Here is a 72,089-nt window from a genome sequence, read left to right as displayed (position 1 = left end):
CAATGAACAACTAAGGTGTCACCATGAAAAACTAATGATTGATGCTTCTCATCTCTCTCCATTCCTGTCTGTCTGTCCCTATCTCTAACTCTCTCTCTATGTAAAAAAAAAAAAAAAGAACTTTTATTCTACACAAAGCATTTTAAAATGCTGCAACTCACTTGCCTTTTTCTATACCACCATAATTTGCTGGTTTTATAAACATTTTAAAACAAGGATTGTGGAGATCAGCTATGTATTATATTTTAATTATTTATGTTTTTAATTTTTTTCTTATTTTTAATTTATGTCTTTCTGTTCTATATTTTATGAGTGTATTTATATTGCTTTGACAACTCAAAATAGCAATTTAAAAATATGAGTTTTGATATAGAAGACAATTCTAGGCTTACACCTCTTAGGTGTCATCTCTGTAACCTACCAGGACAGTTCTGTTTCAGGGCTTGCGGCAGGTGACCAACCACAGAGGAATGTCTGATGAAGTCATGGGTGGTTGAAACTACTGATGATCGAAAATGCACCAACATCCGTAATTACTGGACAAGCACCCCTGTGCCCAGCAAAAGTGGCAGCCAATCAGCAAATGCCCCACTACCCTTCTTACTTCCCTATCCTTACCCTTAAAACATGGCCTAAGTCTGTAGCCAGGGCTGCTCTCCCTTACAAGACAGCCCGGCAGGTTTCCTTTCATTAAAGCCAGTTACACTGGTCTTTTGGACTCCGATTGATTCTATCATTTGGTCCCGAAACCCGGGACAGGGTACTGACTGCCTGGACAATCCCTCTTTACCGTCCAAACTTACAACCAGGGAAGCAGTGGGCAGTGGCAGCTCATCCTGGGCTTACTTCCTGATTCTGTTTGAACATGTAATTGTAGGTTGATTGGCTGGCAGTCTGACCCTGTCCCGAACCCCTGCCAGACCAGAGGTAGGAAATTTCTTTGAGGTCTTCCTATCCCTCGTAGGTCCTTGTGCCTCCAATCCATTCCATCCACCCCCCAGCCCAGGATCGTGCTTCAGGAGGACTCTCATTTAAGTGGCCTGTCCCATTTCTCATTTTTTCAGAAATCTATACTAGTCAAGTCACTCACATTCTCATTAGGACTGAGATCTCCAGTGACGACTGGTCACCTCACGTTCTACTCATTCTTTGGGGAATAATTGAGGGAATCTGAGGACACTCTTCTCCCTCGTTATTCTCAGCCCATCATGGGAACCTCCCAATCACAACCCTCAGAGGTTACACCCCCAGGCTATCTCTTAAATATCTCATCAAACTCGGTCTCTCGGACTTCAAGCCAAAAAACTCATCTTCTACAATACAGCCTGGCCCCAATATAAACTCGACAATGACTCCCATTGACCAGAAAATGGCACATTTGAGATAAACATCCTTTGGGACCTAGATAATTTTTGCCACTGGACTGGGAGGGCCTCAGATATTCCCTATGTACAGGCTTTCTTCTTTCTTCAATCTCGACTCTACCTCTGTTCCTCTTGCTCGACCTACCAAATACTTTTAACAAATACCTTTCTCTCCCATCCTCCTCCAACTCTCCTCTAAGCTTTGATTTTTGCCTCCTCTGACCACGTGGCACCACCACCAGCACCTCAAACTCCTCCTCCTCCTGTAGATTCTGACCTTCCTTCTTTCCATCCAGCTGTCATGCTGTCTGTCCGTCTAATTCTTCTCTTTGTCCTCTCTATGCTGACAACTCCCTGCCATCTTGAGAAGCTTAAAAGGCAGAGTTGTCTATTGAGCTGTGTGAGTAAGTAATCTGTTTTGTCTCTTTGTCAGAAAATATCTCTAGTATAATTTTAATTGAAATAAGTAAAGCACACTCATTTAAATTTCTTAATGTATAATTTGTATGTAAAGTCTTTTTTTAATGTGTAACTGTGTCCATTTCTAAAGCCTTAAACAAATAATTACCCACCTCTTAAATTAAGGCTTACTCATCCCCATGGACTCTCCCTGCAATATCCCCGTCCTTCCTGTTTGAAAACCTTCAGGGGCTTATCGCCTCATACAAGACTTACACATAATCAATGAGGCAGTAGTTCCCCTTCATCCAGTAGTCCCTAATCCCTACACATTACTGACACACATTCCCTCAGACACCACTCACTTCACGGTCCTAGACCTCAAGGATGCCTTCTACACCCTGACTCTTACTTTCTGTTTGCCTTTACTTGGACTGACCCAGACACTAATGCAACCCAGCAACTTACATGGACTGTCTTACCCCAGGGGTTCAGAAACAGCCCACACTTGTTTGGTCAGGCTTTCACTAGCTCAGGATTTAACAGCATGCAATCTCGAAACTAGAACTCTCTTACAATATATAGATGACCTATTTCTCTGCAGCCCCTCTCTGCCTACTTCAAGGAGACACACTGTCACCCTTCTTAACTTCCTTGCCATGCAGGGATATCCTGCTTCAAGTGTGGAAAGAAAAGTCATTGGGCAAAAGCCTGTCCAGCTCCTTAGCCCTCACCAAGGCCTTGTCCTCACTGTGGGAAAAAGGGACACTGTAAGGTAGACTGCCCCCTCACTCCTCTAAGGGAGGGTTCAGTCTCTTCTAGCCCTACCCCATCCACCTGTGACCTAACTTTGCCCAGCCTGCTGGCACTTGACACTGATAACTGAAGGTGCCCAGGGCTGTTGGCCCCATCTCACATCACATCAAAGAGCCAAGGGTAGCCATCCAAGTAGCAGGTAGGCTGATCTCATTTCTTATAGACACAGAGGCCACTTATTCTGCCTTGCCCAAATATTCAGGTCCTGCTCATCTCTTAAAGATCTCTGTTGTGGGTGTTGATGGTCTTATTTCCTCCCTATTGGCCACAGATTCACTGCCTTGTCTAATACATGGTGTCTCCTTTGCACACTCTTTTCTCCTCATGCCTCAATGCCCTATACCTATTTTAGGCCAGAACCTACTCTCCAAATTCACAGACTTTCTCTCCTTTCACCTCCTGTTCTCAGAGTCGGCCCTGTTACCACTTCTCAGCCAGCCAGATTTGTTCAACTTTGTTATAAATTTACCTCTACCACCCAGCATAGTGAATCCCAAGATTCTTTTCACCATCCTCATGGCTTCAAAACTCCAGGGAAAGCCCCCTTGTTTCATGTCTCTAGGTTAAAGAAAATGGAAGCTCCATCTCCACATATGCCTACAGATGACCCTTCCAGTCATCCTGAATCACTGCCCAGATATGCCTGCTCCCCCTTAGGGCCCACTAAGGTCAGACTAATTAAAATACCAGAAGAAGAAGAACAGCCTGAGCCGAGAGTAACTATGATTACCCCCTGACAACAGACAGGATGGAGATTCCAGCTTGCTCTATTCTTTCTTTTTTTTTTAAAGTTTTTTTAAAATTTATTCATTTTTAGAGAGGAGAGAGAAAGACAGAGAGAGAGAAGGGGGGGAGGAGCTAGAAGCATCAACTCCCATATGTGCCTTGACCAGGCAAGCCCAGGGTTTCGAACTGGCGACCTCAGCATTTCCAGGTTGACACTTTATCCACTACGCCACCACAGGTCAGGCCGCTCTATTCTTTCTTATCTTCTTACCCTTAAAGGCATACTCTGCCCCATACCCTCCCTGTTGAAATCCTCTCATCTAGAAAGCTCCCTTAATCTTAATTAAAATCTTGTAATCAAGACTAACTCCTCCTATGCAGCCAACTGCTGGATATGTCTGTCTGTGTCAGCCAGCACTCTCATAGGAGATTACCTCACCTCAGCTGCAAACTGAGCAAACAAGCTATACTAAACCTACTATTCCCAGCTTGAAAAACTCCTTCCACAGCCCTATCCAACCACGAACTCACACCTATCAATCCTCCCTAGGGTCCAGGTCTACAAGAGGACACGGGGAAAAACCCCTCTCCAGCCTACCTGGACAGGGCCCCATACTGTTATCCTGTCCACCCCTACCACCATCAAAGTGGAAGGAGACTCACACTGGACTCACCTCTCCCACATTAAGCTTTATCCTGCCATACCGCCCAGTCCAGCAGGCACTCACAACAGGCAACTGCCAATTACCACCTCGCCAGATTCTTCTACTTCCTTCTTCAGGCCTCCGAGGACCTCTCCTGGTTTAGGCTCACTCCAGTGAAATTGACGGACTGCTCAATTGGATGCGGGACTTGGCCTGGCAAGGTTCTCTACTTGAATTTCTCCAAAAGAAACAGCGGCTTTTCAATTTCTTCTTCTCTTCCTCTTAATCACCCCTAAGCCCAACCACCATGCCCCCAGTTCTTGATCTCCTAACACCAGCTCTACTTTCTCTCTTACTGGGCACCACATATGCTGCCCCCATCTCCTCTCTCCTAGAGCACACATATATAGAATGCTCTCTTAACCTTACTCAAATACTTTTTTTTTTTATAAATAAATTTTTATTTTAATGGGGTGACATGAATAAATCAGGGTACATACATTCAAAGAAAACATTTCCAGGTTATCTTGTCATTTAGTTCTGTTGCATACCCATCACCCGAAGAGAGATCATCCTCCGCCACCCTCCATCCAGTTCTCTCTGTACCCCTCCCCCTCCCCCTCTCCCTCCTTCCCTCCCCCCACCCCCCGTAACCACCACACTCCTGTCCATGCCTCTTAGTCTCGCTTTTATGTCCCACCAATGTATGGAATCCTGCAGTTCCTGTTTTTTTCTGATTCGCTTATTTCACCCCACACAATGCTACCAAGACTCCACCATTTCGCTGTAAGTGATCTGATGTCATCATTTCTCCTAGCTGAATAGACTTTTAATTGAAGCTAATTCTTCCTATGCAGTTAATTGCTGGATGTGTATGTCTATGTCCTCCTCAGCCTACTCTGCCTTCCCTATCCCAAACAACACCACCCACCTTCTACGAACAGTTCTCATATACCAAACCCAAAAAAGGGGCTTCCTTCTTTCCTTTCCCTACAAGAGTAGGGAAATATCCCACTTCAGCTGCCAACCAAGCAAATAAACTCTATCAAACCTATTATTCCCAGCTCGAAAAATTAAAACCCCAAACTCCCCCTGCTCAGGGACCAGTCACCCTAAATACCCCTCTCCTTTCACCTACTTCCTATGCTTCAAGGCTCAGGGTGACATCCTTCTCCCCTCTAACCTCTGCAACACCACAATAACTATTCAATTTCCCAAAGACTATCAGAACTATCGAGTTAACTAGCAAGTTTCTCCAGAAGCAAATGGATTATTTTCTAACCCTGTTTGATTCACAGGACTCCCTACCCTTATGGCTCAATCTCATAAATATTCCTATGCCATGAACCAACTCTATTCCTGGCTTTCCTCAACAGCTTCAACTACCTTAAAATGCTCAAAACAATCCTCTACTCATATCTTCCCACTTATTGGGCAGCTCTTTTCCTGCAGCCTGACCATGTGGAGCTCAGAAACAGAGAAACAACAATGACCCCTTGTCCATCTGTTCTCTATTCACCTCTCAGCCTGCCTGACCCAATCAGGGGCTTTCTACTTGTGTGGGACCAACACCTATATGTCTCCCTACTAATTGAACAGAAACCCTAGTCTATCTCACCCCAAATATCAACCTAATCCCACCCCATGAGCCTCTTCCAATTCCTAGTACACTACCTGTCAATATAAAGACCAAACAAGCTGTACAGGTAATTTCTCTTCTTGTTGTTTTAGAAATATCTACAGGAGTAGGTCTAGGGGCAGGGGGACTGGCCACTGCCCTGTCTTATTACCACTCTCTCTCTCTCTCCCTCTCTCTCTCTCTCTGAAGACCTCCAAAACTCCCTGGAAGAAATTGCCTCCACCCTAGTAAAACTTCAGGATCAAATTGATTCCCTAGCCACCATCATGCTACAAAACCACCAAGAATTTGACCTCTTAATGGCAGAAAAAAAGAGGTATTTGTGTCTTTCTAGGAGAAGAGTGTTCCTTTTACCTTAACCAGTCAGGACTAGTTAGAGATGTGGCAATCAAATTAAAGAAATGAACTCAGTGAATTTGTGAAAAACAAACCGAGTCATGGAACTAGTGGTTTCACACAAACTGGGTGTCTCAGCTATTGCCTTTCATTGGTCCACTCAGTTTCCTATTTATTATTCTAGCTTTTGGACCCTGCCTCTTACGTCTGTTTACTAGCTTCTTATAGAACCACATGCAGACCTTCACCAATCAGAAAATTGGAGAAATCTAACTAGCCCTACACACCAACCCCAAAACCTGCCCTGTAAGTACACCTCTACCTGGCAAGAAGCCATCACTGCACCTCTCTACCCCTCACTGAGAGTGATCCTTAGAGAGGCCATCACTCTTCCCACCCCTACTCAGCCGGAAGAAGTTACAGAAGATGATGACCTCTGTCCCCTTTCCCTTGAGCCTCTCTAAGAATCATTCCCTTTTCTTTTTATATAAATATATCAAATAGTCGGGAATCTTAGGTTTCTCCTAGAGTCAAAGGCTCCACCAGTCTCAGTGGAGCTCGCAAAGCCCCTCACCTCTGGTTCCCCATCTGCACATCTTCTCTCTCTCTGCACAAACTGGCTTCTTCTTCAGCACTCTACATTCTCTCTGCTCTCCCTGCAAAACATGGTTTCTTTTTCTCTCTTCTTCTTCTCCTCTCTCTTTTCAAATCTTTCTGATGTGATAACCTTTCCTCCATTAAACATTAGCAGAACAATGGCCCTTCCCAAGCAGGAAGGTAATCTGCATTTTCACAGACCACATACATATACCTGGCACTTTCCAGCCCCCAATGCAAACTATAAGCAAGCAAACAAAAATCATTTTACAGACTTATTTGACCAAAACGTGTATATACCTTATTGCAACAAAAGACACAAAAGTATATAGTTTGTCCATAAAATGAAATCTATGTAAGCTCTTCGCATGACTATTCCAATTTTTCCTATCCCCTTTTTATAGTCTCCAACAAAAAAATCAACAAATAAAGCAATGGCTTCACTCAGATCGATAGGAAATAACTAAAAATGATATTTGACAAAATATTGCTGATTTTAAAGTTTGGAATTTCAAAACATACAGAATAAAGCTTTTAATAAAAATGATCAGAAAACAAGTTTACTTGAAATAATTAATGCCAAAGAAAGGAAAAGTCATGCCATTGAAGAGAATCTGATACTAGCATGCAAAATTATAGTGAGTAAAATTCTAGGACAAGTCTCAGTATGCAAAATTTAAACAATTACATTCTCAAACAGCAAGAAAAGTCAATATGCTGAAAGGTTTTTTTTTTTTAATAAAAACTGAAAACCAGCAGTTTTTCTATTCAGATGATAAGTAAACAGATTTTAGCAGTAATTATCATGTTGTAGTATTTTCAAGGTTTATAAATGATGGTGTAATTAAAGATAATCATTTTTTCTGTTACAAAATACTGCTTGAGACAAGCACAGGTGAAGAGATACTTAGTATTTTTGCCTTTATACCTACAAACAGAAAGCATATTTTGGAGAAACTATATTGGAATCTCTATTTATCATATCCCATTTACAATTTATTTTAGCAGAGGTTTTTGCCAAAGGAGGAGAAAACAAAGGAATGAAATCTTGGTTATACGATGTAGAGTTGCTTTTCTTATTATGTCAGAATAAGTTCACTTGGGCATATTTAAGAATTGTGTGAAAATGCAAACAAAGAAAACATAAATCCTCTGCTAAGTAAAGATCATTATGATTTAGCAGAGAAAGACTTTGAGACAAAAAGCTTTAACCAAAAGGTGAATTGCAGGAATACTTCCAAGAAAATTATAGGTCAGATATTGCTTAGTGCCTTGAAGGTAAAGAATGAGTTTAGAAACTAGTCTTTTTATGACAACCAGTTTTCAACACATCACCCACTTGGACAGGTTTCTGCAAGGCCTTGGAGAAAATGTTTTGAAGTTAGGTGACAAGCTCCTTGGATTTAAAATGCAACTAAACCTTTGGAAATATAATGTTGCCAAAAAAAGAAAGTCTTGAAATATTTTCCACTGCTGGTCAGGCTTGAGGGAGAAGAAAGAAATCAACAAGTCTCAAGTCTATTTGAAGACCTGAAAAAACTGTAGAACCAACTTTAATAGCATTTGTCTTCCCTTCTAGACTGAGTCAGTATGATCTTTTTTCTGAATCTTCTATTTGGCAAAAACTGGGTTTTGAGAGACCAAGTCACTGAGTTGCACTGTAAGCACACTAATTGAGATAATACTGCTCCATCCTAAGCAAGCAGTCCATGTCTTTCAGAATTTCTGTGAAAGAAGAGCAGGACATCCATATAACAAAGCACTGAATATTTTCCTGTTATCAACTACTTACACGTGTGAGCAAGTTGTTTTGGTGCAACAAACATTTCGAGCAAGAATGGAATTTATTTAATTTCAATGGAAATAAATCTCTTTGTATTTATTTTAATTATGACTGGGAATTGAGTATTTGTATAAAAAATTAAAGTTTCATTCCTTATGTACTTTTTATACGAACACAGGCCTATAAAGAAAGAGTTCAAGAACCTAGTACCTTACTATGATAATTCTGTATTACTATGCTTATATATTAGCCTCTGTGATACCACTCAGTAAAAGAATGTTTTTTTTCAAGTCTTATATAAATTTGTGTCTTAGGCAAGTCTATATGAATATTGTTTGGATCACAGCCACATAAATTTGCTATTGAACACTGTCAATAACAGCGAACATTAATGTACAATATGTATTTAAATTAAATACATTTAACCTACCTTTATAAATTAAATCTTATATTACCTTGAGCTACAATTTAACAAAAACTTATTAAGTTTACATATGGTTATTAAAATTTATGCACAGAAACAAAATTAAATTTAAGAAAGGTAAGCTATGCCTAACCACATTTCTTTTTTCCAAGAAATGTTGTCTTTAGCTTTAAAAACAAGAAAGCTCAAAACTGACCTTAAACAAATCATAAACCATATATGTACTTTATTAGCAACTTTTATAGCAGAAATTTGTAATAAGAATATAAGACCTACCTGGATACAAAAAAAATTGATGGGAAAATTAAAATTTTCTTTACCTGCCTTACTGGCTTACATGAAAGTGACTATAATTTAGGGTGAAGGGCAAACACACAAAGACAATTGGGTTAATGAAGTGACCAAAATATACACATACACAGAAAAATATTTTCTACTTAAAATAGCACTAAAATTATTTGTATTATTGCAACACTAAACCTAAGAATTATTTCAAGAATTTCCCCAGAATAAGAAGGTTGAGAAAATTTGTTTTATTTTATAGATTACATATAAATAGATGATAGATAGATAGATAGATAGATTATAGATAGATGATAGATAGTTGGATAAAAAGAATGGTATTATAACAAAGAAAGATAAAAAGAAATTTAGACACAGTATTTTTTCTCTTATTGTTACCAGACTACAACCAGGTTGGGGTTCGGGTCACCTCGCGCAGCAATAGCCAATAAGCAGAGACTGGGTCTGAGAGGGTAACAGGCATCTTTAATCAAGATTGCCAGCAACTTGAGAAGAGAGGCAGCATATCCTAGCAAAGCCTCCCTCACAGTCTCTACTGCAAGGGCTGATTATATACTTTTTCAGGTGAGGTTAGTACAATGTGGCGGGGGGCATGCAGTTGAGTCATAAAGCAGGATAGCTGGTTCCCAGGATTGTAATTTCTTTTCCATGGTGTTCGATCTAATCGTGGTCTTTATTGCTTCTTGGGCCAGTCATCTCCTTAGGGGTATAGGAGCCTCTGATTTCAGTCATCCCCCTCGGGGGAATGGGAGCATCAGGCTTTATTACTCCTTCATTCTTGGGTGGGGGTGCTAAAGAAAATCTAGGATATAGGTTACATGTGGTGCACTAGTAAACATATATATATATATATTTGTATACTATATTGATGCCCTATCATTATGATGTCCCTTCATTCATAAAATACTCCAGCATGTACCTTCTAAAAACTGTCCAATATTATCACATGACCCTTTCCTTTAGGAAATCAAGATTCATACAATGTTATCTTCTAATCCACAGACTCCTTTTTAATTTTTTTAAAATAAATTTTTAAAATTTTTATTTACTCATTTTAGAGGAGAGAGAGAGAGAGAGAGGAGAGGAGGAACAGGAAGCATCAACCCCCATATGTGCCTTGACCAGGCAAGCCCGGGGTTTTGAACTGGTGACCTCAGCATTGCAGTTTGATGCTTGATCCACTGTGCCACCACAGGTCAGGCTTCCTTTTTAATTTTGCCAACCACCACATCAATGTATCTTTTTCATTTTTGGTTCAGATACCTGTCCAGAATGTTCTTGGTTTCTAAATAGCATCTGCATTAAAGATTCTTGTCCAGGTCCAGGAATACCCTGTATCAGAAATTAAGGACATGCTCAAAGAACGATAAAAACATGTTAAAAGTATAAAAGAGCCTACTTTAAAGGTTCCCTCCATGAGCAAACCTCAAGCCAATTTGAGCATGAAAATAAATGATGGTATCAGATTATACCCCACTTAATAAAATAGAAAACTGTTCTTTAACAGAAATAAAACCCACTGAAAATGAGGGAATGATAGGCAGATCAAGAGGAGAAAAGTATACAAAATTATTGATTTTTAATAAATTAATGATAAATAGGATTAACACAGTAAAAAAGTGAATACCTAAAAAGGTGGTGAGGTTTGAGGGCTTATCTACCATCTTAATAAGGAGAGGGGTAGGAGGATGTAGGCACTGTAGGAGAGAATAAATGATTTTTAGGAAAGATGATAGGGCCCTTATAGTTTATAACAAAGGGTATCTGGGTGTGGTGCCTTCTAGATTTTATTCTGTAATAAGTATTTGTCCCCCTGGTTGATGAAACTCCCAGGGAGAAGATTTTTGATAACCAAGTTTCTTCTCCCTTTAGGCAGATGACAGTAGTTCAGAGACAGCCTCTAGCTCAAATTAATCAATATAACAAATGGCATATTTGAGGATGGTATGTCCTGAACTTCTTCACTGTCAACATAAAGTGAATAATTTAGATCAGGGGTCAGGAAACTTTTTTGGATGAGAGAGCCATGAACGCCACATATTTTAAAATGTAATTCCATGAGAGCCATACAACAACCCAAGTACGTTATGTATTATCCAATAAAAATTTGGTGTTGTCCTGGAGGACAACTGTGATTGGCTCCAGCCACCCGCAACCATGAACATGAGCAGTAGGAAATGAATGGATTATAATACATGAGAATGTTTTATATTTTTAACGTTATTATTATTTATTAAAGATTTGTCTGCAAACCACATGCAGCCTTCAAAAGAACCACATCTGGCTCGCTAGACATAGGTTCCCGACCCCTGATTTAGATGAATGTTTTTACAGAAAATCTGGAGAGAAAATATACTTAAAGTTGATAGAAAGTGAATAAAAGCAGAGTGATACCCAAGAGGAGTCTACAACTAAGTATAAAACAAAAACCACACTTGTACATATGACAAATTTGTGGGTCTTTGTTCAGTGACAATTATTAATCGATGTGCTACTTGAGAAGGCACAAAGGTACAGCCTTACTGAATAGAGCACAGACTCAGGACTGGGTGAAAATCTAGAGGTAGATAAAAAACATGGAAGGAGGGAACTCAGGGAGAAGAGCATCAAAATCTGCAAGTAAAATCTATCTAAATCCTTTGCTGACACTAAATTATACAACCACTGGGGAGAGAGAGAGCAGAACTGACAAAGCAGCTTCTGGTAACTAAAAGTCTAAGCAGAGATTTTAGCTGCTGTTGTCTTCAGGGAAATCTAGCCTACAGTCTGAGTCTATTCAAATTAACCGTTTGCTAGAAAAAATATCTCTTCAGGGACATTATAGATCCAGACATTCCAAATACATTGTTCAAAATGTACAGTTACAATATATTATTCCAAATTTCAAACAAAAATAGTATCAATATATGAGAAAACAGGAAATTTGATCAATACTCATGAAAAGAATCAATAGAAATATAATTTGAGATGATCAAGGTGTTATATCTAATTGAAAAAGAAATAAAATTAATCCTTATAAATAAATTAAAATATTTAAATAAATATATACATATTATCTTAAATAAAATAAAAATTTGAAAAAGAACCAAAGGGAAATTCTAAAATTGCAAATTTTAATATATTTTTTAAATTCCATATATGGGCTTAACAGATTAGAATAAAAGTACTGATGAAGTCTTAACACAGACCCGTATAAAACATTCATTATAAAGATATTAATTAAAAAAAGATTGACAATGAACAAGTGGAATTTAAAATTATAATTTACTATTTACATTAAAATCCCCAAAATAAAATATTTAATTTAACAAAATATATACATAGAAACTGCAAAACTCTAGTGAATAAAATTTAAAATGAACTAAAAAAAAATCAAGATATATTCCATGTTTATACTTGGAAGGCTCAGTACTATCAAGATGCTAATTCTTCTCAAGTTGATCTATAGATTCAATATAATCCATATTTAAATCATAGCAAATTATTTTATGGATATTGATGAACTAATTCTAACGTTTATATGAGGTGACAAGAGATCCAGAATAATTAACACTATATTGAAGGAGAAGACAAAGTTGGAAAACTGACACTGCCTAACTTTAAGTCTTACAATCAAGTTACACTAATTAAGACAAGTATACTGGCAGAAAACAAAAACAAACATCAATGGTACAGAATAGAGAGGTCAGAAATAGAATTACATAAATAGAGTCAACTGATCTTTGACAAAGGAACAGTGGTGAAGTAATGGAGCAAAAATAGTCTCTTCAACAAATTGTGCTGAAACAACTGTACAACAACATGAAAATGAAACTAGGCATAGATCTTACATTTTTTCATAAAATTAACTCAAAATGGACCATAGAAGTGAATATATGGCATTAAAATATAAAATTCATAGAAGAGAAAAGAAAGTGTAGGTGAGTTTGTTGATGAGTTTTTGGTACAACATGAAATGCATGATCTATGAAACAAAAATTGATAAATTGGACTTTATTAAAATTAAAAATGTTTGTGCTGTGAAGGCCATGGTTATGTGAATAAAAATACAAGCCACAGACTGGGATAACATATTTTCTTTTTCTTTTTTTTGTATTTCTCTGAAGCCGTAAACGGGGAGAGACAGTCAGACAGACTCCTGCATGTGCCTGACCGGGATCCACCTGGCATGCCCACCAGGGGGCGACACTCTGCCCACCAGGGGGTGATGCTTCTGTTGTGACCAGAGCCACTCTAGCGCCTGGGGCAGAGGCCAAGGAGCCATTCCCAGCGCCTGGGCCATCTTTGCTCCAATGGAGCCTCGCTGCAGGAGGGGAAGAGAGAGACAGAGAGGAAGGAGAGGGGGAGGGGTGGAGAAGCAGATAGGCACTTCTCCTGTGTGCCCTGGCTGGGAATCAAACCCAGGACCCCTGCACGCCAGGCCGACGCTCTACCACTGAGCCAACCCTCCTGGGCAACATATTTTCAAAATACATATTTGATAAAGAACTGATACCCAACATATATAAGGAATTCTTAAAAATCAACAAAAAAATAAAAACCTGATTAAAATATAGATAAAATATCTGAATAGACACCTAACAAAAAAAGATATAATTGACAAGTAAGCACATCAGAAGATTCTCACCATGAGATGTTACCAGAAAATTGCAAATTAAAGCACTAAGATAACAATACACACTTTTAAAATGGCTAAAATAAAATAAAAACCAAACAAACAAAAATCCACAATGACTGCAGGAAATGCTGTAGTTGATATGGAAAAACAGAAACGCATATTTCTTGTTGATGGGAATGCAAAATGATAAAGCCACTTTTGAAGAGAGCTTGACAGTTTCTTATAAAACTAAACATACTCTTTGTTACCTTTCAGTCTAGCAGTTATACTTCTTGATATTTATCCTTATGTCCACCACACAAAAATGCACATGGATGTTAAAAGCAATTTTATTCATAATGACCAGGTCTTGGAAGCAATTGAGTTACCCTTCAATGTGCGAATGAAAAAAAAAAAAAAAACTATGATATGCCTGACCTGTGGTGGCGCAGTGGATAAGGCATCAACCTGGAAATGCTGAGGTCGCCGGTTCGAAACCTTGGGCTTGCCTGGTCAAGTCACATATGGGAGTTGATGCTTCCAGCTCCTCCCCCTTCTCTCTCTCTGTCTCTCCTCTCTAAAATGAATAAATAAATTTAAAAAAAATTAAAAAAAAACAAAAAAACTGTGATAAATTTAGATAATGGAATATTGTTTACTGCTAAAATGAATTGAACTATCAAGCCATCAAAAATATTAAAAAAAAAAATACCCTTAAACATGCATTGCTAAATGAAAGAAGACAATATGAAAAAAAGTAAATAGTATATGATTCCAACTATATGATGTTCTGGAAAAGGCAATACAATGGAGATGGTAAAAAGATCAGTAGTTGCTAGTGTGTTTGTTGGGGTAGGGGGATGGAAGAATGTGTAAGTAGAGAACAGGGCATTTTTAGAGCACTACAACAGTTCTCCATGATACTATAATAATAGATACATATGTTAAAACCCATAGAATGTACAACCCAAAGAGTGAATCCTAATATAAAATTAGGAGTTTAGTTATGTAACAGTATTAGTTCACCTATTGTTAAAAATGTACCACACTAATGTAAGATACTTGTAGTAGGGAAAATTGCACGTGTGAAGGGATGAGGGGTTATACTACTCACAAAAATTAGGGGATATTTTGAAATGAATACTCCAGTATTTTCAGCCTTTTGTATAGTACATTTTCACCAATGATATAAAAGTGGTTTTTGCATCTTATTTGCATAATCAAACAACTTTCTTTGACTTGTTGTTTGCTTTTCTGATGTTCTTGTTTAATAAAAAAATTCAAATGCTTCTTTTTTTATCATTTCATATTCATTTTGGAATATCCCCTAATTTTTGTTAGCAGTATATTAGAATTTGTAGTACTTTCAGCTCATTTTTCAATAAACTTAAAACTGTCCTAAAAATATAGTGTATTAAAATGACAAAGGAAATGAAAATTTATCCATTTAAATAATCACAATATAAGTAAGCAGACTAAGCACTCAATTCAAGATTCAGATTTTCATGCTAGATGGAAAATAATTTCAGGTGTATGCTTTTGAAATAAGATTGCCAAGGTGAAGTCATTTATGTTAGGGGAACTAAAATGGAAGCAGTAGGCCATAAAAAAATTTGTCTTACACACTGGTTTCACTCAGCATGCTTCTTCATGAACTTTTGAACTGCTTTGCCATGCTTTTACTTTAATCTCTTCCTCACCATGACAACCAGATCATCTATGTTCTTTATTTTGAAAGGAGTCAACAGGTTTTATCAACCAGCTTCTTTCATTTGCATGTTAAAGTCAACCAATCCTAATTAACCTAACTAGAATCTTTCATTTACATAAAGAGCACCAAACCAAGAATGATGCATTTAACTCAACTCAACTCTTTATAAACTGTCTTTCTTGGTTCTCTTTTGGAGAGTTCCTCATATTGCTACTGATACTCAAAGACCTTTTCTCTTTTAGCTTACATCTCTCTATTGGTTTACAGCTTTTACTAATGATACATACAAAATATAAAGAAACAAAGACACTGAAAGTTAAAGGAAGGAAATTATATACTATGTATATTCAATCATAATAAAGATAGAGTGACTCGAATAATTTTCTAAATTCAGGAACATAAAGATAGCAAGACAAGGAATATTACCAGAGGACACAGTGACATTTTGTAATGATTACAAGGTCAATAAATTAGGAGAACAGAACATTATAGATTTGCATTTCCCAAATAATGGAAATAATAGAACTATAAAATACATGGAAAAACTACATGGCAAATCCATAATTACAATAATAATCTTTGACACCACTCAGTAATTGACAGACCAACTAGACAAAAAATCAATATAGATATGAAAGATCTAAATGTCACTATTGATTACTTTATGCCAAAGGATATTTATAGAATACTACAGCCAATACCTAGAAATTACAAATTCAACTCAAGTACATGTGGCATATTTACCAATATAGGCATTGAGCTGGGTCATAAAACAAGAGTCATTCAATTTCGAGAGTCTTATAGACTATGTTCTCTGACCACACAGAAGAAAATTAGGTAAAGACAGTCTATTTAATAAATGATACTGAAAATTGAATAGATACATGCAAAGAAAACTAAAAACTAAAAACCAAAACTAGAATATGTTTTTATACCATTTAAAGAATAAACTCAACATGGATTAAAGACTTAAATGTAAGACTCAAAACCATAAAAGGCAGTAAAATCTTGGACATTCCTTGAAGCAATATTTTTTCTGATACACCTCCTTAAGCAAGGGAAACAAACAAACAAGAAACAAATGGGACTACATCAAACTAAAATTTTCTGCACAGCAAAGGAAACCATTCACAAATTGAAAAGAAAACCTACTAAATGGGAGAACATATTCATCAATGATATATCCATTAAGGGTTAATACCCAAAATTGATAAAGGACTCAGAGAACTTAACACCAGAAAAATGAACAACTCCGTTAAAAAGTGGGCTGAAGTCCTGAACAGACACTTCTTTTTTAAAAAAATAGTTTTATTTAGACAATCACATTTAACGGGGTGACACTGGTGATCATAGATTTAGAGAAAGCACCTCCAGATCATTTTGACATTCAATTCTGTTGTATCAATATATCCAGATGTTGTAGACTGCAAGTGGCAAAAAGCCTCTGTAGATTTGAGGCTTAGCAAAAGGCTATGTTCTCCCCCCCTCCACCTCCATATTGGCTGTGATGCTGAGTATTTGCACCCACTTCACTTGCTTGCTTAAGTTGCTGGAAGCAATTTACATGCTCTTCCTCTCACTCTTTGTTTGATTCAGATGTTGGTTGATTTCGCTAATGCATGGTGGGGGGATTCCTGTTTATGCCTTGGGGAGAGTTCCTGTTTTAGCCTCAGATGTGTAACTTTGTATCAAGGACTTCCTTGATTTGCATATGGCTATATAATAAAGCAAACTGGGTTTATGGGGCACTCAGATATTGCCATCAGCATTAAAGAGTCCTCCTGATTCCATCCTTTATTCTTAATGAGTCTGTTTTCTTAATTCCACAGCGTTCTCACTCAAAACCCAGAATTATGAGCTGCGCTGGTCTGCAGCATCCAGACACTTCTTTAAAAAAGACAAACGGATGGTCAATAAACATTTGAAAAGTTGCTCAACATCACTAATCATCAGAGAAATGCAAATCAAAAGCACAATGAGATGTAACCTCACACCTGTCAGATTGGCTATCATCAATAAATCAACAAACAAGTGTTGGAGTAGATGTGTACAAAAGGGAACCCAGTACACTGCTCATGGGAATGCAGATTGATAAAACAATGATGGAAACCAGTGTGGAAATTCTGCAAACACTTTAAAAACAAATGATTCCACCTCTGGGAATATACTCAAAGAAACTTGAAACCCCAATATATGCTACCCTATGTTCACTGCAGTATTATTTATAATAGCCAAGATTTGGAAGCAGCCCAAGAGCCTATCAGTAGATGAGTGGGTAAGAAAGATGTCATACGTCTCCACAGTGGAATAATACTTGACTGTAAAAAAGGAAGAAAATCTTACCTTTTTGTGAAACTATCCATTGACTTGGAGAGTATTATGCTAAGTAAAATAAGGCAATCAGAGAAAGATAAATACCATGTAATTTTACTTATATGTGAAATCTAATGAATAAAATAAACAAAATAGATAGTCTCATAGATGCAGAGAATAGACTAACAGCTGTGGGAAGGTTGGGGATTTGGGGCTGGATAAAAAAAGTGAAGTGATTAAGCAATAAAAATTTGTTGTTGTAGAATAAATACAGATGTGGTCTGCAGTGTGGGGAATATGGTTACTAATGTCTAGATAACTCGGCATGGGCCAAATAAGTGCTTGGAGCAGCATGGGGACCACTCTGTAGAGTGCATAGTTTTCTGGCCACTTTACTGTACATCTGAAAATGGTGCAGAATGGCATTGAATGTATATTGTTGCTATAAATAGAATAAAAACACTACACAAAAGAAGGTAAATAAAATGTAAATACCTCTATAGTTACTAAACTGTACCAAGGTACATTAAGATAACACAGTGAATTCAGAGTGGTATCACAATATATTTTAAATATATTTTATATAAACATGCAATGCAACTCTCAAGAGAATTTAGGTGAACATCATTATGACCCTATAGAAGACCAAGGCTTATGCACTGGATTCAGACAGTGCTAATTTAAAGATTATAATAAAAATTAAAAGTTTTGTTTATAAAATATTAAAAAGAGTAAAAAGTCAATTAAGTGGAAAAACATTCTCAATAATACGTTTGAGGAAATACTCAGTGAACAGAAACCATATAGAAACACAATAGAAAATATGGAAAACTTTTTCTGATCATATAACAAATGAAACTTAAAACCACTATGATATGCCAACACAAATTCATTAGAATGGCAAAATAACAAAATACTAAGTTTTCCAGACAATAGGGAGAATAACTCTTACATTGCTGAAGGAAGTGAAAATTGGTACAACTTCTTTAAAAATCTGTGTTGCAGTTACTCCTAAAACTGGACATACTCACATTTCCTGTGCTTTAGAATTCTACTAATGAGTTTATATGTAAAAGATATATATACAAAAGCTCACCTGAAATTATGTACTAGAATGATCATAGCAGTAGTGTTCTGCAGTGGTCAAATCCCCAGAAACTAATGAAATACCTATGAAGACTAGAATGGATACATAAAGCCTGTCACACAAACTTTATAGCAATGAGATGAAATACAGTGGTACCTTGAGATATGAACAGACCAACATACTTTTTTTTTAAGATACAAGCTGTGAATCAGTCCATATTTTTGTTCAAGATCCGAGTGAAATTCTGAGATACGAGTCGTGATTAGGGGAAGCTGCAGCTAGTTGGTTAAATGAAAAATATGCAATGTTAAGCTTAGGTTAAGTTTAAAGTTAAAAAAGTACATTTTTTTACAATTAAGTTTTTGTGGTTTCATTCTAAGTAAAGAAAGTACAGTTTCAGTTTTGTTTAAAATAAAGAAAATGCAGCTTTGGTTTACATTTAATGTTAAGAAAGTGCAGTTTTAGTTTACATGTCTACAGTGCCTGCATCACTTTCTCCCTCCCTCCTCCTCGCCATTCATCAATGTTAGCCTCACTTGTCTGTCTCCAAGGTAAGAATACAGTACAAAATAACACTTTTTTATTTTATTTTATATATTTTGTTATGCATTGATAAAGTATACATGTGTGTTTTTTAATTAAAAACATGTCTTTTTTCATAATTTAGGATGGTTTGGGGATGTTTCACAGGGCTGGAATGGATTAAATCTATTTCAGTTATGTTATTTTATTTTATTTTTTGTATTTTTCTGAAGCTGGAAATGGGGAGAGACAGTAGACAGACTCCCGCATGTGCCCGACCGGGATCCACCCAGCACGCCCACCAGGGGACGATGATCTGCCCCTCCAGGGCATCGCTATGTCGCAACCAGAGCCACTCTAGTGCCGGGGGCAGAGGCCAAGGAGCCATCCCCAGCGCCTGGGCCATCTTTGCTCCAATGGAGCCTCGGCTGCGGGAGGGGAAGAGAGAGACAGAGAGGAAGGAGAGGGGGAGGGGTGGAGAAGCAGATGGGCGCTTCTCTTGTGTGCCCTGGCCGGGAATTGAACCCAGAACTTCTGCACGCCAGGCCGATGCTCTACCACTGAGCCAACCGGCCAGGGCCTATTTCAGTTATTTTAAATGGGAGAAATTTGTTTGATATATGAGTTGACTGACTTATAAGCTCCGTTACAGAATAAAGTAAACTGGTATCTCAAGGTACCACTGTATCTAAGTCATATGACAAGATAGCTGAATTCCATAACTTTTATGTTGAAAGAAAAATGCACACAAACATACATTATGAGTATTCTATTCACAGATAGTATGAAAACAGAGAAACATTTTAGAAGTTAGTATTGTGATCATGCTTCACAGGATAGTGATTGAAAGGATGCATGAGAAATAATTTTGAGGTGGACAAGAATCCATTTCTTGCTTTTCATGCTATTGTTTACACAGGTATATTGTTTGTAAAGTTCATTCTATTTATTTAATTCATTTATGTATTTATTTGTTTATTGAGAAAGTTAATTTTAACAGGGTAACATTGATCAATAAGTATACATAGATTTCAGGCAAACATCACTCCATCATTTGATTAGTCAATTATGTTGTATATCCATTACCTAATGCCTAATTTTTTTCTATCACCTTGTATTTGTCTCTCTTTATACCCTTCCCCCAAATGCCCCTCCCCTCCTCTATATCTCACTCCCCCTAGTAACAACTGCACTCTTATCTATGTCCATAAGTCTCAGCTTTGTATTCCCCCACCTATGGGTGAAATCATACAATTTTTAGCTTTTTCTGATTTACTTATTTCACTCTGTATAATGTTCTCAAGGTCCATCCATGTTGTAAATGACCCTATGTCATTATATCCTACAGTTGGGTAGTATTCTATTGTGTGTGTGTATTTAATACTCTATCAAGGGGAACTTTGGCTGTTTACATGTCTTGGCTACAGTGAATAATGATGCAATGAACATGTGGGTGTATGTGTCTTTATGTACCAATGTTTTCGAGTTTTGGGGGTATATACCCTGTAGAGGGATTGTTGGGTCATATGGTAGTTCTATTCTTAATTTTTTGAGGAACCACCATACTTTCTTCCATAATGGTGGTACTAATTTGCATTCCCACCAGCAGTGAATGAGGGTTTCTTTTTCTCCACAGCCTATCTAACACTTATTATTACCTGTCTTATTGATAATAGCCAATCTAACAGGTGTGAAGTGATATCCCATTGTAGTGTTGATTTACATTTCTTTAATAGCTAGTGAAGATGAGCATTCTTTAATATATCTGTTGGCCATTTGTATGTCTTCTTGGAAGAAGTGTCTGTTCATGTGCTCTTCCCATTTCTTAACTGGATCACTTGTTTGTTTGTTGTTGACCCTTGTGAGTTCTTTGTATATTTTGGATATTAGGCCCTTATCTGAGCTGTTGTTTGCAAATATCATCTCCCATTTTGTTGGCTGGCTATTCTGTTGTCAATTTCTTTTGATGTGCAGAAGCTTTTTAGTTTATTTTTGCCTTTACTTCCTTTGCCTTTGGGGTCAAATTCATAAATTGTTCTCTATGGTCAAGGTCCATGAGTTTAGTATCTATGTTTACTTCTATGTAGTTTATTATTTCAGATCTTATGTTTAGGTTTTTGATCCATTTTGAATTGATTTTTGTGCAGGGGGACAAACTGTAGTCAAGTTTCATTCTTTTGCTTGTGGCTTTCATATTTTCCCAGCACCATTTCTTGAAGAGGCCTTCTTTTCTCCATTGTGTGTTTTTGGCTCCTTTGTCAAAGATGATTTGACCATATATATGTGGTTTTATTTCCGGGATCTCCATTCTGTTCCATTGGTCTGTGTGTCTGTTTTTCTGCCAAAACCATGCTTTTTTGATTAACATGGCTTTGTATTATAACTTGAAGTCAGCTTTGCTTTTATTCTCAGGACGACTTTGGCTATTTGATTTTTTTTATGGTTACATACAAATCTGGTGATTTTTTATTCCATTTCTTTAAAAAATGGTGTGGGAATTTTGAAGGAAATTGCATTAAATTTGTATATTGTTTTGGGTAATATGGTCATTTTAACTATGTTCATTCTTCCAATCCATAAACGTGGAATATTTTTCCATTTCATTGTGTTTTTTTCAATTTCCTTTAATAATGTTTTATAGTTTTCAGTATATAGATCCTTCACATTCTTTAATTTTATCCCCAGATGGTAAATACTTCTTTTGGCATCTGTAAAAGGAATTTTTTTTTAGTTTATTTTCCAAAGTTTAATTGTTTGCATATATGAAAGCAATAGACTTCTGTATATTGATTTGTATCCTGTGACCTTACTGTAGTGGTTTACTATTTCTATTAGTCTTTCTGTGCAGTCTTTGTGGTTTTCTATATACAGGATTATATCATTTGCAAAAAGTGAAACCTTTACTTCTGCTTTTCTGATCTTAATGCCTTTTATTTCTTTCTCTTGTCTGATCACTCTCGCTAAAACTTCCAGCACTATGTTGAATAAGACTGGAAAGAGTGGGCAGCCTTGTCTTGTTCTTGATTTTAGAGGAAAAGCTTTCATGTTTTCACCATTTAGTATGATATTAGCTGATGGTCTGTCATATATAGCCTGTATTATGTTGAGGTAGTTTCTTTCTATAACCATTTTTTTTGGTATCTTTTCTGAAGTTAGAAGTGGGAAGGAAGTCAACAGACTCCTGCATGCGCCCAACCAGGATCCACCTGGCATGCCCACCAGGGGGCAATGCTTTGCCCATCTGGGGCATTTCTCCATTGTGGGCAGAGCCATTCTAGCGCATGAGGCAGAAGCCATAGAGTTGTCCTCCCTGCCTGGGCCAACTTTGGTCAAGTGGAGCCTTGGCTGCAGGAAGGGAAGAGAGAGATAGAGAGAGGAAGGAGAGGGGAAGGGGTGGAGAAGCAGATGGGTGTTTCTCCTGTGTGCCCTGGCTGGGAATCAAACCCGGGACCTCCAGATGCTGGGCTGATGCTCTACCACTCAGCCAAACGACCAAGGCTCTATACCCATTTTAGTGAGTGTTTTAAACATAAAAGGATGTTGTATCTTATTGAATGCCTTCTCTGCATCTACTGATAGAATATGATTTTTTTATTTGTTTTGTTTATATGGTGTATAACATTAATTGATTTACATATGATAAACCATCCTTGTGCTCTTGGAATGAATCCCATTTGATCATGATGTATTATTTCTTTAATGTGTTGTTGTATTTGATTTGCTAGTACTTTGTTTAGGATTTTTCCATCTGTATTCAGAAGAGATATTGGTCTGTAGTTTTCTTTTTTTGTAATATCCTTGCCAGGTTTTGGTATGAGGTTTATGTGGCCTTATAATATGTGTTAGGGAGTATGGCTTCTTCTTCTATTTTTCGGAAGACTTTGAGAAGAACAGGAATCAATCTTTTATAAATGTTTGGTAAAATTCACTAGTGTGGCCATCTGGTCCTGGACTTTTGTTTTTGGGAGATTTTTGATAGTTGTTTCTATTTCTTCCATGTTTAGGATCACTTAAGGCTTTCCACTTCTTGGTGACTCTGTCTAGAAAGATTGTATAGTTCTAGGAATGTATCCATTTCTTCTAGATTGTTGAATTTAGTGCCATATTATATTTCATAGTATTCTACAATAATCCTTTATATGTTTATGTATCTGTGGTAATTTCTTCTCTTTCATTTCAGATATTGTTTATGAGTCCTTTTCCTTTTTTCCTTGGTGAGTTTAGCCAGGGGTTTATCAATTTTATTGATCTTTTCAAAGAACCAGCCCTTTGTTGTATCAATTTTTTTTATATTCTTCCTATTTTTTATATTTCATTTCTTTCAGCTCTATTTTTTACTATTTCCTTTCTTCTACTGATTTTGGGTTACCTTTATTCTTCTTTTTCTAGTTCCTTAAGATGTGATGTTAAACTGCTTATTTGGGATTTTTTTTGTTTCTTGTTATAAACCTCCTTCTTATTACTGCTTTTGCTGTCTCCCAGAAATTTTGATATGTTGCATTGTCATTTTCACTAGTTTGTATATATCTTTTGACCTCTGATTTATTTCTTCTTTGACCCTGACATTTTTAGAAATATGCTATTTAGTTTCCACATTTTTATGGGTTTCTTTACTTCTTTTTTGATGCTGATATCTAATTTTAAAGCATTATGGTCAGAAAATATGCTTGGTATAATCTCAATCTTTCTAAATTTTCTGATGTTGTATTGTGACCCAACATATGGTGTATTCTTGAGAATGTTCCATGTGCATTAGAGAAAAATGTATAGTCTGAAGTCCTGGGGTGAAATGCCCTGTAAATGTCAACTATATCCATTTAGTTTCATGTGTCATTTAAGGCTGATATTTCTTTATTGATTTGTTTAATGATTAATCTAGAGCCATCAATGGTGCATTGAGATCTCCAAGTATAAATATACTTTTGTCTGTTTCTATTTTTAGATAAGTTAGTAGATGTCATATATTTTGGTGCTCCCTGATTTGGTGAGTATATATTAAAAAGTGTTATGACCTCTTGATGCAATGTCCCCTTTACTATTATGAAATGACCGTCATTGTCTCTGGTTACCTTTATTGTCTTCTTCTCTCTGTAGTATCTCTAGTTGCCTGTCTTTTATGTTACTGATTCTCTCCTCTGTCTAGTCTGTTCTATTTGCTAAACTTGTTACCTCATTTTTTAAGTTCATATATTGAGTTTTTCTTTTTATCTGTTTGGTTCTTTTTTAAAGTTTCAATCTCCTTGATGAAGTACTCTTTTTGTTCATTAATTTGTTTTTTGAGTTAATTATATAACCTATCAGTGTATTCTTGCAACTCACTGAGGTTTTTTAGAACTTCAATTTTAAATTCTCTGTCATTTAACTCTAAGGTTTCTATGAAACTGAGACTTTTTCTGGAGATTTTTCATTTTCTTCCTAAACTACATCTCTATCTTGTGTAGTCAAGTATTCAATTTCTTCTACCTTGATTACTTTTGAGAGTATTATTATTAAGAACCCTAACAAGAAGCAATTTTATTTTCCAGCAGCTGTTGTTATACCAAACAAAAAGAGTTGATAGAAACAAAGAAGAGAAGAACTAAATAAGACACAGGGCTACAAGAAAACAAAACATAAAATGGTTTTAGGAAATCCTAAAGTGTTATTAGTTACCCTAAATGCAAATGGATTGAACTCACCAATAAAGAGGCACAAAGTAGCAGATTGGATCAAAAAACAAAACCCAACCATATACTGCCTTCAAGAGACACATCTAAGCCGCAAAGACAAAGGTTGATTCAAAGTGAAAGGCTGGAAAATGATTCTCCAAGCAAATAATATCCAAAACAAAGCAGGAGTAACCATACTCATATCTGACAATGCTGACTTCAAGACAACAAAGGTAATCAGAGACAAAGATGAACATTTCATAAAAATAAAGGGGACATTGTAGCAAGAATACATGACACTTCTTACTATCAGAGACCACCAAAATATATAAGACATCTACTAACTGATCTAAAATAAAACACAATCTAAGACAAAAAATACGATCAACTTAGAGATTTTAACACATCATTGATGGCTTTAGATAGGTCACCCAAACAGACAATCAATAAGAAATATTGGCCTTAAAAAGCACTCCGGACTAAATGGACAAAACAGATATTTATAAGACATTTCATCACAAAACATCAGATTATACATTCTTCTCCAGTGTGCTTGGAACATTCTCAAGGATAGACCATATATGTTGGGCCACAAAACTAACATCAACAAATTCTAGAAAATGTAAATTATACCAAGCATATTTTCTGATCATAAAGATTTGATATTAGAATTCAACTGTAGAAACAAAGTAAAGAAACACACAAGAATGTGGAAATTAAACAACATACTTCCAGAAATGACTGGGTCAAAGAAGAAATAAAAGCAGAGATCAAAAAATATGTACAGACAAATGAAAATGACAACATGACATATCAAAATTTCTGGGATGCAGCAAAAGCAGCAATAAGAGACAAGTTTATATCATTACAGGCTTATATTAAGAAACAAGATAGATTCCAAATAAATAACCTAACATCACACCTTAACAAGCCAGAACAATAAAAATAAAGGCAACTCAAAGTCAGCAGAAGAAAGGAAATAGTAAAATTAGAGAACTAAATATAATAGAGGGCAAAAAAAACTATATAAAAATTTAATATAGCAAAGAGATGGTTCTTTGAAAAGATAAATAAAATCAACAAACCACTGGCTAGACTCACTAAGGAAAATAGAGGAAGGGCTCATATAAATAAAACCCAAAATGAAAGAGGAGAAATTACCACAGACATCATAGATATACAAAAAATCATAGTATAATATTATGAAAGATTAAATGCCACCAAATTCAACAACCAAGAGGAAATTGATAAATTTCTAGAATTATACAATCTCCTAGACTGAGTCATGAAGAAGAGAAAATACTACATAGTCCAATAAACAGGGAGGAAATAGAAACAACTATCAAAAACCTCCCCCAAAACAAGTCTGGGACCAGATGGCTACACTAGTGAGTTTTAACAAATATTCTTTGAATATTTGGTATCTATCCTTCCTAAAGTCTTCCACAGAATAGAAGAAGTAATACTCCCCAATATATTTCATCAGGTTAACATAACCCTCATACCAAAACCTGGAAAGGACATTACACACACAAAAAACAAATACAAACAAATATCTCTACTGAATACAGGTGCAAATATTCTAAACAAAATATTAGCAAATCAAATACAACAACACATTAAAAAAAGAATACATCATGATCAAATGGGATTCATTCCAGGAGCACAAGGATGGTGCAACATACAGAAATTGATCAATGTAATATAAACATCAACAAAACAAAGAAAAAAATTATGATTCTATCAACAGAGGCAGAAAAGGCATTTAATAAGATACAACATTTTTTTATGTTTAAAACACTAAATAAGATGTGTATATAAGAAAAGTACCTCAACATAATAAAGGCCATATATGACAAACTATCAGCTAATATCATACTAAATGATGAAGAAATGAAGGCTTTTCCTCTAAAATCAGGAACAAAACAAGGCTGCCCAATCACTCACCTCTTTTTCAACATAGTTCTGAAGTTTTAGCCAGAGAAAGAAATAAAAGGCATTCATACTGGGAAAGAAGAAGTAAAGATATCACTTTTTGTAGATGACATGATTCTTTATATAGAAAATCCAAAGACTCTACTAAAAAGCTATTAAAAACAATAAACCAATACAGTAAAGTTGCAGAATACAAAAACTAATATACTACAGTCCACTGCTTTCCTATGTGCCAACAATGAAACATCAAAAAATGAACTAAAAAAATACAATTCTTTTTACAATTGCAACAACAACAAAAAAATAAAGTACCTAGGAAAATACTTAACAAAGGTTGTGAAAGACCTATATGTTAAAAACTACAAACATTATTGAAAGAAATTGAAAAAGACAATGAGATTGAAAAATATTCTATGTTCATAGCTTGGAGTAATCAACATAGTTAAAAAGGCTATATAACCCAAAGCAATATACAAATTTAATGCAATCCCCATCAAAATCCCAATGTCACTTTTTAAAGAAATAGAATAAATAATTAAGATTTGTATGGGACCATAACATACCCTGAATAGCCGAAGCAATCCTGAGGAAAAAAAATGAAGCCCGAGGTATCACACTATCTCACTTTAAATTATACTATAGAGCTATGATGATCAAAATAGTATGGTGTTGGCAAAAAAAATAGACACACAGACCAATTAAACAGAATTGAGATACCGGAAATAAAATCACATATATATGGTCAAATCATCTTTGACAAAGGAGCCAAAGACACACAACGGAGAAAAGAAAGCCTCTTCAAGAAATGGTGCTGGGAAAATTTGAAAGCCACAGGCAAAAGAATAAAACTTGACTACTGTTTGTCCCCCTGCACAAAAATCAATTCAAAATGGGTCAAAAACCTAAACATAAGATCTGAAATAACAAATTACATAGAAGTAAACATAGGTACTAAACACATGGACCTTGGCCATAAAGAACAATTTATGAATTTGACCCCAAAGGCAAGGAAAGTAAAGGCAAAAATAAATGAATGGGACTATATCAAACTATGTAAAAAGCTTCTGCACATCAAAAGAAACTGAAAACAAAACAGCCAGCCAACAAAATGGGAGATGATATTTGCAAACAATAGTTCTGATAAGGGGTTAATATCCAAAAAATACAAAGAACTCATGAAGTTCAGCAACAAACAAGCAAACAATCCAATAAAAAAATGGAGGAGGACCCGAACAGACACTTTCTTATTAATCAATGTCACCATATTAAAGTTAATTTTCTAAATAAAATTTAAAAGAAAAAAAGCAACAACAAAATTTGCTCTGTGTATACCCGGCTATGATAAACATTTTAGAACTAGGCAGAATCTTCTGAATGAGCATGAGAAACTTCAGCCATTCAAGTTATTCAGATGTTATGGTTATATGATAATAAGGCCAATCTGCAGGTGTTAAATTAGTCAACAGGGAGCCTATTTGCTGGCCCATAAATGTCAGAGAAGCATATTAAAACAGATAAAATAAAGTGGAAAGAATTTATGTAGGAGATATGAAGCATAAACCTCATTCCACAGATGAGAACTGCCTTAATCTACAGAAGAATTTAAAAAGGGGGAGAAAGAGCTTATCTCTGAAAGTTTCCCAAAGAAAAAAATAACAAATGAAATAATAGAGTTTCATTCTTTTTTGTTGCTCTATATAAAACTCACTATAAAAAAGTGTGGTGTGATGCATGCATTTAACTACATTTTTTAAAAGGCCATACATTAGCACCATAAGACTTTATATACATCTATTGGGCAAATGTAACTTAAAGTGGGGGTTCTTTTATAGTAACTCATCTTCATTTAATGCTTCAGGCTCATGGTGTATTATAATCTAAATGCAAACTTTTGTTTGCTGATCTTTCTAGTAATGTTTATTACTCCATTAGGAACAGGCCTTATACATTTGGGAATGGCAAAATATGAGTTCAGTGATATATGTTTTAAAATAATTAATCCTGGAAATATAGAAAAAAGAACAAAGCTCTTACTTTTACAATAAATATCTTTATTTTTATAAACTTTTTATATATTGGGGAATAGTCTTCACAAAGTTAGAGCTTTAAGAGCATTAAAAATAAATGTTTAGAAAGATAATGATATGTGCTCTCTGACACTAAATGACAAATCTATTTTTAGTACATTATTAAGTGAAAAAATTAAATTACATAATTACAGTCCTTTTGAAGCTTGAAAGTTTTCTGATGATTCTTATGAGATTGTAAAAAAATATATGATCAGAGAAAATATATTTGTTGTACAAATGGTACCCTTAGTCTATCAAGACATTGGTTTTTAAACCGAATGGTCGTGTGTCCTCAAAGAGTGAAACATCATGTACATGGTAACAATCTTATTATTGGTGACTAGTTAAATAATAAGATTACTGCAAATCTGAAAATACGTTGACTTGTAGGGAGAGAAGAAAATAAAACAACTGGAAATTGAACAAAACAAAGAAGAAATTAAACCTCTTTATTTAAAATCCTTCAATCAGTATGAATACACAATGTATCAATCACTTTCCTTGTTTTGTCAAATTATTTTCAATATATTTTGCCAAAAGATATAAAACCATTATTGGCATATAGAAAGAATAATAAGAACTATTTCTGGCATTTCTAAATGTGTTGTAAAATGCTAGTCTAAATTAAAATTATATTTAAGTTTCGCATTATTTGACCTTTCACCATGTTTTCCGGTGCTGGCATTTCTTTAAACTAGTTAAGAAAGCAGGATTGGGAGAGCGGAAATAGTAACACACTAAAGATTCTTTAAATCTAAATCTGCAGCCTGCCAAGAATGCTGACCAATCTTTCTTTAGTACAGAACAGCTTATGCCACTCAAATGCATAAAGAAAACATAAATAATAAAATCAAAGCCAGCTTTTAAAAATTCAAACACAAATAGTTTTCAATGAAATGCAAGATTTATATGATTTTAGAAGCTAACTCCCTGCCAGAATTTGTTTGCTTTGTACTGCCAGGATTTATGAGAATTGAACACAGATTAAAATGTTTTGCTAGTTTTTGGATGCACCTAAATCAAATAAATGACTAAATGACTATTAAATTTCATCTTCTAGAGAAGATCTTTCCTCTTGTCATTAAATATTAATTAGCTCTGGTTTTACAGTTTTAAAAGTTACTTTATATTTTTGAATGAAGCTGTTAATTTAACATTTAGTTCTTAAAAACAGTTACAAAGAAATCCCCAAGAGTCATCTGACAAATCCAGAGCATATGAAAGCAGAATAAACCGATGGCCACCAGCAGAAGCTGAGAATGTCACCCAAAACTGTTATTGATTTCCAAGTGAATGATTACCTGTACTGATTATACTAAAATTATATTAAATTTTTACTTAAATTTTGGAATGTCTACTAACATAAAGAATGCACCAATATAATTATTTTCAAATTGTGGTCTCCTACATTATGACGGACTAGGCTAAGATTCTGAGTACTGCCCATGCCTTCCCAAAATGAAAACCAGAAAACTATTATTTTTTATCCATTTTTTATAATGGGCTCCCATTCACGTGTGATTGCCTTCAAGGAAAGATTTTTAATATGATAGATTTTAAAAAATCAATGCAAGAAGATATAGCAAATAGTTAGCTGTCAAAATTTATATAATTATTTTGGATTCAATAATGTAACAACATCATGAATTGAAACATTAGAGCTTAAAATTAGTCATCCAATTTATTGGTGCATTTGTGTCCAGAGATATGGTCAGATCAGATATAAGAATTTTTCTCTCTTTAAAATTATACTTAATAAAGATTACATGGTGATTCTTGGTACCATATTTTAACTCATTCTTTTCAGGTCTCTCTTGAGAAACAAGAGAATGTTGACCTCTATGAAGTGAAAATGATATTAGCTGGTCAAAACTATGAAAATCATATGTGGTACAGGCAATCCATTCTGTATGTCTCCCTTTAATAAGTATGTCCATTATTAATAGATCACTTAAGCCAGATTTTAGAGTTTTTCTGAATATTGCTAAATATGAACTAGGGGTAAGCTCAAACCTGGGAAGCTAAATTTAAATATACCAAAATTAAGACCCCCACATATATTTTGGGAAAGTTATGCAAAAATATCAGCTAATGATCATAGTAGAACATAGAGCCGAGCCACTTCACTCATGCTTTTTGTCCTCTCTTTTCATTGTTCCCTCTGTAAACCATTATATGTTAGCTATAATAAAATATAACACAGAATTTTATAGCTTAATAATATATCACTAAGTAAATATGTGGCTAACCAAAGCACTTAAGAGAGTATGTCCAGCACACCGCAATCCCTCTCAAAATCTCTGTCATTATGATCTCCCATTTAATGTTACCACTATCTTGGGATTTATAACAGTTATTTCTTTGCATTTATTTATAGCTTTTAAAAGACCTAAACACCACTGTTTAGCTTTTCATTTTATTTCATGTAAATGAATTCATATGAGATACTGGCTTCTTTTATTCAAGATTATGTTTGTGAGATTCATTTCTGTTGGTGAGTGTAGCAGCAGTTGGGTTATTTTATATGAGGCATGGTATGACATTGTATAAATAAAACAGCTTATTTATAGACACTACTGGTAAGGAGAATTTGATTTTCTAATTGTTCATTAATAAACAGATGCAGTTATGAATAGTTTGGGACACATGTCTTGCACACAGATCAATTTTTTATTCTTCTATTCAGTGTTTACTTTCAATGTCATATTTAATAAATTTTTGACTACTTCAAGACCATAAAGATATTCACCTATATTAACTTCTAAAATTTATTTTGCAGTGTACATATTGATCTACAATACATCTGTAATTTAATTTTGGGTATGATGTACGGAAGAAATTGTTTCATTTACTTCCTTAAGTTTATGCAATTGATCCAGCACCATTCACTGAAAAGGACCATATTTTTCCAGTGCTTTGTAGTGTCAATTTTCCCTAAATCAGTTTCTTGGCCTATCTCTGAATTCTTCTTTGAGTCCCACTAGTTATTTTTTTAGTTTTTATTTTTTGGTCCAAAAAACCCCCACAATGTTAGTAACTATGTTTTTATCAAAACTTTTGCTATCCAGTAAAACAACTCCTCCCTCATTATCTTCTATTCCCCAAATGTCTATTCTTGGCCTTTAAATTTTTATATAAAGTCAAAATTATATGCCAAGTTCTACATGAAACAAAATAGTTTTGAGGTATTCCTTGTGATTACATAAAATATAGAAAGAGATTACGTATTTATAATGTAAAATAATGTTTAGGTATTAAGTTTATGCTGGTCTCATCAAACTTGATTCTCCTTTATAGTAAGGTAAGACTCATTATAGCTGTTTTAGTCTAGAATTCCCTTTGAGGAAATATTTGAAATTATGAATTAGGTTTATTGTTCTTTTTATATTTTTTTATGAGAGAGGAGAGAGGGAGAAACAGAGAAGGGGTGGGTGAGGGGGAGAGGAGCAGGAAGCATCAACATATTTTTATAGAAGTACATTTTTTTTGTATTTTTCTGAAGTTGGAAACGGGGAGGCAGTCAGACAGACTCCTGCATGCGCCCACCCAGGATCCACCCGGCATGCCCACTAGGGGGCGATGCTCTGCCCATCTGGGGCGTCGCTCTGTTGTGACCAGAACCATTCTAGTGCCTGAGGCAGAGGCCACGGAGCCATCCTCAGCGCCCGGGCCAACTTTGCTCCAGTGGAGCCTCTGCTGCGGGAGGGGAAGAGAGAGACAGAGAGGAAGGAGAGGGGGAGGGGTGGAGAAGCAGATGGGCGCTTCTCCTGTGTGCCCTGGCCAGGAATCGAATCCAGGACTCCCGCACACCAGGCCGACACTCTACAACTGAGCCAACTGGCCAGGATAGAAGTGCATTTTAAAATATAGACATAAAATAGACAATTTTAGATAAACATATAAATTGCCAAAATTGATTTATGGAATACAACTTTGATTATTTTAATACTGTATTATAATGACAAAATAAAGACAAAAATAAAAAAATCATAAGCAAATAAAAATATTCACTACAGTTGTTTGACAAACTCTTAGAAATATGCAGAATAAATAAATTGTAAGAAAACTCAGTGAGGACATAAGACAGGATGCTGTGTACTTTATAGGGTTTAGTGTAGGATAATTTCTATGACTACATATGTTGTTTTTAAATACTCATATTAAATTTGTATTAATATTTGGCTTTTACAGTGTGTCCCAGAATGGCAACTTTACGTGCTTAAAATTGGAACTAGTTCAGTTATCAAGTAGTTTGACAGTTTTTATGAGCAATCTTTCTGGAAGCGCACACATAAAGAGAAGCATATTGATTTCCTAGATTTAACAGACAGTGGAAGAAGTGACAGTGATTTATTTATCAAACTCCTGGAGGGATGCACCGTACCCTTAGACAGGACTTGATGCTGTCAACCAAAGCAGACAGATTATCACAATATAATTAGCAAATAATCATGAAGACTAAAGGCAAACATCCCCTAAAGGTGAGGATCAGTGTGCAAGGCTGAATAAGAATTTATTATAGGCCATGAACACTGCAACTTGAACTTCTGTGAACATGAAAAACATCTATAAGGTTGAAGTAATTGTTAAAAGTTTCTCGTTAAGAATAGTAATCAAATTTAAATTAGCTTTAAACTTTACCAACAGGATTACTTGAGGGTGGGGAAGCCAATTTTTTTAAATGCATTATTGTATAAAAAAATCTTAAGAAAAAAAATATATTATTTCCTATCCTGAAGAATATTAACTTTCTACTGCATAATATAATCAAGTTTCTTTCTGTCATGCAGTTTTAATAATTGTGTCACTAAGACAGAAAGAAGTCTTTAGCATTTCTTGTCGAGTTGAAGTAATTGGGTATTCTGGGAATATGGTAATAGAAAGAAGAAACATTTTTTTTTCAAAAAGTCATAATGCAAATTCCTATTAGTTATACCCATGATATTTTACTCTATTCTACAACTCAAAAGTCATGATCTTAGACTGCCACAAACACTGCATTCTGTTATACCAAATAAAGAAAAAAAATGTCTTCTCTAATTAAGTAGAAATTAGCAGTAAATGCTAACCTGAAAGAAAAATTCTGCTTAAGTAATCTGAATATTTTGAAATGTATTTTACTCATTTGATCCAACAGTTGTTCTCTAAAATATAGAAGTCTCCATGAACTAAGTTACTTTTTCCAGATTTTACTCAGGGACATAGGTTTGGATTAAAAAACTCAGTCCTTCGATAAACAGGGAACATAGTTAGAAATTATCTGTTCCAAATACTGACTCTTTCATTAATGATGTTTAACAGACAACAGGAAAGAAGAGGAAAGAACTCAAAGTATGTACAGCTCCAAGTCATAAATAAATCAGACCAGTGACCTTCAGGTTTTTATTGTGGTTGAAGATTTATTTTCTTAAACTGCAAAGCTCTTATTTAGTAATATCTTTGGTAGGACCCAATATGTAATAGAAAAAAGCAGAGCTGCTCTGGAAAAGCAGGTCAGGGTTGCTCAGGTCCACTTCATGCACCCAAGGCCGCACGCTAAATTCAGAGTCCATTAGATAATGTCACAAAAAGTGCATTCTGACTCAAAACAACTTTTCCATTAACCTTTATTACTTATACAAATAATGACAATTTCTTTGGTTATAACTTGACACTTGTTAAAGCACAAATGTCCTTGAAGAGGTAATTGATTCAGTCTGTTATCAATTATTAACACCATAGAACAAATTACTTTTCACATCCCTTCTTTAAGGAAAGAAAATATACCATAAAATATATTATAAAGAAGTATTATAGGAGAAGTTTAGGATAGTTTAGCTACTTCAAATTCCTATATGATACAGGTCATCTTTTATATTTTAATACAGTTTTAACTAAATTTTATTTCAAAAATAACATATATGGAACATTGGATTTGGAAGACCCATAGAATCAGGGAGGTGGACTCAGGAATTAAGACACTATGGTTGAGAGAGAAGTAAGTCAGGATTGCAATCTCAGTGGTAGAATGAAAGTCTTGGCACTTAGCGAGCAATTGTGAAACTGTTGTGAGAAAATTCTCCATGGGACTCTTGTTATTCTACAGACTTATAAAGAGCAATTGACAGCTTTTGTTTCAGATCTTTTCTTCTCCCCAAAGATTTCTGTACAGCAATCAACATTTGTGGGGAGAGGGGACAGAAGGGACAAAGGAGGGAAAAAGGGGAGGAGGGAGAGAAGAGAGAGACTTCTTCCAGGGCAGAATGCAGATTAGTTTTCCTGTCAGGTTGTTAATGTCTCCTTGTGGGGTAAAAAATATAAGACAGGTTTGCCAGAAGCCTTTTTACGAAACTAGTAGTTTTCTAACCCACCCTAACCACAGTGTATTGCCTGCAGTGCCATTAGTATTAAAGTTCTTTCTCTTTGGTCCAGGAGTCTTGTGTCTTCTGCCAGCATCTATAAAACTGTGGCAGGCTAAATTGTTAACTGGAAATAGAATGAAATCTCAAAACTTTTATACTCCTTATAGCATTTTATCATATTAAAAAAAAATCACAAACTGAAAATATCACACCCAATAAGTATAGCAGTGGAGACCGTACTGGCCAAGACCTGACATAAAATTTTATTAAAGCAGAGTTAAATGGAAAAAAAGAAAATTAGCTCTCACAGGTAACTGGGAAAAGTTGAGACTAAAAAAGAAAAGCAAGTGTTCAACAAAGATGTTTCTCGTGCCTTGAAAATAATTGTTAGTCTTGAGACTACCGGGTATATTTATTATGTTCCTTGTCTCAGTTTCTGTAGGTCATCACAAAGAAACTGGAATATCCATACCATTCCTGGTTGTCTTTGCTATAACACCCATACAGAGCCTTCTTGTCTCCCCCTGGAAGTCCCTGTACACCATACTTATCCTCCTCTATGTTTTTTCACCAGAACCCTCATGACCATCTGATATATGGTATTAACATGTATTGTATTAGCTCTTTGGCCCTTCCACTAGAATGTAAGCTCTAGAGTGGTAGAGACTTTTGTCTGTTCTATTCATTTATTAATCTTTATCTCTTGCAGAGTCTAGCATTGCTATAATTAATAAATAAACCTTAGTGAAGATGAATTAATTAGTAAGTCAATGAATAAACATGAACGAAGTATTGTGAATAAGTGAAATACTTCAGTTTATTTCAAGTCTTTCAATAGTTTTTGCATTTCTTGAGAGTCCCACTTCTTAATATCTTTATTCTGAGTTCCTGAATAGTGAATCAAGAGGACATTATTTTTCAATGTATATCAATAGTGACAGGCACTTTTCTCTCCTTTAATTCCACTTAGCCACCACCTTCCTCATTTTCCAAAACCTTTAACATACATGAAGCAATAAGGGGAAAACAAATGTAGTACATTTCTCTTGGAATTGTAAATTTGAAGCTAGTGATCAGATCACTTTTGCTGAGTGATATCAACACAGAAAACAAAGAAAAGGATTTGACACCTGTCAGAAATACAAGACATTTACAAGGGTTAATAGTACTATATTAGTCAATGCTTTACTTTAAAAATAGAAGTCTAAGCAGATGCCTCATTTAAAGAGTTACACCTTTTTTTCCTCTACAGAAACATAAGTTACAGTTCATGCCCCTCTTTTTCATATTGAAATTATCTAAAATAGTCATTACATAGTTTTTATAAGAGTCTTTCTGATAGGGGAGCCCAAAAGGGAGAAATTTGTGTTCAGTAACAGTAGCTTTTCAGTTGTAATAAATAGGAAATATGTAAGGGTTAGAAAATAACTAATCTGCTTGCTAGTTTCTCAAAATGGCTTCCTGGCCTTTACTTTAAAACGTAGTGAAAAGTTTACCATTGCAGGAATGTTGAGGAGAGCTACATTGAGGAGGAGCCTGACAATTAGGGGAGTTGACATTACAATAGTTGTTTGTAAGAGCCTAGCCACATGATTTCTTGTGAAAAGTTAAGGCCTATAAATTAATTAAAAACTTAGTTCATCATTCTTAAATCTTTACTTTGTATCGTAAGAAAAGAGAGTTTGTTTCTCAGAGGCAGATGGGCCCAGAGGCGCCAAGTCCTGGCTGTTCCTGGTAGACATCTGATACCAGTTAAGACCATGCTGAATAGGCCTGTGCTACATCAGAATAACTTGCAGAGATGTTTCTGCAAGTGAACCTCCACCTCCTGCATATTGTTCCATGACTAATTTTATGGACTTTATAAGGTTTTTAATTTTTCCCTGAATCCCATAAAAACTGCCAGCACCAGGATAATGTGAAGGCAGCTTTGTGGACAGGACACCCTTGCCTTCCAGAGTAGCAGTATTTCTGAATTAAAGACACTCTAACATACTCAGTCCAGTTCGTCTCCTTTGATTGGCTTAATGTGACAAGTCACCCCAAACACGGCTTGTTCTGGTAACATTTCTGGTTTGGTTATGGACTGCCCTGAAACTAACAATGTCTTCAACCCTCCAACTAAACGAAACTTGCTTGTTTTTTTTTTTGTTTGTTTTGCTTTTTTTTTTTTTGTCAATGCAACTGGATCTTTTAAAGCTACCATATATCATTTCAGACGGCATTCTGTATCTCAGATTTATTTTACTGTTTGTGGAACTTTGTTCATTCAAGTTTGAGATAATGCACACTTTTTACTAAACTATAGAACCCAGATTTAATAAGAACCAAGTGAATTTTGATTTTTCCCCCTGAAAATAAAACCACATTATTATCTCCAGCTGGTTTTTTTTTTTGTTTTTTGTGTTTTGGTTTTTTTTACAGAGACAGTGAGCGAGTCAGAAAGAGGGATAGATAGGGACAGACAGACAGGAACGGAGAGATGAGAAGCATCAATCATTAGTTTTTCGTTGCACATTGTGACACTTTAGTTGTCCATTGATTGCTTTCTCATATGTGCCTTGACCTTGGGCCTTCAGCAGATCGAGTAACCCCTTGCTTGAGCCAGCGACCTTGAGTCCAAGCTGGTGAGATTTTGCTCAAACCAGATGAGCCCGTGCTCAAGATGGCAACCTCGGGGTATGGAATCTGGGTCCTCGGCATCCTAGTCCAATACTCTATCTACTGTGCCACCGCCTGGTCAGGCTGGTAATTGTTTATAATTTCTCCATACTGTCTGTTTATAATTAGCTATCTATATAAATAATTAAATATATAAAATTGCTATCAATAAATATATGTAACATTTATAACTACATATTATTTATATGTACAGACATGTGTATATATACATGTCTTTATATATAATAAATATATCTTTTTAATAAAAAGGAACAAAATGAAATTAAAAAAATTATTCAAGCTACCTGTCTGAGATTAATCTAGAAGCGCCACTGGGTAAAATTAGATGAGCCAGAATTTCAAATTTAGTTCTATTATTTTTTAATTTGTAAGAAGAAATATTTTATTACTTATTATGTATAAGTAGTATACTTTGATTGTTATAAAATACTAAAATATGATACTAAAATCCATTTTTCTAAGAATACTTCAACTTCTTTATTTTTCACAAAAATATTTAAGTTGTGATATATGATATTTATCAGACAATTCACTAAGATAGATTTTGAAATTTAAACAATACGTATTGTTATATGGCACTCAAATATTAGTTTAATATTTTCAATTAGTTTTCCAGATAGAAACGATATGGTAATGTTAATGATTGTTGGTGATTAACTAAAAATTCTTAGAAAAAAGAATAAAATTCTAGAAGCTCAGAAAGTGAAATTATTAGAACACCATTAATCTACCTTTATTTCATAAGAAACCACTTAATCCCAAAACACCTGCCACTGATGAACTACTCCCATTCAACCACTATAAACAGAAAGAAACTTTGACTACAAGCCAGAAATAAACACTTGTGTTTATGAGTAGACCTAGCTTAGCCCAGGAGATCAAAAAATAAATAAAAGTGGAAAGCTTCTATTCCATTCACAATGTTAAGCTGTGGTTGTACTAGTTTTTATTTTTGGAGCCAATAATTAATGATGAAAATAGAGTGAGTCCCAATGGGTGATTTGGTTTCTGCATCTGGACCTGAACATGAAGTGTAGTTTTGCTAATAGGAGGTTAAAATAAGCAGTTGAAAAGGGTGAGAAATAAAGTATTATGTTTTATAAATTGACCTTAACTTTTTAAAATATCATGACATGGCTAGAATCACCCAGAAGAATGTTAGCATGATGCCTTGTCAATATACCTTTCACATATCTCCTACATACTCTCTCTCATATCCATGCTCACATTAAGGAGCCCAGAATGTTACATTAAAAAGTTGTTTTAAATTCAGTAAATTATTCTTATGCTAGAAAGGGAATGTGTTTAGAGACACACTTATCAGAGAATTCTAGTGTTTTAAAATTTCGGGATATTTCTACAATTTAGTTCGTGTTTTTAGAGCCTTGGCTCTTTTAAAATGTGAAGAAAGATCTGACTTTTCCCAGAGAAATAAATTATAGGTGTATGCACATACTCTCACATCAAATAGAGTATTACTCACATTTTCTCATGCACACACAGAGTATTGTGTATTCATATGTTTTTATAGACATATTAATTAGAATAAGAATCTGTGATCCATCCAGGGGTCAGCAAAATATGAACCCATAGGCAAAATTCAGCCCATTGACTGTTTTAATAAGTGAAGCTTCACTGAAAAATTGCCTCACTCAGTTAGTTGTATATTATGTAAGGCTGCTTTTATGTTCTATAATCAATGTTAAGAAGCTGAAACAGAGACTGTATGACCCACAGCCTATAATATTTTTAATCTCACTATGTAAAGAAAAAAATAAGTCAAATCTAGAGCAAAAAGTATTTTAAAGCATTTTTTACATATGGGGAAACATTTAGAAAGAGAAAGTAATTAGTAAGTCACTTAGAGAACAATCTGACAAAACAGTAAACTGATGTAATAAAACTTTTCTACTCTAAGATCCTAAAATTCTTGATAAAATATAAAAAATTATAAAATAAGACTCTGCTTCAGAAGATGGTAAGAAAAAGAAACTTCAAGTGAGATTTCCATAGATTCTCACAAGTTATAGGAGAATAGCATCCCTAAGTGACAAGATGAGAAATTCACTCCCTAAACAAAGTGCCATGAGGGATGTTAATCTCTACTGAGAGCCAAGGTTCTCTAGAAGACAAAAACAAAACAAGGTGTCAACTGTGGGGGAGGGGGCAGAAATCAAACTCCTGACCTAAGCTACCAAAAATATAAGAATCTGAACCTATACAGCCAAACCAAGATATTAGTATGATCAAATTAACCTGCTATGCAGGTTCTTTCCACAATAGGACACACCCAGAAAGGAGGAACAGTATCCATGAACTTTAGAAATAGAAACATCTGAAAAGCACTATAAGTAAGCTTATAAAAATCCATAAAATAAAAATTAAATTAAAAAGTTAGACAATAGGAAAATTGACAAGATTTGTAATCTAACCATTAGAATTCCTATATGTATAGCCACTATCTACAACTGCCATCACAGCTGCCTGGCCAACGCAGGCTCAGGTTTTATTCAGATAGACAGTAAAGAAGCAACAGAGCAGAAAACTGGTGTTCCATTTTCCTTTAATCCTAGCTCGCACCCAGGGGGCAAGAATATATACATAGCAGAACACTTTTTTTTCCATTCAGGGCTCCCAAAGCCACTGATTCATCCGAGTTTTCCTAGAATCAAAGGTTTTTACCTCACCAGTTTTATTCACCTCTATTCCGCAACTCCTTCTCCTCCACACACTGGTTTCTCCTTCCCTTAATCCGCATTTTGCTGCCTCCTCCACGTAGCTTCCCTGCCCTGCCTCCATGGGCTCTTCCTAGAACGTAATCACTCTCCCCTGGAACAATGTGATCTCTCCCAAATGTCCTCCTAGCTCCTCCTCAAAGGGGGAAATATGAAAATACAGCTATTTTTTAAGTTAAAAATTTAGAAGATTTTTATTTTTATTTATTTTTATTTTTTTTATTTTTTTCATTTTTCTGAAGCTGGAAACAGGGAGAGACAGTCAGACAGACTCCCGCATGCGCCCGACCGGGATCCACCCGGCACGCCCACCAGGGGCGACGCTCTGCCCACCAGGGGGCGATGCTCTGCCCATCCTGGGCGTCACCATGTTGCGACCAGAGCCACTCTAGCACCTGAGGGAGAGGCCACAGAGCCATCCCCAGTGCCCGGGCCATCTTTGCTCCAATGGAGCCTTGGCTGCGGGAGGGGAAGAGAGAGACAGAGAGGAAAGCGCGGCGGAGGGGTGGAGAAGCAAATGGGCGCTTCTCCTGTGTGCCCTGGCTGGGAATCGAACCCGGGTCCTCCACACGCTAGGCCGACGCTCTACCGCTGAGCCAACTGGCCAGGGCTAGAACATTTTTAAAAAAGACAAAACTGAAGAAAATCTTCACAAACTCTGAAAAGTAAATAAATAAATAATAGTTCTGAATAAATTCACCTAAAAGTAACCCTTAGAAAAATTCTTCTCTAGATTCACTGAGATGTAATTGACATGTAACATTAAGAGTAAGGTATAGACATATTAATTTGATACACATATATTGAAATATTACCATTGTAACTCTACCTAATACCACCATTATATCAAATAATTCCATTTCTAAAAGAAAATACAGGAAAAGAGATTTAGAGATATCAACTTAGAATAAAAAGTGTAATAAAATGAAAATTAGCATGACCAGGCAGTGGTGCAGTGGATAGAGCATCAAACTGGGGTGCTGAGGACCCAGCTTTGAGACCCCAAGGTCGGCAGCTTGAGCACGGGCTCATCTTGTTTGAGCAAGGCTCACCAGCTTGAGCCCAAGGTTGTTCAAGGGGACTTGGTCAACTGTAGCCCCCCCCATCAAGGCACATATGAGAAAGCAATCAATGAACAACTAAGGTGCTGCAACAAAGAACTGATGCTTCTCATTTCTCTCCCTTCCTGTCTGTTCCCATCTGTCCCTCTCTCTGACTCTCTGTCTCTGTCACAAAAAAAAACCCCACAAACATGTAAAATAATAAGTTTGAGAGAGGCAATATTAGAAGAAATTGTAACTGGTAATTTTCCAGAATTATTTAAAGGTATTAATTCTCAATTAAGGAAATATGTTAATTTTTCTTTTCCTTTTGAGAGAAACAGAGAGTCAGAGAGAGGAACAAATAGGGATAGACAGGAAGGGAGAGAGATGAGAAGCAACAGTTCTTTATTGTGGCACCTTAGTTGTTCATTGATTGCTTTTCATATGTGCCTTGATGGTGAGGGGGGTGCGGGGGAGCTACAACAGAGTGAGTGACCCCTATCTCAAGCCAGCAACCTTGGGCTCAAGCCCGTGACCATGGGATCATGTTTATGATCCCACGCTCAAGCCAAATGACTCCATACTCAAGCTGGTGAGCCCCCACTCAGGCTGAATGAGCTTGGGCTCAAGCCAGTGACCTTGGAGTTTGAATCAGGGTTTTCCATATCCCAGTCTGACTCTCTATACATTGTGCCATTGACTAGTCAGGCAAGTTATTTTTTCTTTAAATACATTCACAGACATAGACATATTTATATTTTTATATATCTACATATGTATGTCTAAGTATAGATATATATAGCTCCACATATGAACACATTATATGTAGTAAAAGTGAGAAAAGCAAAGAGGAATCTTTTAGAACACAGAGAAAGGCAGACATTACAAAAATGACATTGTAAAATTTAAACCAATAGCAGGATTCATATTAGCAATAGTGTCCGGACAATGAAATTTTTTTTTATTTGGTCAATGATAATAACATGTAGATATTTAAATGCCCCTAAAAAGATTTCTTTCAAGACTAAGGATAAAAATAAGATTTACAAATAAAAGAATAAATGAGAATGCTTACTACCAGTAGACTATAGTAGAAAGGATTATATGTGGTTTGTATTTAGACAAAAAATAAACTCAGAATGAAGGAAAGAGGTTTAAGAAGAAATAATCACAGAACAAATCATATATATTTTTTAAAAGTGCTAATTACTGTGCTGCTTCTAAATACGCAATAACTTCAACATCAAGAAGTTTATCCAAAACAAATGGAATCCAATGCTCTCTGTGGTGGTGGTGGTAGGAGCACATATTTTTGCTTCTTTTAAGAATGATTACATAAAGGTAATAATTAGAAGATGTAACTTCCAAAGAGGAGTGGATAAAATAGAAATAAAGATACTAGCTGATGAGGAATGCGAGCATGTCTATTGTCTTCTATCCTTATTTAGACCCATTTAAAATGAGGATAAACAGCCCTGGCCAGCTGGCTCAGTGTTAGAGCGTTGGCCTGGCGTGCAGGAGTCCCAGGTTCGATTCTTGGCCAGGGCACAAAGGAGAAGTGCCCATCTGCTTCTCCACCCCTCCCCCTCTCCTTCCTCTCTGTCTCTCTCTTCCCCTCCCGCAGCCAAGGCTCCATTGGAGCAAAGTTGGCCCCAGCGCTGAGGATGGCTCCATGGCCTCTTTCTCAGGTCCTAGAATGGCTCTGGTCACAACAGAGCAATGCCCCAGATGGGCAGAGCATTGCCCCCTGGTGGGCATGCCGGGTGGATCTCGGTGGGGCGCATGTGGGAGTCTGTCTGACTGTCTCCCCGTTTCCAACTTCAGAAAAAATAAAATAAAATAAGAATAAACAAATAAATGTACTTGTCACAGCCAAGAAATCTGGGGATGTATAAGTGGGTTGGGAATGGGGAACACAGGTTGGATAATATATTAAACCCCACTTATGTAAGAATAAGAGATAGTTGATACTTCTTTCCTCGTAAAGCAGGGGGGAGAGTGACAAGAAAAAAACATTCAAGAAATCTAGGCAGGTAATGTACCCATCTGGCTAGCACAGGACCAGGTGAATACTACAGGCAGAAAACTGGGGATGGAGTTAGGGTTGGCTCCCCTCTACTGACACTCCTTGTCTTATATTTGCCCACTGTAGATTACACAGAGGGCACTGATGAAGGGAACAGATTTTACCCAGCTGAGCACAGTACAAGACTCATCAGACATTCACCAAAATTACTAAAAGAATTAAGGATCCTAGGGTAGATGGTGGATCCAGAGTTGAAAATACTCTTCTATGTGACCTTTAAGGGACCCTCAGGCTAAATTCAGAATTTTAGTCTATTCATCCTAATAGTTCCCTAGAAATATTACTCTCCATATGTTGAAATATGAATTTCTATTCTTACTGCTATACATATCATGAAAATCAGCAGCAGAGTAAGGAAAAAACAAGAGGAACAAACAACAATTTAAAAAAAATGATAGCCCTGGCTGGTTGGATCATTGGTAGTGTTGGCCCAGAATGTGGATGTACCAGGTTCAATTCCCAGTAAGCACACACAGCAAAAGTGACCATCTGGTTCTTTACCACTCCCCTCTCCATCTTTCTTTTTCTTTCTCTTCCCCTTCTGCAGCTATGGCTCGGTTGGAGCAAGTTGGCTCTGGGCACTGAGGATGGCTCTATGGCTTCACCTCAGGCAATAAATTGCTTGGTTGCTGAGCAACAGGGCAACGGCGTCAGATGGACACAGCATAGCCCTATAGGAGGCTTGCCAGGTGGATCCCAGTTGGGGCACATGAGGTATTCTCTCTCTCTGCCTCTCTGCTTCTCACTTAAGAAAATAAAAATGAAGACAATTAGAATTTGAGGCTTCAAGAGAAAATTTAGATAACTTAAAATTACATTTTCAGAACTCAAGAATGTGTTGGCTTCATAAAAATAGATGTAATGTTATGTAAAAAGAACCAAAAGGCATGGTGTAGGAAGAAAGCTGTAAGACTAATTATTAGGCAAAAGTCAATAAATAAAACATTAGAAAATGAGGTAAGGAATTCTCCTTATTCATAGAATTAAAAAAAAAGACTAGATCAATTGATTTTAAGAGAAATGAGGCATAATGCAGCATTCCAATAGTGACAGTATATGAATGACATACATTTGAGAGAAAACAGGAAAAAAAATGGAGAAAAAGAAATAACCACAGAAGAAAGAGAAGTGATTTATACATGTTGGGGGAAAAAAACTCCACAAATTTCACAGTAGAACAGACCTACTAAGTGCCCTTGAAAACAGGTATAAATATTAAAAAATAAATGTGCACCCTGATTCATGACTTTGAAATTGTAGAGCAGTAAGTTTCTAGAGAGAAAGTACAGATCAATTATACCTCCACCCACATGTTTCCTTCACTCCTACTCTGTCTTTTACACTTTCTGTCTCTCCCTGCTTCTCACCCTTCCTCCTTTATCATCATTTCTTTTTTAAGGCTGTTTTAACAATGTATGTCAAAAAGTAAAAATAAATGAAGGCTACACCAGCTTTAGTGAAGTTATCTAGGGTTCCAGCAACATGAAAATGGCAACTTGATAGGTGAGCAAAGAAAACTTTGAAAGAAACATTCAGATTAGAACACAAGTTAAAAAAAAGTTTAAAATACCTTGAAGAAATGTAACTAATTAGACACATGGAATACATGTCTATGCTCAAGAAAGCTCATCTTACTTAATTCAATAAGAACAAAATAAAAGTAACGAGAAATTTTATGAAAAGACAGGACAAATCTGACTAAAATATAAAATAGCCATAATAAGGCACACTTTTTCAGTCCTTGATGAAGTATGAGAAAACAGAATTGATTTCAACTAGATATAAGTTGCATTCATGAGTACCTCTAAGCTATGTATGACACTGGACCTACAGAGAAGGAAGTTAGTCATCAGAGTACTAGTGGCTATGCAAGTGGCATAGTTAAACATAACAACATTGTAACAGTTATTGTTTTTCACCTGGATTGAAGACTTCAGTATCAACAATATAAATTTTGTCCACCTAAATAACATAAATGCAAAGACATACTGCCAAAAAATAAATGTTGGGAAGAAGGGACAGTGAAGGGAGAAATCACTTTTATATAACAGAGAGACGATTTAAAAGGTACCAGGTACATCAGATAGGGCAAGAAATAGAGGTTTTAGTGTATTAATTAAATATGGTAAAAGAACCAGTAAGATTAAATTAAAATTAGTAGTGAGAAAATGGTGAATGTGATCTAAGTTTTAGCCATAATAACTAAGTCAGGAGACAATGATAAAGAAAAACATAGAACATAATAGTGATATGATTTGTGAAGGTAGTTGGCTGGGATAGGACTCTGGCTTTCAATTATGATTCCTTCATTTCTGTTTTGTACCATATACACATTGCCATGTATTAAATATGGAAAAACAAAATACATCAAGATACTGTATACATATCTTTTTAAAATTTTAATCATGAGAGTAATTTATTACAGATATATTTAATATGTATGCAAAATTATTTTTTCACCATAATGTGAGAGCTTTTCTGCTAATTTAAAAATAAATAAAAAATAAGTATAAATGGTTAACTCTATCAATATACTTGCATGGGTTAAAATTAAATTTTAATTTTCATAGTAATATAAAGATAGTGTTCATTTGTTTATTATATTTTTATTACTTCACCAGTGGGTACTTAACAAAACTTAGCCTACAATGAAATGATAATATAATTTTTAAACATAATAGATACTTCTACAAGCTCTAAATGACTTTATATAAGCAAGTCAATTGCATAGCAATTGATATCTATTCAGTAGAAAGTTCTTCAACCAGTATTTATAACAAAGTAACCAAGGATAATTATCTTAAATTTATGTGCCAACCAATAAGCTCATGCACTGCATATATGAGAACATTATTCTATTTTTCACATCAAAAATTATGAACATGTAAATTTTTATAAATATTCATGTAGTTTCTAATATGTCCCAACATAGCTTTAAAATGGAAATCGGGAAAGAACTGAGGACTATTAGAACAAGAAGCAACTGTGTGGAAAATGTGTTAGGTACAGAACCGGCTGCTACACGCCCCTGGTGCAATCCCATAGAACCCAGCACTGAGGATGGCCTCATATTTGGTCAATGCTCTATTGTTGTTGTCTTGTAATTGATAATTTTTAAACACAAGGCCCCACATTTTCATTTTTTCACTGAGCACTGCCAACTATGTAGATGGGCCTGTATATAAAAATTGATTTCAATTAATAGGTGTGCTTAGAGAACACAAGTGTGACTTTCTGAAAGAAAATTTGAATAATTTTTTTGTTCTCCTGCTATCATGACTTTATTTGTATTTTTTATGACCTTTTGTTGCATCCACCAGGTACGAGAACAAATGTCAGAGACTTTCAGGAGTTTAGATGTTACTTTATTGGCCAATTTAACCTGTGCAGGGGCAAACTCCCAAGACGTCCAGAGACACCCTACTCACAAGGAGCTTCAAACGGGAGTCGCGCCTGGCGCTTACAGCTAGGTCCTTATATATCCTAAGTGAGCAAGCATTTTACAGAAGCAGATGTGGCAGTTAGCTATTTGGTAGGGAGGTCGCACACAGCATAGCAACAGGGGCTGGCATAGCAACAGGGGCCGGGTTCAGCTTAGTGGCGAATTTCAAACATAAACTTCTTTGTTCTCAGCCTCACAGGGGCCTTATCAGCACTCCCTGTTCCTGCGAGCACTCCCTGTTCCTGCTCTTTCAATAGTTACACTTCTGGCAGCCACAGCACATCTCCCTGAATTTAGCACTTTATTTCTTGGGTCTCTGGAGACTCAAAGTACAATTGATATGAAAACTGAAGTCTTGTGTATTTAAACTACACATTTTAGAAAAGAAAATGTTATAGAGGGTTGAAATTTTCTTCTAGGTTTTTTCTCTATTCTATATTAATTTAATAAAAAGTTGTTAAACTTTTTTTATTATTTTACATGTGTTAAAAATTTTTGAAACATTTAAAAATTCAAAATTGAATTTAGAAAAAAACGTTTTAAAATTAATTTGCTATATTATTCCTCTGCTCTTTGGAAATAAAAATCTTAGCTTGTCTAGAATATAACTCCTTTTCTAAACTAATTTAGTCCTAGTTTTGTGGGATCCTAGTTTTCAGAATATTCACCTTGCTGAAAGACAAAAATGTGCTATCCACAGGCTGACAAGAGTGGAGGAGTCCAATTAAAACTCAGGCTTTCAGTTGAGACTCAGAAATAATTAAGCCCTAGGAGTAAAAGGGGAAAAATAGACACACCTGAGCTGGAGAAAGATGATCTGCCTATACTCCACCTGCCTATAGGAAAATTAAATCTACTATGGATAAAAAACATCACTTATAGTCTTTGTCATCATTCATGCACATTGCCTTAAATAAAAATGATGAGGAATAGCAGTAAGTAGACTGAATGACAAAAATCACAGAGAACATAAAGCAATAAATCCACAAGCAATCCAGATACTGGAGTTTTCAAACATAAACTTAAAGCATCATTAACAATTTTATTACAATAGATATTAAGATAGAGAATTTAATCAGGAAATCAAATCTATAAAAAAAGCAAACAATTCCTAGAAATAAAAAATACAGCAAGTAAATGTAGGTATTCAGGAAATAATGAAGAGAGGATTATGAAATTTAAAGACTAATAAGCAGAAAATATTGAAGTAGATATCCAATAAAAATATAGATGATAATTATTCAAAAAGTATAAAAAAACATATAAGATATGGTAGAAATATTCTAAGCATGTATAACAGTTCCAGTAGAAGAGAGAAGACAGAATAATAAATATCTTTAAAGATATTAGCTGAAAAAGTCCCCAAATTTATAAAAACCATAATTTCAAGAATGAATACAAATGCAAATACAAAGAAAAAGTACCACTAGGCACAAAATGTTAAAACATTAAAAACCGAATGAAAGAGATATATAAAATAGTAGAGGAATTAAGACCACTTTACTTCAAAGGAGTAACTAGAATTGTAAAATCTGACCTTTAATATAAAATTCTGTTATATTAATTTAATTTATTCAAGTTTTTGTGACAGTTATTCTGAACTGTAGTTATACTGTAGTGAATTTAAAACACAGACAAAAATTAAGTACATATTGTTTAAATGGGGGGTAAATTCTAAGAAATAGAATAATGAAGGAAAGGAAATAGGGAGTGATAAGATGGTGGCTATCTAAACATTTGAGAAAAGGCCCAAAATGAAAGTCATGTGGACATCTGAGGGGAGAGTTTTCCAGGACAAGGAACAGCTTGTGTAAAGGATGTGAGTTGGGAGGTTTGATGTGCGATCAAGGAGGACTAGAAAAGTTTAAGGAGGGCCTAGTGAGCAGGTGGAAAGAAGCAAAAAGAGGGGACCACTAATTAACATCTTATATGGTATTAAGAATTTTTTTACTTAAAATGAGATGCAAAGCCATTGGATAGTTTTGAGGTGAGGAATTACATATTTGGCAACATTTTTATAAAACCATTCAGGTTGTGCTTATGGCAAGGGAAGAAGCTGAGAGACTAGATTGAGGATATCTTTTCTATTCAATACTTTCTTCTGGCTTCCAGAATAATTGTTGTAGGTCTGCTGTCAATTAGTTGTCTTTTCTTGGAGATGATTCTCTTTTACCAACTTCTCTAAAAATCAGAATGGCTAATATAAAAAGTAAGGAAACTATAAGGTTTGGAAAGAATATAGAGCAATTGGAACTCACATATTACTAGTAGGAAAGTAAATTGGGACAACCACTTTAAAATCTTGTTTGGTGGTATCTATCATCATCACTGAAAATATATATTCCCTCTGAGCTAGTGGTCTCTCTTCTAAATACAGAGATGTTTACCCACATTTATCAAAAGACATCTACAAAAACATGCCTAGCAACCAGCACAATTCTTAATAGACCCAAACTGCAAATTTCCCAAATGCCTACTCATCAACATGGAAATGCATAAACACATTATGGTATTTTTTATACGCAGTAGGAAATATTGCAGCACTGAGGATGAATAAAGCATAGCTACAGGCACGAACATTTATGAATCTTATGAACAGAATGGTTAAAACTCTCCCTTTATATTTCGAGCTCTTCCCACTTTTTTTTCCCACAAGATACTCCAAATTCACCTTGCATTTCCTTTGCATTGAAATCAACCATTTCTTTAAGAACACTTGATTCCTTTTATTTGAGAATGAATTTAGAATCCAATATCAAAGAGATTGTTATGCTCATTTCTCATAGCAGGTCATTACTCCCAGCATATCTCAGAAAACAGATCTAGGAAATAACAATAAGTTCTTACTGATACTATTGTTTCTTTATATGTAACTACATTCTCTAACAATGAGAACTTTGACTTTCATCATCAACAATATATTCATTAATTTTCTCAATCTTCAAATATGCATCATCTCAGCATTTTTTAAAGTATACTCCTGTGAAAATAATTTTTAAAAGCTAGATTAAAATAATTGTTTACAGTTATTTTTTCTTTAATCTTTAGTGGACAGTCAATAGAAAGTAGTTGCTTAGGTTAGTCATTTTCTTCTATACACTCTAAGTGTGGTTTATTAACATCTCTGTTGTCAGTTGACTTTGAGCATTAAAAATGTACTTGCCAAGTAGCTCAGTTGGTTGGAGTATTGCCCTAATACACCAAGGTCGCAGGTGTGATTCCCAGTGAGGGCACATACAAGAAGCAACCAATAAATGCATAGATAAGTGGAACAACAAATCAATGTTTTTCTCTCTCACAAGTGAAATCAAAAACTCCTTTTCATCTTTAATGCTTTTCACCTTTAATGCTTAAATTATACTTGATCTGATAATAGAACTGTTACCCTTACTTTGTTTTTGTTTTTTTGTTTGTTTTTTTCCTTTGGTAGCCCTATGTCCATCCCTTAAAAATATGCTTTTATAGGTCACTTTATTTTAGGCCTTCCTGTTGAATATAAATAATTGAATTTTGTTTTGTGAGCAAATTAAATATATTTTTTCTTTTAATAGGTGAACTAAATCCATTCACATTTATTGTTATGCCTAATGTATTTGGTCTCATTTTTCTCATTTCATTTTACAATTATTTATTTTATGTTATAAACTTATACAAATGTATTTAGGAAGGTTTGTATTTTTGTTGTCATTATTACCTTTGTACTTAAACTCTTTTAATGTCTTAAATTTTCAGTCTTTATACTTAAACTTTTACTATCTGATTTGTCAGTTGCTTATGGTATCCTTTACTCCCTATCTATATTGCCTACACAAGTATCGATGAGTACATAAATTAATACAATGTCTTATGTCAAGAAAAAATAAATATGCTCAAATTTCCTCTTCATTTTAAAAAACAGGTGCTTTCCACTACATATTGAATTTGGACTTTAGTAGGACACCATTTTTCCCAGTTTTGTTTCAGCAGTAAATTTAACTTGCATATATTAGCCTGGCCCATGGGGGCACAGTAAATCAGGTGTTGCCCTGGAACGCTGAGATCGTTGGTTCAAAACCCTGGGCTAGCCTGGTTATGGCACATATGAGAGTTCTTGCTTCCTGCTCCCCCCCATTCTTGTTATCTCTCTTCCTCTCTAAAATGAGTAAATAAAATCATTAAAAATGAATAAATAGATAGATAGATAAATAAATTGCATATATTAAAAGGCTCAGTACAGCCATTTCACTGAAGAGGCATCTCTTGTTTTAATGAAACTGATTCTCATTTCCCAAAGAATATCTTATTAGTAGATGTTGGGCAAATGAGTTCGTAAAATTTGTACTGTTTTAGTTGCTCACTTCTATTATTAAAAAATGGTGCTGAGAAGCACCATGTGTGCTTGCCCTCAGAGCAGGGCAGTTGATTGCTAATTGTGGATTGCATTCCTGCTTGGGAGAGGCCATTGTTTTGCTAATGTTTGCTGGAGGAGAGGTCTTTGTGGGCCAGGCAGTTTTGAAGAGAGAGCAGAGAGAATGCGGAGTGCTGAAGAAGAGGCCAGTTTTGCAGGGAGAGAAAACGTGTGTAGAGGCAGAGTGCTGAGGGGCATTGGGAGCCCTACTGAGGCTTGTGGGGGACCCTTTGATTCTAGGAGGAACCAGAGAAGATTCTTCTGGTTGTGGAACCAGAGAATGTGTCAGGGCTTAGAGAGCCCTGAATAAGAGGGTAGTGGTCTTCTCCTTGTGTTTGTTTGCTAGTCCTCCTGTGCAAGACTTTAATATGGAACGGCCCACCATTTTTTGGCCCCACTGTTTCTTTACCATCTGTCCGAATTCAGTGTGAACCTGCATGTGAATGGCCATGACGGCACTGGCCTCTGGCCATCCAGTAGAAAATACCCTAAATTCATGTATATTTAAAACTTTTTTATACCTTTATGTTTATGGAATTTTAACTAGATACAAAATCCTTCATTCGCAAAGTCTTTTATTGATTTTTGGCATATTCTCCATTATGAGCTTGCTCCAAAAGTTGCCTTTAAAATACTGAAAATCAGTCTAATTTGTTTTTTGCTTCATAACATATATGATCTTTTTGACTAAAAATTCTGAATCTGTTTTTTAATCTCTATCTTCAAAGTTTAATAATTTTACTAGGATACTTCAAAGAGTTAATTGTCAGGTTAATTTTCTTCTGTTTTCCATTGCAACCTGTAACTTCTGGTCTTCATTTATTTTTTAAAAGATATCAGGGATTATTCTTAAAAATGTTAGTTATACATTACTATTTTTTTTCTATAAGAAATGTTTCTTTTCCTTCCCCCCCTTTTCCTTTCCTTCTTTCTCAAATATTACACGTTTGAAAGACAACCATTTCACATGGTGAGGACTTGAAATTTCTTCCATAAAAATCATGCTGTTACAATTCAGAACACTTTATATAAAACAGCATTTCATAGTTATAGTTGCTCAACTCCTAGTGGCAGCAGTATCAGAGTAACTTTAGATCTACTGCTGGCTCCACTCTTCTCTTTCCAGCCATTCCATCCTCCCCATCCCTCCATACGTCTCTCTGCCCCTCCCCTCCCTCTCATTCATTCTTTCTGCCAACCAGTCTGCTCTTTTCAACACAGAGCCTTGCAGCAGGGCCAAAGCAAGATACCACACACATTGGGATTTGGTGATTTCTCTATTACTCCACTTTTTACTTCCATTGATTTTAAAGTTTGGGCAATCTCTATTTTCAACTTCTGATGAAAGCATGGTTTTGCTGAATTTTTTCTATTTCTTGTTCTTTTTTGTTTTAGAAAGAAATATTCAAAGATGAAGAAGTAGGTAGTTGTCACTGTTTTATCTACCTGAAGGCCTTGTAAAAATATTCTTTGATACAGAAGTTATATTGCTATACAGTTTCACCTACTCTCTTTTGTACAAATATGGTATCACACTATGTGATTCTATTACACATTTTTGAAAAAATACATTTACCTTGAAAATTTTTTAAAGCAGTTTAGACAATTATCACACGCATAAACTAATGTATAATTTGCTAATATTTTCCACATGCTGCTAAATTAAACAGAATTATCAGGAAAAAAATAGTCAGGAACAGTGTACTCAACATTAATGGAACTTACAGACAGAATACTAAAAAAATTTTTTTTAAGGAAAAATACTAGTGCAGTTAAACAAATGGCAGATCATCAAATAATGCAGCACTATAAAAAATGTATGTTCTATCTTTAAAAAAATTGTAAAGATGCCTTACTAGAAGGGGATGCAAGGGAGAGTTGAAGGTGTTTAGATATGGGAAGATTAGAGAAGACCACTTGTTACCACTTGGAATCAAAACCTGTGGCAGGAAAGAAAAAAATGTGTAGTGGATTTGTATGATGTGTAGAAACTACTTCTTTGGCTAGTCACTTTCAGCAGATGCTATATATTGCTTTCAACTTCTAGTTGGTTGAAAATACAAACTGCTGGAAAAATTCTCATATAAAGCAACACACAGTCCATTTTATAGCATACCAGCTTTTTATTTACCAATCACATACGACTTTATTTGTATTTCATAAATAAACTGTAGCCTGACCAGGTGGTGGCACAGTGGATAGAGCGTCAGACCGGGATGCAGAGGACCAAGGTTCGAGACCCCGAGGTCGCCAGCTTGAGCATGGGCTCATCTGGTTTGAGCAAAAGCTCACCAGCTTGGACCCAGGGTCACTGGCTCAAGCAAGGGGTTACTCGATTTGCTGAAGGCCCATGGTCAAGGCACATATAAGAAAGCAATTAATGAACAACTAAGGTGTCACAGTGCACAACAAAAAAGTAATGATTGATGCTTCTCATCTCTCCATTCTTGTTGGTCTGTCCCTGTGTGCCCCTCTCTCTGACTCTCTCTCTCTGTCTCTGTAAAAAAAATAAATAATAAATAAATAAATAGACTGTAATCAGTAGTATCTCTCTCTCCTTCTTCCCCCACTCTTTCTCCTCCTTTCTCCCTCCCCCCGCCTTCTCCCTCTTCTCCATTTCCACTACTTCTCCCTCCCCCATCCACAGAAATACTCAGATCTTAAATACAATTTCAAAAAATTATTTTGTGGAGAGAGACGTCAGAGAAATGACGCCGTGAGAAGTGCTCCCAATACCTCTCCTGAAAATTCAACAAATTCAACAACTAGAGATAGAAAAACAATCTCAGGAACATCTGAAATACACATACATCAAACAAAGTGACATAACTGCAAATCTCTGCCTAAGAGTGCCACAGGAGCAGAAACTGGGGTACAGTGCCACTGGCCAAAAAGAGAGAGAAGAGAGAAAAAGGAAGACAATAATTTCTCAAAACCAGGAAAAATCCAGTCTTTACAATTTTTCCATTTTTTTTCTTGTATATTTTATCTTTTTCTTTTCTTCCACCTTTGTCATTTTATCCTCTTTCCATTTTATTCTTTTCATTTTGAACGTTATTACTCATAAGTGTTACATTTTCTATTCCTTTTTTTTTTTCTATGAGTGTTACATTCCAAAGAACTTAATATTTTTCCTCTCTCTTTTTCTTTCTTCTTTTCTCTTTCACTTTTTCTCTCATTCAAATCTCACCCACAAACAAATTACTTATTCAGGATTCAAATTTTTTCTTTGTGGCATTTTCTGTGCTTTTTACTTCACTTTTTATCACTTTAGCATTTCCCCCAACTCTGGCTTTCCAATCTATAGCTTTTGTGCCACTAATACAATAGAATTTTCATTTTTCACTGTATTTTTTTCTCTTTTCTCTTTTTCTTTTTTTCTTTTCTCTTATACCATTTCTCTCATTCGACCATTATTTACAAACAAAATATTTTATTCTTGATCCAAAGTTTTTTCTTGTGGCATTTAGTGGGCCCTTGCCTCCATTTTTGCCTCCATGTCACTACCCACAATCCAGGCCCTCCATTCCACATATTTTTATTCCACTTAGCACAATAGAATTTTCAGTTTTTGATGGTATTTTCTTGAAAAAAATTTTTTTATCAACTTTTCTTTTTTTTTTTTAATAATTTTATTTTTTTAATGGGGTGACATCAATAAATCAGGATACATATATTCAAAGATAACAAGTCCAGGTTATCTTGTTGTTCAATTATGTTGCATACCCATCACCCAAAGTCAGATTGTCCTCTGTCATCCTCTATCTAGTTTTCTTTGTGCACCTCCCCCTCCCCCTTTCCCTCTCCCTTTTCCCCTTCCCCCCGTAACCACCACACTCTTATCAATGTCTCTTAGTTTCACTTTTATGTCCCACCTACGTATGGAATAATGCAGTTCCTGTTTTTTTCTGATTTACTTATTTTACTTCATATAATGTTATCAAGATCCCACCATTTTGTTGTAAATGATCCGATGTCATCATTTCTTATGGCTGAGTAGTATTCCATAGTGTATATGTGCCACATCTTCTTTATCCAGTCATCTATTGATGGGCTTTTTGGTTGTTTCCATGTCCTGGCCACTGTGAACAATGCTGCAATGAACAGGGGGCTGCATGTGTCTTTACGTATCAATGTTTCTGAGTTTTGGGGGTATATACCCAGTAGAGGGATTGCTAGGTCATAAGGTAGTTTTATTTTCAGTTTTTTGAGGAACCACCATACTTTCTTCCATAATGGTTGTACTACTTTACATTCTCACCAACAGTGTATGAGGGTTCCTTTTTCTCCACAGCCCCTCCAACATTTGCTATTACCTGTCTTGTTAATAATAGCTGATCTAACAGGTGTGAGGTGGTATCTCATTGCAGTTTTGATTTGCATTTCTCTAATAACTAAAGAAGATGAGCATCTTTTCATATATCTGTTGGCCATTTGTACTTCCTCCTGGGAGAAGTGTCTGTTCATGTCATCTTCCCATTTTTTTTATTGGATGTTTGTTTGGTTGTTGTTGAGTTTTATGAGTTCTTTGTATATTTTGGATATTAGGCCCTTATCTGAGCTGTTGTTTGAAAATATCATTTCCCATTTAGTTGGCTTTCTGTTTATTTTGTTATCAGTTTCTCTTGCTGAGCAAAAACTTCTTAGTCTGTTGTAGTCCCATTCATTAATTTTTGCCTTCACTTCTCTTGCCTTTGGGTGTATTGCAAAACATCTGGAGGCTCCAAGGATAGGTTTTTCTGTTTCTGGTTGAAGATCTTGTTGAGTTTTGGGGGAGATTTATCGGTATTGCTTCCTACCCTGCCATTACTCTGACATCATCTCCCAACTTTTCTTAGTGTTATTAACAATACCAATCTCAAATGCCATTAAAGAAAAAGAAATCAGAAATCATGGCTACAAAAAACAGTAGCGTAGCTCAGATACATGAAGAAAACTCTATGGAAAAAAATGTCAATAGCTTAGAAACCTTGGAGTTAAATGACAGAGAATTTAAAATTGAAGTCTTAAAAATACTCAGGGATATACAACAAAGCACAGAAAGGCAATTTAGGGAGCTCAAAAAACAGTTCAATGAACAGAAAGAATACTTTACCAAGGAAATTGAAATGATGAAAACAAATCAAACATAGATGAAAATCTCAATTCATGAACTGAAAAATGAGGTAACAAGCTTAGCCAATAGAACAGGACAAATGGAGGAGAGAATTAGTGACATAGAAGACAGGCAACTAGAGGTACAGAGAGAAGAAGAGAGAGACTCATGAATTAAAAGAAATTATAAAGCCCTATAGAAATTGTCAGATTCCATCAGAAAGAGCAATATAAGAATAATGGGTATATCAGAAGAAGAAGAGAGAGAAAATGGAATGGAGAACATATGCAAACAAATAATACATGAGAACTTCCCAAGCCTATGGAAAGAACTAAAGCCTCAAATTCAAGAAGCAAACAGAACACTGAGTTATCTTAACCCTAACAAACCTACTCCAAGGCACATCATAATGAAATTGGCACAAACCAATGACAAAGAAAAAATTCTCAAGGCAGTCAGGGAAAAGAAGAATACAAAATATAAAGGAAGGCCATTAGATTATCAACAGTTTTCTCCATAGAAATTCTACAAGCTAGAAGAGAGTAGACCCCAATATTTAAAGTTTTGAAAGAGAGGAACTTCCAGCCAAGAATACTATACCCATCAAAGCTATCCTTAAATATGAAGGACAAATAAAAACATTCACAGATACAGAAAAGATGAGGAAATTTATCGCCAGAAAACCTGCACTTTAGAAAATACTAAAGGGGGTTTTCTGACCAGAAGCAAGGAACAAAACAAAAAAAATCTACAAGTAAAAGCTCCATCAAGATGGCAATAAAAACAAGATTAATATTTGACAAAGAAACAAAAAAGGGGAGAGAATAAAGTTTAACAGTAGCAAAGGAGGATGGAGTGGAGAAGCACTCATATGATAATATACTACAATGAACATGATATGTATCCTTTCCATTACTTAATGATAACCACCCCTGAAAATACCAACACAGGAGTACATGGCTTGAAAAAAGAAGTAACAGAGAAAATAAGTATGGATTACAACCAAACAAAAACAAATGATAGAAAAATAAAAGAGAAGAACCAAACAAGATACAAAACTATCAGAAAGCTATATATAAAATGGCAATAGGAAACCCTCAAATGTCAATAATTACACTAAATGTAAACAGATTGAACATTCCAATAAAAAGACACAGAGTAGCAGAATGGATTAAAAAAGAAAATCTGAATGTATGCTGCCTACAAAAAACATATCTAAGCTACAAGGATAAAAACAAATTCAAAGTGAAAGGTGGGAAAACAATACTCCAAGCAAATATCCAAAAAATGCAGGTGTAGCAATACTCATATCTAACAATGCTGACTACAAGAGAGCAAAGGTAATCAGAGACAAAAATGGTCATTTCATGATAAAGGGGACAATAAATCAAGAAGACACAATGCTTCTTAATATATATGCACCAAACCAAAGAGCACCAAAATATATAAGACAGCTACTGACTGACCTAAACACAAATGTGACAAAAATACAATCATACTTGGAGACCTCAATACACCGGTGATGGCTCTACATCGTTCATCCAAACAGAAAATCAATAAAGAAATATTGGCCTTAAACAAAACACTACAGCAATTGGATATGATAGACATCTACAGGACATTTCATTCCAAAGCGACAGAATACACATTTTTCTCTAGTGTACATGGAACATTCTCAAGAATTGACCATATATTGGGCCACAAAAATAACATCAACAAATTCAGAAAGATTGAAATTATACCAATCTTATTTTTTGATCATAAAGCCTTAAAACTAGAATTCAACTGCAAAAAAGAGGTAAACAAATACACAAAATTGTGGAAACTAAACAACACACTTTTAAAAAATGAGTGGGTCAAAGAAGAAAAAAGCACAGATATCAAAAGATACATACAAGCAAACACAAATAACAATAAAACATATCAGAATCTCTGGGATGCAGCAAAGGCAGTAATAAGAGGGAAGTTCATACCACCACAGGCCTATATGAACAAACAAGAGAGAGCCCAAGTAAATGACTTAACTTCATATCTTAAGAAACTAGAAAAGGAAGAACAAAGAGAACCCAAAACCAGCAGAAGAAAGGAAATAATAAAAATAGGAGCAGAAATAAATAAAATAGAGAACAGAAAACTATAGAAAAAATTAATAAAACAAGGAGTTGGTTATTTGAAAAGATCAACAAAATTGACAAACCCTTGGCAAGACTCACCAAGGAAAAAAGAGAAAATATTCATATAAACTAAATCCAAAATGAAAGAGGAGAAATCACCACAGATATCATAGATATACAAAGAATTATTTTAGAATACTATGAAAAACTATATGCCACCAAATACAACAATCTAGAAGAAATGGATAAATTCCTAGAACAATACAATCTTCCTAGACTGAGTCATGAAGAAGCAGAAAGCCTAAACAGACAAATAAGCAGGGAGGAAATAGAAAAAACTATTAAAAATCTCCCCAAAAATAAAAGTCCAGGGCCAGACAGCTATACTAGTGAATTCTATCAAACATTCATAAAAGATTTGGTTCCTATTCTACTGAAAGTCTTCCAAAAAATTGAAGAAGAAGCAATACTTCCAAACACATTTTATGAGGCCAACATAACCCTCATACCAAAACCTGGCAAGGACAACATATAAAAAGAAAACTACAGACCAATATCTCTAATGAATACAGATGCTAAAATACTAAACAAAATACTAGTAAATTGAATACAACAACACATTAAAAAAATAATTCATCATGATCAAATGTGATTTATCCCAGTATCACAAGGATAGTTCAACATATGTAAAATGGCTAACGTAATATACCATATCAACAAAACAAAGAACAAAAACCATATGATCTTATCAATAAATGTAGAAAAGGCATTCGATAAAAAACATCATTTTATGTTTAAAACACTTAACAAATGGGTATAGAAGTAAAATATCTCAATGTAATAAAGGCCATTTATGATAAACCATCAGCTAACATCATATTAAATGGCATAAAACTGAGAACTTTTCCCCTAAAATCAGGAACAAGACAGGGCTGTCCACTCTCTGCACTTTTATTCAATGAGTGTTGGAAGTTCTAGCCAGAGCAATTATACAAAAGAAATAAAAGGCATTCATATTGGGAGAGAAGTAAAAGTTTCACTTTTTGTAGATGATATGATCCTGTACATTGAAAACCCCAAAGACTCCACATAAAGAATACTAGAAACAATAAACCAATATAGTAAGGTCGCCGGATACAAAATTAATAAACAAAAGTCCATTGCCTTTCTATATGTCAACAATGAAACATCAGAAAACAAACTCAAAAAAATCATCCCCTTCATAGTTACAAAAAATAAAATAAAATACCTAGGAATAAACATAACAAAGAATGTAGAGGACTTATATAATGAAAAGTAGAAAGCATTCTGGGCCCTGGCCGGTTGGCTCAGTGGTAGAGCGTCAGCCTGGCGTGCAGAAGTCCCGGGTTCGATTCCCAGCCAGGGCACACAGGAGAAGTGCTCATCTGCTTCTCCACCCCTCCCCCTCTCCTTTCTCTCTGTCTCTCTCTTCCCCTCATGCAGCGAGGCTCCATTGGAGCAAAAGATGCCCCGGGCGCTGGGGATGGCTCCTTGGCCTCTGCCCCAGGTGCTGGAGTGGCTCTGGTTGTGGCAGAGCGACGCCCCGGAGGGGCAGAGCATCGCCCCCTGGTGGGCAGAGCGTCGCCCCCTGGTGGGCATGCCGGCTGGATCCCGGTCGGGCGCATGCAGGAGTCTGTCTGACTGTCTCTCCCCATTTCTAGCTTCAGAAAAATACAAAAAAAAAAAAAAAAAAAAAGTAGAAAGCATTCTTAAGGGAAATCATAAAAGATATAATGAAATTAAAAATATTCCTTGTTCTTGGATAGGAAGGATAAATATAGTCAAAATGACTATATTACCCAAAGTGATATACAAATTTAATGCAATTCCCATCAAAATTCCAATGTCACTTTTTAAAGAAATGGAACAAAAAATCTCCAGGTTTATATGAATATATAAAAAACCCCAAATACCCAGAGCAATCCTAAGGAAAAAGAACGAAGCTGAGGGCATTACAATACCTGACTTCAAATTATATTATAGAGCCACAACAATTAAAACAGCACGGTATTGGCAGAAAAATAGACACTCAGACCTATGACACAGCACAGAAAGCCCAGAAATAAAACCACATGTATATAGTCAAATATTTTTTGATAAAGGGGCCAACAACACACAATGGAGGAAGAAAGCCTCTTCAACAAATGGTGCTGGGAAAACTGGAAAGCCACGTGCAAAAGAATGAAACTCAACTATAGTTTGTCCCCTTGAACTAAAATTAATTCAAAATGGATCAAAGACCTAAATATAAGATGTGAAACAATAAATTACTTAGAGAAAACATAGGTATTAATCTCATGGACCTTGGTTACAAAGAGTACTTTTTGAATTTGACTCCAAAAGCAAAGATAAATGAATGGGACTACATTAGACTAAGAAGCTTTTTTTTTCCCCCCCCCGAAGCTGGAAACGGGAGGCAGTCAGACAGACTCCCGCATGCACCTGACCAAGATCCACCCGGAACACCCACCAGGGGCAGATGCTCCGCCCCTCTGGGGCGTCACTCTGTTGCACCCAGAGCCATCCTAGCGCCTGAGGTAGAGGCCACAGAGACATCCCCAGCGCCTGGGCCATCTTTGCTCCAATGGAGCCTTGACTGCGGGAGGGGAAGAGAAAGACAGAGAGGAAGGAGAGGGGGAGGGGTGGAGAAGCAGATGGGCGCTTCTCCTGTTTGCCGTGGCCAGGAATCGAACCCGGGACTCCTGCACGCCAGGAACCAACCGGCCAGGGCCTAGACTAAGAATTTTTGCACAGCAAGAGAAACAGAAAACAAAACAAACAGACAGCCAACTAAATGGGAGATGATATATTCAAACAACAGCACAGATAAGGGCCTAATATCCAAAATATACAAAGAACTCTTAAAACTCAACAACAAGCAAACGATCCAATAAAAAATTGGGAAGAGGACATGAACAGACACTTCTCCCAAAAAGAAATACAAATAGGCAACAGATATATGAAAAGATACTCATCTTCATCAGCTATTGGAAAAATGCAAATCAAAACTACAATGAGATTCCACCTCACACCTGTTAGATTAGCTATTATCAACAAGAGAGGTAACAACAAATGTTGAAGAGGCTGTGAAGAAAAAGGAACCCTCATCCCCTGTTGGTGGGAATGTAAAGTAGTACAACCACTATGGTAGAAAGTATGGTGGTTTCTCAAAAAACTAAAAATCGAACTACCATATGACCCAGCAATCCCTCTAATGGGAATATACCCCCACAACTCAAAAACACTGGTAAGTAAAGACACATGTAGCCCCATGTTCATTGCAGCATTGTTTACAGAGGCCAAGACATGGAAACAACCAAAAAGCCCTTTGATAGATGATTGAATAAAGAAGATGTGGTACATATATACTATGGAATACTACTCACCCATAAGAAATGATGACATCAGATTATTTACAACAACATGGATGGACCCTGATAACATTATACTGAGTGAAATAAGTAAATCAGAAAAAAACTAAGAACTGTATAATTTCATACTTAGGTGGGACATAAAAATGAGACTCAGGGATATGTACAAGAATGTGGTGGTTACCAGAGATGGGGAGGGGAAGAATGAGGGTAGGGGGAGAGGAGGGGCACAAAGAAAACCAGAACGGAAGACTATATGACTTTGGGTGATGGGTATGCAACATAATCAAATGTCAAAATAACCTGGAGATGTTTTCTCTGAACCTATGTACTCTGATTGATTAATGTCACCCCATTAAAATTTTTTTTTGTGTCAGCTATTTCCAATCCTAACTTGTAGAAGTGCCAGATGTCATATATTTCAAAGGCTCTCTTGTAGACTTTATTGAAATAAGATGTTTCTTGGATTTCCTATTTCTAATCCTGGATTTAGTTTTCATGTTCTGTTAGTAATACATTTTCTTCTATTTTCTTAAATTGCATGGCTATCATTATCTCATTATCTCCACATTTTCTTTTTTTTTTTTTGTATTTTTCTGAAGCTGAAACCGGGGAGAGACAGCCAGACAGACTCCCGCATGCGCCCGACCGGGATCCACCTGGCACGCCCACCAGGGGCGAAGCTCTGCCCACCAGGGGGCGACGCTCTGCCCCTCCGCGACCAGAGCCACTCCAGCGCCTGGGGCAGAGGCCAAGGAGCCATCCCCAGCACCTGGGCCATCCCTGCTCCAATGGAGCCCCGGCTGTGGGAGGGGAAGAGAGAGACAGAGAGGAAGGAGGGGGGGTGGAGAAGCAAATGGGCGCCTCTCCTATGTGCCCTGGCCGGGAATCGAACCCGGGTCCCCCGCACACCAGGCCGGCGCTCTACCACTGAGCCAACCAGCCAGGGCCTCTCCACATTTTCTTTGGTTCTTGTAAGTTTATACTTTTTATCTGACACATTTTGATATAAAAAGTACTCTAAATATAGTAACTGAATAAATATATACAAAAGCAGATGCCGTATTGATTACACAAAAGCCTTATATATTTAATATGTAACTATTCTTATAATTAAGAAGAAGAAAAAGAAAAATAGTTTATCACTCCTTTAAGGCTACTTGATTATACATTCTGCTAAAAAGAAACAATTTGAAGCTATCAAAACAAAACCTGTATTATAATATTTGCTTAACGATGGAAATATTGAGGGGAAACAACCTAGGTTTTTATTCTGGCTTAGTTTTTTCCTAGCTGTTTGATTTTAATAGGTAGCTTAAGCTTTCTGGTCTTCAGTTCTTACAAGTAAATCTCCGAGTTGTTGGGTAAATAAAGAGAGTGGAGATGTGACAAGATTTCTCATATGCTACATTTATGCACATTATAGAGTTGACACCTTCAGTATCTTAGTGAGTTATTTTTTCCTCTTGTCTAACCTTATAGGAGGTATTCCAGAGTGATTAAAAAGTTAACTAGAAATAACCACAATGAAATAAAGGATATGAACTTGATCTCAGCGTGAGTCTCCACAAGAGAAAACAGTAATTTTTTTTTTTAAGTGAGAAGTGTGGAGGCAGAAAGGATCCACCCAGCAAGCTCTGCCCATAGGTGATGCTCATCTCATTTTGGGCCGTTGCTCTGCTGTTCAGCAACTGAGCTATTTTAGCGTGAGGAGAGGCCATGGAGCCATCCTCAGCGCCCAGAACCAACTTGCTCTCACAGCCATAACTGTGGGAGGCAAAGAGAGATACAGAGAGAGAATGGAGAGGGGTAGAGAAGCAGATGGTTGTTTCTCCTTTGTGCCCTGACCAGGAATCAAACTGGCACATCCACATACCAGGCCAAGGCTCTACCACTGAACCAACTGACCAGGGCCAAAAATAGTCATTTTTGATTATTGCTATGTAAGTTTCAGCCTTGGAAGAAATGGGAACTATGCATGAGTATGCTATCCATCTTACAGAGAATCAATTATAGTTGTCTTGGATGGTGATGAATGTATTCCAGTTTAAAAAAAAAAGCTGCATACAAATAAAACTATGAATGTGACATTATGATTTTATGGAGGAATTTTATAAACATCTCCTATGTGTTTCCGAATATACTATATGACCTAGAATTATTTTATTAATAATTTTAGCCAACCACTAACCTACAATCATATTTAGGAAACTGAGGAAGGTCTGGAAGGTAAAGAATTTTTTGAGTCAGCAACATTGTCATGTCATAGGATTTTCTCTTGAGGATAATAAAGAGCTTATTGATTTTGTTTAGTCAGACTTCTGGTGCAAGGTCTCTTCTTATCAGCACCTTTCATATGATTCTTAAACACAGGTATAAGGATTACAGAGTACTGCCTAATTTATTTTTTAATGATATTTCAGTAAGATGCTGACTTCAGTTTTTTGGGGAAAGATTGAAATTTCTGACCACTTTATCATCCACAGTAAAGGATGTACTTTGAAAACCTTAAGCATATGTCTTAAACTGCTTTCACATCATTATCTATCTGGCCCAAAAGGTCCTGGTTTTTCATATTGACTTTTCAAGTAAATTATTTCTCTTTATATTAATATTTTGACAGAAATATTATGTACACTTACATGATAAGATTCCTACTCCACAATGTTAATAAGCTTGCAAACTTGATTTTATTTATAGTCATAAACTTCTTTTCAGAATGCTTGGATTATCTAGTTATTTTGTATATGTGTTCACAAGAACTCAGTATATATATTTAATAATGTATATTATACTAATGTTAAGAAAATTTCTAAATTTCACGGTATCTTAGAATTATTAAAAACATGTATCTTTTAATTCAGTTCAGTAAAATGTCTTATTCCCTACTATAATATGCAAATATTACATTGGCTTTTTTGTAAATATTATGTACAATATTTCTAAAAATGTAAGTTAGACATGTTTAACTCTATATAAGTCATTTCATACCTTGTAATAGGTTGATACCTTTTAGATATGTTGTGCAAATATAGATAAACTATTTGTATTTATTTTTCATTCAACATATTTTCTAAGTGCTTTCTTTGTACTAGGGATGTTTTTAGCACAGGAAAATAAAAGAATTTTGCTGCAAACACTGAGCTTTCATTTTAAGGGTGTGGGAGTGAGACATTAAGTTGCACAAATGCAAATACACTCATGTTCAGTCACACTGAAATATATAGAGTACAATTAATGAAACTGGAAGAGAAAAAATGTAGAAATAAAAGACAGATGACTAAAACAACAAATGACATTTCCTCAAAAGAATCATTGAAAACCAGTATTGGAACTCTTAAGCATAAGTGTTTACATATAAACTAACAATCTGTGTAAAGTACCATATTTTTAAGTGTTTTTTTTAATTAATAATTTTACAGTAAAGCTAAAAGAGTTCTGATGAAAAAAATACTATAGATGTCTTAATTGAATAACTATATACAATAGCAGATCCTCTATTGAATTTCATTGTCCTACATTTCAGACATTTAAGAGAACTTTTGATGATTTTAAGAGAAGTCAAAGGTATATACATGCCATACATGAATAAGTGCACATGTGGGTGTGCACCCACATGTGTAAGTTACATGGGAAACAGAGAACATTTTATAATGTATCCATCTTGTTTCTCAAAACAAAGCTTGGGTATAAATTGTGTCTCCTGATAGACTCTTATTTCTGTGTAGTCCTTTCTCTTATCATATCAATAAAACAACATTTGTTCTGTTTCCATGACATTTGTATATCTATCATATCCTACCATTCTTCTTTTAAGTTTTATAAAAAAAATTTTATTTATTGATGATTGATTTTAGAGAGAAAGAAAGAGAGACAGGAACCTGTATGTGCCCTGACTCAGGATCGAACTGGCAACCTTATGTTTCAGGATGACATCTGAACTCACCAAACTATCCAGCCCGGGTAGATTTAATAGCATTCTTTACAAAGTGTATATGTATACTCACCTATCAAGCATTTGCTAAATAAAACTAGATTTTAAAAATAAGTTAATACACTCTATTTTTCATTAATTACTAGGATGTGACTATATTGGGAGAGCTTGGGTTATAAAGTAAATCAATCTTTAACAAGTTGTTGTTTTTTTGTTTCTTTATTTTTTTACAGAGACAGAAAGAGAGTCAGAGAGAGGGATAGATAGGGATAGACAGACAGGATTGGAGAGAGACAAGAAGCATCATCATCAGTTTTTCGTTGTGGCACCTTAGTTGTAACCCCTTGCTCGAGCCAGCAACCTTGGGTCCAAGCTGGTGAGCTTTGCTCAAACCAGATGAGCCCAGGCTCAAGCTGGCAACCTCAGGGTCTCGAACCTGGGTCCTCCGCATCTCAGTACTACACTCTATCCACTGCGCCACCACCTGGTTAGGCTACTTTAACAAGTTTTGAAAAACGCAGTAATTTACCCTAAATGAAAAAAATATTTTTTATGCTGAAATTTCAGATTGTGACATGTCAGTAAGTATTTTGTATAGAGGAATTTAAAAAACAATTTTTTTTTTACTTCCTGGTAAGGTCAACCATGAAAATCATATCTCATGTTTAACAGTTGTTAATTTAGTATGTTTTACGTAAATAATATGTATCACACCATGCACATTTAAAATAACAATAAAAGTGAAAAGAAGCACTTAGGTTTTCCTCACCTAAGACTTATCTGTTTGCCTTTTGATGGATAGAGTAGGAAATACGTAATTTTCTAGATAATAGCTTATGAAAAAACAAAATGAAGGTCACTTCTCTAGTACAGATATTAATCTAGATAGAATAATTCTACCCTGCTATATCTTTATTTCAAACAGAATTTTGGGTGGTGTACATATTTAGAAAATAGTCCTAGAAGTCATTCTTTGCTGACAAAGGGACTATACATCCTACTAGCTATTATCACTTGATTGAAATTTGAATTATCAGTACACTAAGTCTCTGTGGTTTCCTTGCATATCTTAGAGAATTCATTTTTCATCTTTTTGTTTTAAAGATACAGATAAATCCCTTCATTCCAAGCTAATATATAGAGTTTGTATATAAATATACACAGAATATCTTGAAACTAGTGTTTATAATTTTCAAGCAAATTTTTTATATTTTTACTCTAATGTACTTATTCATAAAGAAAATGTATTATCTTTTATATTCTATATAAAAATAAGTAGCAAAGAATCTTAATACTTTTCCAACTGGCACCTTTCATTCAACATTTTATTTTAGAGATGCAAACCTGCCGACGTATACACATGTGTGACTGCTCTTCTATTGCATGAATTAGTAGTTTGTTTAACCACATATGTTTAAACTATTCTATGTCCAGTTAGGCTACATATAAAAGCATTTTATTGCTTCATGCACTTCATGTTAACACATTACCTCTCAAGATTAGGTAAGTGAGAAAAGTTGAAATGATTACTACCTCATTAAACAGTCTTTTCTGATTCACACTTAAATAGGAAACACTTTTTGCTACCATCAATAAATACAGCTATTTTTACTAAAGGATATTTTAAGATATGAATCTTATGACTATAAATTGTAGATAGATAAAGCAAAGATTTAATACCTCTTCTGGTCTTGAATTGCAATGAAGTTTCTAATGAACTGTCAACAATGCATGCTGCATTGGACCATAATACTATAATTCAGATCAGATCCATGAAGTCTCTGTGTTACTGGATGTCTATGGATCTGAAGCTTAAGACTCATTCTGTAGCATAAAAAATATTCAATATATTGACATGAACAGACACTTCTCCCAGGAAGAAATACAAATGGCCAACAGATATATGAAAAGATGCTCATCTTCTTTAGTTATTAGAGAAATGCAAATCAAAACTGCAATGAGATACCACCTCACACCTGTTAGATTAGCTATTATTAACAAGACAGGTAATAGCAAATGTTGGAGGGGCTGTGGAGAGAAAGGAACCCTCATTCACTGTTGGTGGGAATGTAAAGTAGTACAACCATTATGGAAGAAAGTATGGTGGTTCCTCAAAAAACTGAAAATTGAACTACCTTATGACCCAGCAATCCCTCTACTGGGTATATACCCCAAAAACTCAGAAACATTGATACATAAAGACACATGCAGCCCCATGTTCATTGCAGCATTGTTCACAGTGGCCAGGACATGGAAACAACCAAAAAGCCCGTCAATAGATGACTGGATAAAGAAGATGTGGCACATATACACTATGGAATACTACTCAGCCATAAGAAATGATGACATCGGATCATTTACAGCAAAATGGTGGGATCTTGATAACATTATACGAAGTGAAATAAGTAAATCAGAAAAAAACAGGAACTGCATTATTCCATACGTAGGTGGGACATAAAAGTGAAACTAAGAGACATTGATAAGAGTGTGGTGGTTACGGGGGGGAGGGGGGAATGGGAGACGGAAAGGGGGAGGGGGAGGGGCACAAAGAAAACTAGATAGAAGGTGACAGAGGACAATCTGACTTTGGGTAATGGGTATGCAACATAATTGAATGACAAGATAACCTGGACATGTTATCTTTGAATATATGTATCCTGATTTATTGATGTCACCCCATTAAAAAAATAAAATAAAATAATAAATAAATAAATAAAAGAAAACAATAAAGATAGAGAGGGTAGCAGACTTTCTCAAAATGTGCTTTGACATGAATACATGATAATGAAACTAGCTAACATGTATTGAACTTTTAAAGGCCAGGTATGATTTTAAAATATCTTATATATATTAACTTTAGAGTCCCATAGTAGCCACAGGAAATAGCTACTATTATCATCCTTCTCATTTTACAGATAAGGAATCCAATATATTTATAGGATAACAAATGAAGCAGCTAGAATTGATATGCTAAAAACCACTGTTATGGTTGCTAAAGAGGCAAGAGGGATTAAAGAAGAATATGCCTTTATAATGGACAATATGAAAGTATATCTACATTTGAACTGAGGCGGTCCAATGGAGAGTGATAGGACTGAAAGTATGTTTTCTTATTGAAAACTTTTGGTACCAGTTCTCAGAAGGACAAAAATTTAGGGTTTTTGTACCTCTAAAATTCTTTAATTATCTGGTGAATTATTTATGGGTTTTCTGTCTATTTCTGTTTCAAATGACTATATGGTTCATTGAAATAATTTTTTATTATTATATATTCAGATACTTTGAGTGAAATAGAAGTTATTCTGTCTCAGATTTCCTTGTAAGGGATAACAATAGAGAAAATGGATAAATATAAATTATTTATCAATCCAGATAGGGATAGTGATGGATATAGCTATATACATATATGGATAAATAGAGAGATAAATGTGATAGAAAAGAGAAAAAGAAGTTCTAGAACCTGTGAATACTTTGTTCAGCCTGACTTCTGTCAGAATATTTTTTTTGCCAAATTTAAATATACAAAATAACTGAAAACTTGCTTAGACCAAAATAAAAGTAAAAGAATCACAAAAAAATAAATTCAATATAATATCCTTAACGTTGGCCACACAGATCATATTATTAAGAGACGTTAAAATAGGTCTGTGCCTGATGCAGCTACAAAGGCATTTTGCACAGAGGATCTTTTTATTTTTCATTACTATTGTTAAGTGAGAGGAGGTCAGGCAGACACAGGCTCCCTCATGTGGCCCAACCGGGATCCACCAGGCAAGCCAACTACTAGGGGGTGATGCTCTGCCCATCTGAGGCATAATTCTGTAGCTCAGCAACCGAGTTCTTTTTAATGTCTGAGGAAGAGGTCATGGAGCCATCCTCAGTGCCCAGAGCCAACTCGCTCCAATCTAGCCATGGCTGTAAGAGGAGAAAAGAGAGAGAGAGGGTGAGAGAGAGAGAAGCAAGAGGGCGAGGGGGTGGAGAAACAGATGGGCTCTTCTCCTGTGTGCCCTGACTAGGAATTGAACCCTGGGAAATTCAAACACCAGGCTGACACTCTTCCACTGAGCCAACTGGCCAGGTCCTGCAGTGTGATTTACAATAGACAAGATTTAGAAGCAGCTCAATTGTCCATCAGTGGGTGAGTGAATATAACTTGTGGTACATTTACACAATGGGATAGTTCTTGGCCATAAAAAGAAGGAAATTTTACCTTCTGCAACAGCATGGATGGACTTGGAGTGTATTATGCTAAGTTTAGTAAGCCAGTCAGAGAAATACAAGTCCCATATGGTTTCATTTATATATGAAATCTATTGAACAAAACAAACAAACAAAACAGAAACAGACTCAGAGACAGAGACAGAGAAAAGACTGACAGCTATCAGAAGGGAAACAGTTTGGGGGCTGGGTAAAAATGTGAAGGATTTAAACAACAATTACAAAAATTAACAACCCCCCCAAAAAACCCACACAACTCAGACACTAACAACAGTATGGTGTCTACCTGAAGGACAGGTGGCGGGGAGGTAGAAGAGGGTAAGAGTGGGATAAATGGTGACAGAAGGAGACTTGACTTGGGGTGGTGAGCACACAATACAATATACAGATGAATATAAAAAAAAGATAAGGAAATTATAGAAATTCTGCTCTTGTCCAAATTTCAAAGTCAAAGTTAAAATAAAAACAAAATCAAATTTATTTTTAAGTGATTGCAACATGGCTTTTTTAAACTTTTTTTTTGGAAAATACTTTGTATCATAGATACTCGTGGTTGTGAGTATGCAGCACTGTAAGCAACTTTCATTATATTCTCTGTAAGAGAAAAACTGGCCTAAAGAGAGATTAATTGTTTTCCTTCAAACTTGGTTTTACTAAAAAAAATTGAAAATGGTGAAAATACTCATGTGGTTTTAAAAGTATTTAGAAACTCTACATAAAAGAAAAAGAAATAAAATGTCAATGTATTATGGATAAAATACACAATCTTAAAACCTGTGTATTATTAGTGATTTGACTTTTATATTGTCAAAAAGACATAAATCACGCCTTGAGAAATTAGCTGAGAAATTTGATGACTGCAACTAATGAATGCTTTTTAAATGAACATCTTAAGTAAAATAATTTGCATATCCTTAATAAGAGAAATGTTTTCCATTTGTGATTGACCTACTCATGACAAACAAAATACATTCTAGGCACTATTGCAAACCAGTAATCCTGAGAGTAAGTTTACTAAAATCCACTATCTCCCCCTGGGTTGTATATCAGCACTACCCAACAGAAATATTATGCAAAACACAAAAGTGAACTACTCATATGATTTTAACTTTTCTAATAGCCACATTGAGACAGAAAATATAAACCAATATTAATTGTAATAAAATACTTTAAATATGTTAAAATGTACTTTTTTGCGATGTGTTCAATATACAATTATTGAGACATGTATTTGTTACATCTGTGTCATTTATTCTTATAGGATATCTCAAATATCAAATTCATTCTACAAGCACTCAAAGTCATGTGTCTAATGGCTCCCCTATCAAACAGCATATCTTTTCTATTTAGCTCCCATTTTTAACTGCAACTGATAAATTACTTGATTTAAAATGTACAAGTTTGATCCTGCATAAACATATAAGTGTAGAGAAATGGAAGCATATAAATGTAGTTAAATTAAAGATCTATCTTGCTAAAGTAAACAATAGATTCTGGTTTTGGTTAAATTCAATAACCATTTTATTATATCCAATTTTAAAACATTAAATTTTTACTTGATGCCATTGTGATTCAAAACTAAGAAAATTATCTACTTTCAGATGTTAATTTGAACAAGGGTTCCTTATGTACACTATATTTTAGTAATATCCATAATAAAAATTACTATCATTCTAAAAGAAAGCTCAGCATCATGTTTACAAGAGA

Source organism: Saccopteryx leptura, chromosome 12 (assembly GCF_036850995.1).
Source record: "Saccopteryx leptura isolate mSacLep1 chromosome 12, mSacLep1_pri_phased_curated, whole genome shotgun sequence".
NCBI lineage: Eukaryota > Metazoa > Chordata > Mammalia > Chiroptera > Emballonuridae > Saccopteryx > Saccopteryx leptura.
This window is presented reverse-complemented; position numbering follows the sequence as displayed.